Below are 72,089 nucleotides of genomic sequence, written 5' to 3'. Positions count from 1 at the left end.
GAAGAGCTAAAAAGAATTTCAGATTAGAATCTTCAATGTCATATTCCTTGTCCACCAGTGATAGATCATTCAAGAGTTTGACAAACCTGTCATATAAGTCAGTTAATGACTCATCACTTTTTGAGTCAAAGTGCTCATACTCTTGAGTGAGTATAGTCCTCTTATTTTTCTTGATTGCATCAGTTCCCTGACACCTTGTCTCCAAAGCATCCCATATCTCCTTTGTAGTCTTGCATTGAATTAACCTATTTGATATGACATTATCAATGGCACTATGCAGCAAATGTCTTACCTTTGCATCCTTGGCAATAGATGAGATATCTTCAGCTGTGTATTCACTTTTCTCCTTTGGTATGGTGTTTGCTGGCTGATCTGCAACTACAACAGAGAGCTTGGTTGGCTTATGCGGTCCTTCATTAATTCTGTCAAGGTATTCTGGATCTGTAGCTTCCAGAAACATAGCCATCTTCACTTTCCATATGGGATACTCAGAAGGTCTCAATATGGGGACCCTGATAGTCTCATATCGACTATGGGTTTGAGTCTTTGGAGTTTCTGTTGGATTTTAAACGCAGCGGGGGCATGGCAAAACACTTTTACACATACTAAATCCAAATAAAAGCATACAGATCATGAATAAAAATTCGAGGGATCGAATCTAACCTTTAAAATAATTCGGAGACAACGATCAGAGATCCTTAGCAGTTGCTCCTCAAGTGTGAAGCACTCCACCGGTATCCACCAAGAAAACGATGTTAAGGAGGAGGAAGGAGGTGGAGAGAATTGGGTTTTCCAAACTTTTTGGGTTTTAGAGTTCGAATTGGGTTCGAATAAAATAGGGTCTATAATAGTGTATTTATAGGCAAAATTTTCAGCTGAAATTTTCCCATAAATATTATTATTATTATCCCATTTATTATTCTCATTAATAATTAAAACACCTTTTAATCATTAATCCTTTTTCTAAACACTTTAGAAATAATTCTCTCTCTTGATTTAATTTCCAAAAATTAAATCCTTTAATTAATAATATTAAGAACTTTTCTTAATTAATTTATAATCAATTAAATCTCTTTTAATCAATTATTAAATTTGCCAATTAATTATTTATTTCACAAATAAATAATTATTTAGCCATTATTAATTAATTCCTCCACCATTAAATCATTCTCTTTTTATGGTGTGACCCTGTAGGTTCAATATTAAGTCGGTAGTAGAAATAAATAATAATAAAACTATTTTATCATTATTTATATAAATTCTCTAATTTATTAAATATGATTAATTAATCACATTTATTCTACATCGTGAGGGATACTTCTCAGCATATCGCGACTATCCGGATAATATGAATTCACTACTTAGAATACCAAGAACCTATTCAGTGAATAGTTACCGTACAATAAACTCCTTCTACCCTACAATGTCCCGATTAAATACAAGGCATGGATCTCGTGTCAAGCCTATCTAATTCAATCACTTGCTTACCATTTATTATGCGTAGTTCTATGCAAATTAGAAACTCCTTTCTAATTTCATTCACTCTGGCCAGAGATTTCCGAACTAGCATAAGTGGATCAGCCTTGAACATTCGCTTCCTTCATTGGAAGGGGTAGATCCTTTATTGATCATACACTATCTTCGTGTACAAATTCCTATACCCAGAAGAGCCCTAATAATTGTCCCTGGAGACAAAGAACTAAACCAAAGCATAGTTCAGTGTACACAAGATGACTATGATAACCTCAAGTCTAAGGATACTTGTACAACTATCACTATACGAACAACTGCTGACATGTGAGTGAACTCCATCAGTTGTTCAGCTGTGCGAGTCATGTTCAGTGAACTTATTCTATAATAAGCACCTACATACTAGCTATAGTGTCACCACACAAATGTCTATGAGAACAGACATCCTTCATAATGAAGCAAGCATAGTATGTACCGATCTTTATGGATTATTAATTATCAGTTAGTAATCCTATGACCAGGAACTATTTAAGTTTAGAGTTATCATCTTTTTAGGTCTCACTATTATGATCTCATCATAATCCATAAAAAGCTTTACTCTAAACTATGGTATATCTTATTTAAACACTTAAATAGATAAAGCCCGTAATAAAAACAAAACATGTCTTTGTTAATATCAATGAAATCAAAACAGATTATATAAAAGTTATTCCTAAATCCTAATACATGATTGGACTTAGGACATATTCCTTTCAATCTTCCACTTGTACTAAAGCCAATCACTCTAGTATCTAATACACATCTTGTCTTTATGACGATCAAAGTGACTTTCATAAAGTAGCTTTGTGAGTGGGTCTGCTATGTTGTTATGTGTGTCAACTCTAATTCAATACAATACAAGAAATGTTATCGCGCTCCCACTAACCCTTTTGTACACGCATGGTTCATCTACGTTTTTGATAAAACCAAACTCTTTGATTGTCTCATCAGAAAGAATGTTCCATCTTTCGAGAAGCTTGCTTTAAACCACATATGGTTCGCAACAGCTTACACACTAGGTTTTCATTTCTCTTGGAAAGAAAACCATCTGGCTAATTGCCAGATCTCATAGTCGTAGTAAGCAGCAAACGCAAGCAAAATCCGAACTGATTTTAACAGGGCTACAGGTAAAAGGTTTCATCAAAGTCAATCCATTGCCTTTGTTTGAATCCTTTTGCAACAAGCATGGCCTTAAAGGTCTCCACCTGGCCATCTGCTCTAATCATTCTTTCGTATACCGTATACATAGATTCCATTCCGGATTTCATGGCACTATGCCATTTCTCTGAGTCAACACTACTCATAGCCTCATTATAGGTCACAGGGTCGTCATCATCAATGGTCGACAACTCATTGTCATTCTCAATGACAAGGCCATAATACCTCTCAGGTTGGCGAGACACTCTCCCTGATCTATGAATGGGCTGTTCCACAAAAGGTTGTTCAGTCAGAACAGGTGTTTCCACTCGATCTGTAGTAGTTTGTGCTTCTTAAACTTCATCAAGTTCAATTTTGCTCCCACTGTTTCCTTCAAGGATAAACTCCTTTTCCAAGAAGGTAGCATGTCTGGAGACAAACACCCGATGATCGGTGCAAAAGTAATACCCTAAAGTCTCTTTAGGATATCCCACAAAACTATATTTTACGGATCGATATTCCAGCTTATCTGGGTCAACTTTCTTGACATAAGCTGGACATCCCCAAATCTTAAAGTGTTTAAGACTCGGTTTCCTTTCTTTCCATATCTCATACGAAGTTTGAGGAACATATTTTGGAAGGCACCTTATTCAGTAAATATGCTGAGGTTTCCAATGCATAACCCCATAGGAATACTGGAAGATTTGCATAGCTCATCATGGACCGAACTATGTCTAACAAAGTTCGATTTCTCCTTTCAGATACTAATCTGGAGGAGTCCACTGGGAGACTATACCATTTACTTTGAGATAATCTAGAAACACTCCATTAAAGTATTCACCACCTCGATCTGATCGAAGAGTTATAATACTATGTTTGGTTGTTTCTCCACTCCATACTTATATTCTTTGAACTTTTCAAAGGCCTCAGACTTGTGTTTCATCAAACACATATCCGAATCTAGATCTATCATCTATGAAAGTAATGAAGTATGAAAATCCACCCATGGCTTGCGTAGACATTGGTCCACATACATCTGTGTGTACCATTCCTAGCAAATCTGCAGCCCTCTCTCCATGTCCACTAAATGGAGACTGCAGTGCCACTATGAAGTGAGATTTTCATCATCCCTTTTCTTTTATTAGTTTGTTCAATCTGAAGTAAATTATGTCACATTTATACAGACCATTATTTAAAGTATCACGTCCATAAAGAATATTATCTCTAAGAATAGAACATTCATTATTCTCAATAATAAATGAAATTCCAGCCAAGTCTAACATGGGAATAATATTCCTCACAATCGAGGGAACAAAATAACAATTATTTAAAACAATAGTCTTGCCCGTAGGCATATGTAAATGAAATGATTCTACATCTACAGCAGCAACTCTTGCTCCATTTCCCATCAGTAGAATCACCTCCTCTTCTTCAAGAGTCCTACTTCTCCTTGGTCCCTGCAACAATTACAGATATGAGAACCACAGGCGGTATCTAATACCCAAGTAGAAATTTGATTTAATGACATATTCACTTCTATCATGAACATACCTGAATCAGAAGCGGTAGTCTCACTACCCTTCTTCTACTTCATTTCTGCAAGGTAAACCTTACAGTTCCTCTTCCAGTGCCCCACCTTGTTATAGTGAAAGCAAACAACTTTGCTCTTGGGGTCTTCAGCTTTTGGTGGAACCGGCTTTTCTTCACCTACTTTCTTCTTCTTGGAAGAGTTCCTCTTCCTTTTCTTAGGATTGGAACCTTCACCAATTAGAAGAACAGAACTCTTCTTAGGGGAAAAATTCGATTCCGCAGTCTTCAACATGTTGTGGAGTTCAGGCAGGCTGATATCCAACTTATTCATGTGAAAGTTCACAACAAACTGCGAGAACAAACTCGGAAGTGATTGCAAGACAAAGTCTTGGCTCAGCTCCCCATCCATGGCAAAACCAAGTTGTCCAAGACGTTCAATCAAATTGATCATCTTAAGTACATGGTCATTCACAAATGATCCCTCAGACATCCTACAACCGAACAGCTCCTTCGATATCTCATATCGAGTTGTCCTCCCTGCCACATCATACAACTCTTGTAGATGCATGAGGATAGTGTGAGCATCCATATGCTCATGTTGCTTCTGTAGCTCAATGTTCATGGAAGCTAGCATGATGTATTGAGCAACATTTGCATCATCTATCCACTTACGATACATAACATATTCATCATTATGTGCATCACTAGCAGGTTCAGTAGGCTTAGGTGAGTCAATCACGTATTCCAGCTTTTCAATCCTGAGAACAATTCTCAAGTTTCGAAGCCAGTCAGCATAATTAGGACCAGTCAATTTGTGAGCATCTAGTATGCTCCTGAGTGATAGTGCAGAAGACATAACGTACAAAGTAAATCTGTAAATGATAAACACATAACAACACTTAGCAAATATTCGATTTCATTTCATAACACTATATGAATCGGGTCTTTATTCATAAGTGGCTCCCACTAGTTTTCCTAATTTATTCAACCCCCTACGTGAAAAATTAAGCATTCATAATGCTAGTGGGAATAGGGATCCTACATTCCATTACACGACCCCGGCTGTAGCACGAACCGCCATGTAATGTTCAATAGGCAGACAACTCTTGTCAATTACATCTCATGTTATTCCCTAATCAAACTTTAGCCTCTTGAATAATTGAGTCTCGGCTGTAGCACGACAAACTCAATATTCTAAGTCAAGTCTAACCCAACATTCCGTACAGTTGAATCAGTCCCCAAAGGCCCACGGCTGTAGCACGTACCGACCTTTAGATTCTTATTCAATGTACACATCTCTATGTAATAGACAAGTATTTCTTATTTCGAAATCAAATCCCTCGGCTGTAGCACGAACCGACAATGATTCAAAAATAAGAACTACTTTTCTATCATGTTGGAAGGCTATGACCGACACAAGCCCGTTGTGTCATTGGCCAATTACTACTTGATATTATTTAATTTTAGAGGGATTATATTACGTTACAATCATAATCATATTATAAAGAAATTCTTCCTTTTAAATTAAATATTTCAAATCAATAATCAATAATCAGATGATTCCCAGATCGGGTGGAGCATTGTCAAGAGGCGTCACTTAATAACCCTTTCTTACAGATAGAAATCTGTTGTTGACAGAATCATCCTTTCTCTCATATCGAAAATTCATATTCAATTACGTGTTTCATAAACACAAGAATCTCATGATTGTATTCATAATATTATTATTAAGGTTATGAAACAATTTCACTATACTAGGTTGTCTAACAAACGCCTTATGTTCATTTAAGTTCACCTAAATCTATCATCGCATGACAAACTAAGCATATATCACATATATAAACATGAATAAACATCAAGGTAGGCATGTTATATCATCTAACACATTAGTCTAAGCATTATACATCTCTATGTATCACATGAAGCATTTAAAAGCAATTAAAACAGTCAAAAACAACTTTAAAACACTTCATGGAAATATAAATAGTTCAAAACCTTTATATAAACTAAAATTGATCACACCATTAGATCCGTCTCGAAAAACGAATCCAACGGTATATTGCACGCCCAAAACGGAGTTACGAAACTCCCAGAAAATCAAATTTAAAATCAACAGACGGGCTGTAACGCATTACAGGAACGCGTTACAAGCCCTGTAACGCATTGCGGTTATGCGTTACAAGCCTTTTAAGCCATTTAAAAGGTGTAACGCATTCCGTGAATGCGCCACAGGTGTGTAACGCATTCCCGGAATGCGTGACACCCCTTTTTTTTCTTTTCTTTTCAGCAGCCGTCTTTTTCTTCTCGAACGTCGCGCCTGACAGCGCCTGACAGCCGTACAGCAGCCATCAACAGACAACAGTACAGAAAACACAGCACTGTGCTCTCTTTACTAGCCAACAAAACAAATATATATATATACTATATATACATATATTTACTTATTTAATTACGAATTTCAATTGTAACAACTTCAAAAATTCATAATAAAAAATCTATACATCCTAAAATTATGAAAAAAATACTCAGACGATCTACAACACTTGTAGAACCCAGATCATCATTCAAAATTATTCTGAGAAACGATTTCTCATCAGACAAAATTAATCCATAATATAACTTGTAAAAATCATAATTAATTCATACAAGCACATAAAATTCTGAAATTTTTACCACAGATCTATATGCATACAGCCTATGCTCTGATACCAATGTTGGATTTTAAACGCAGCGGGGGCATGGCAAAACACTTTTACACATACTAAATCCAAATAAAAGCATACAGATCATGAATAAAAATTCGAGGGATCGAATCTAACCTTTAAAATAATTCGGAGACAACGATCAGAGATCCTTAGCAGTTGCTCCTCAAGTGTGAAGCACTCCACCGGTATCCACCAAGAAAACGATGTTAAGGAGGAGGAAGGAGGTGGAGAGAATTGGGTTTTCCAAACTTTTTGGGTTTTAGGGTTCGAATTGGGTTCGAATAAAATAGGGTCTATAATAGTGTATTTATAGGCAAAATTTTCAGCTGAAATTTTCCCATAAATATTATTATTATTATCCCATTTATTATTCTCATTAATAATTAAAACACCTTTTAATCATTAATCCTTTTTCTAAACACTTTAGAAATAATTCTCTCTCTTGATTTAATTTCCAAAAATTAAATCCTTTAATTAATAATATTAAGAACTTTTCTTAATTAATTTATAATCAATTAAATCTCATTTAATCAATTATTAAATTTGCCAATTAATTATTTATTTCACAAATAAATAATTATTTAGCCATTATTAATTAATTCCTCCACCATTAAATCATTCTCTTTTTATGGTGTGACCCTGTAGGTTCAATATTAAGCCGGTACTAGAAATAAATAATAATAAAACTATTTTATCATTATTTATATAAATTCTCTAATTTATTAAATATGATTAATTAATCACATTTATTCTACATCGTGAGGGATACTTCTCAGCATATCGCGACTATCCGGATAATATGAATTCACTGCTTAGAATACCAAGAACCTATTCAGTGAATAGTTACCGTACAATAAACTCCTTCTACCCTACAATGTCCCGATTAAATACAAGGCATGGATCTCGTGTCAAGCCTATCTAATTCAATCACTTGCTTACCATTTATTATGCGTAGTTCTATGCAAATTAGAAACTCCTTTCTAATTTCATTCACTATGGCCAGAGATTTCTGAACTAGCATAAGTGGATCAGCCTTGAACATTCGCTTCCTTCACTGGAAGGGGTAGATCCTTTATTGATCATACACTATCTTCGTGTACAAATTCCTATACCCAGAAGAGCCCAAATAATTGTCCCTGGAGACTAAGAACTAAACCAAAGCATAGTTTAGTGTACACAAGATGACTATGATGACCTCAAGTTTAAGGATACTTGTACAACTATCACTATGCGAACAACTGCTGACACGTGAGTGAACTCCATCAGTTGTTCAGCTGTGCGAGTCATGTTCAGTGAACTTATTCTATAATAAGCACCTACATACTAGCTATAGTGTCACGACACAAATGTCTATGAGAACAGACATCCTTCATAATGAAGCAAGCATAGTATGTACCGATCTTTGCGGATTATTAATTACCAGTTAGTAATCCTATGACCAGGAACTATTTAAGTTTAGAGTTATCATCTTTTTAGGTCTCACTATTATGATCTCATCATAATCCATAAAAAGCTTTACTCTAAACTATGGTATATCTTATTTAAACACTTAAATAGCTAAAGCCCGTAATAAAAACAAAACAAGTCTTTATTAATGTCAATGAAATCAAAACAGATTACATAAAAGTTATTCCTAAATCCTAATACATGATTGGACTTAGGACATATTCCTTTCAATCTCCCACTTGTACTAAAGTCAATCACCCTGGTATCTAATACCCATCTTGTCTTTATGACGATCAAAGTGACTTTCATAAAGTAGCTTTGTGAGTGGGTCTGCTATGTTGTTATGTGTGTCAACTCTAATTCAATACAATACAAGAAATGTTACCGCGCTCCCACTAACCCTTTTGTAAACGCATGGTTCATCTACGTTTTTGATAAAACCAAACTCTTTGATATAATAAACTCTGTTACAATGGAACTGTTCTCTCTCAGTGATGAACAAATATCACGGGAGCTGCTAGGTTATAATTGTATGATCTTCTCGATGATCGTAACTCTTATAGAGTAAACCTATGTATGTGTTTATATAGACACATAGTTACAAGATAACTTCTAGTTGATATGGAATATAATTTTATCTCCTAAAATATATCAACCAGATATCTTATATAATTCTTCTAGTCCTCTAACTCTTTCCATGCATATTTTCTTCTTGTATTAGTCTCGATCTTCTTTCCTGTAAATCAGATTCCTTCCTTAATTGTTAGTCCTCCAGTGCTTAAGTTCTGATATCCATCTTCTGATATTATCTTCTGATAATCTAAGTCCTGATATCCTTAAGTTTTGACTTCCAGTAAGTCCTGATTCCGGTAAGAACTGATATTTCCTGTTAGTTAAGATCTGAAAACTAAATATGAAACATATTAGATATGACATCTCAAATATATCCAACAGTCTAACCTATAGATTTCGTCAACCAACGATTCATGGCTCAATTTCAAATGCGCGCAACATGCTATAACATGAGAACATGGAATACAATACGTTTTCCATTTCCCACAAGAACACAAGTACTCGGGAATCCTAACGGTATGCTTATCCCCCCCCTTTTGGTCAACCTTTCTAGTGACTACTTCAAACAACAATGAATTTTGATCATAAACTTTAACACTATGACCCCTAGCACGCATAATGGACCGACTCAACCTCTTGCTTGCATGATTAGTAAACAATCGACCTTTAGATAATTCAGTTGCAATTTCCAAACACCTTTCATCAAAATACTCAACCGTCTTCAAAAATAGTGCTCTAACCAATAAACTAATCGGGAGTTTTTTAGCATCAAGGATCGCGTTGTTCCAACTTTCCGCATGGTTGGTGGTCATCATGCCATAACGTTTCCCTCCATCATATGCTAAAGACCATTTACTTAATGGTTTATCCTCAAACCATTCTACCGTCCTAGGCTCCACAATCAAAAATTGTTCCCATAAAAATTCAAACTTCTTCTCTTGCACCTGAGAAGCCAACTCAACTAACCTATTTTTCAAACCCTTTCTCCTATGTGCAGTACAAAAATTTGCAGCCAAGTGTCTAATGCAAAACCTATGATGGTCAAGGGGCTCGCACCATCCTATCTGTTGCATAGCAGCAATAATACCAGCATGTCTATCAGAAATGACACAAATCCCATGTCACCTACTGCCACAAACCTCCTCAATCTATCCATGAACCACCCCCAACTAGAAACATTCTCGGATTCGACAATAGTTGTAACGTCCGAGAAATATTATGTAATTATTTTTATCAATAAATAATTATTATGTGATTTTTATGTGAATTTTGGTAAATTATTTGATGATTGATATTAATATTTCGAAGAATATTTCTGATAAAATTTAGATATTTTAATCTTTAATTATCCAGGATAAAATGTAGATAATTTTGGTATTTTTCTGGTAATTTTTGGATTATTATATGATTTTATAAGGATTTATAGAATTAATAATTGAAAGGCATATGTCATAGCCTATTCGTTTATTCGAGGATTTAACTCAACTCAAATAAGAATGTAATAAATAAATAGTGGATCTATCATCAGAGAGATCTCACAAAGTAACATCTGTCAAAGGATAAAGAAACATTGTTCATCTGCAGACTTGAAGATTCACTGGAAGAAGTTCAAGAATTTGATCATGCCTCAGTGATATAAATCAAGATCGTGGATTTAATCAAGTGATAGAGATCTCGTCAGGGTATCATTTATTACAAGGATTTAATCAGAGTATCAAAGTCAAGACATGAAGAAACGTCACGGAAGTTAGTCACTCATGAACCAGACAGTACATCGAGTGTCAGCATTGAAGTGGCGGAATTGATTCATAAGTCTCAGTGATTTTCAGAAGATTGTCAGAAGAATGGATGTTGCTCAGGGTTAGTATTAATTCTCTATTAATTAATTAAGTCATATAATTTAATTAAGAAAATAAATTATATCTGCAAAGATTAATTTATTGATTAATTGAATTAAATTGATTAATTAATTTAGAATTAATATTGAGGATTTACAAGATTTTAATTGGTTTAAAATCTGCTTAAATTCAAAACAAGACAATTCATTTGAACTAGTATGACAATCGGTATGACAATTGATAGTCATACCGAAAGTCATGCCAATACATTTAATTGTCTTATTAGAATTTCTGTTTAGATTAAAATCTGTTATTAATTCAGCAAGACAATTTATTTGAACTAATATGACAATCGGTATGACAATCAATAGTCATACCGAAAGTCTTGCTAGTTCATTTTGATTGTCTTGCTAGTTGTAAATTTTGTCCTACCGAAAGTCTTGCTGGCCAAAGAGATTGTCATGCCAGTACATTTTTCAGTTCGGTGTTTGATAAAAGCAGCAGAAGACTTTTATTGATCAACACTTACAGAATCCAATCAAATAGAAAATAGAACACACAAGAGAAAAAGGAGCAGAAAACAAAAGCATAACATTTTATTTTTCATCTGCTTTTCTTCAAGATTAAATTTCTAGATTGTAAAGTTAAATCCAATCAACTAGAAATATTTATCTTGTTCTTGTGTATCAATCTAGCGGATTAAAATCCCTAGAACTTAATCTCAAATCGCATTTAGCATTTGATCTTTTAATTACAAAAATAGAAAAAGTTCATGTCGAATTTATTCTAGATTTGTAATAATTGATTTGAGATTAATCCCTTGTAACCGATACCGTAGTTGTAACACCTTTCAAGTTTAATAAAAGTTTTATTTAACTTGAATTTTGTTTCACAATTTTATTCCGCATTTTATTCGATTAAACGGTATTGTTTGCATTCAACCCCCCCTTCTACAAACAAATTGGGACCTAACAATTGGTATCAGAGCCTTCTGATTAACGTACAAATCTAGATCCTAGACTTTTGTGTTTCTTTCACTTCTTGAATTTTTTATTCACTCAAAAAATTCATAATGACTACACAAAAAGTTGGAACCGTTAAAATTCCACTTTTCGATAAAGAAAATTATGTTATGTGGAAGAAGAAGATGCTACTGTTTTTACAGGTTGCTAATCCCAAATATTTGCAAGTGTTGAAGAAGGGTCCAAAAATTCCTATGGTTATTGAACCAGAGGTAATAGAAAATGATGTGGTGATCACCAAAGCGAGAACTTATGTGAAGGATCCTGAGGACTTCTCTCCTGCTGAAATAGAAGAAGCTTCCCTGGATGCTAGCCTTCAATTAATCTTAGTAGATTCCCTTAATCCCCTGATGAATAGATATGTGATGAATTGTAAAGATTCCAAACATATCTGGGAAACTATTGAGATTATTAATGAAGGCACAGAGGAAGTTAGGGAGAACAAACTAGAAATCCTAACCTCTGAGTATGAATACTTTAAATCCAATCCAGGGGAAGGAATCACTGAAGTGTTTGAGAGGTACAATGCATTGATCAACAACCTGAACATTAATGGTAAATACTATTCCATCAGGGAGGTCAACAAAAAGTTCCTTTTAACACTGCCAACTCATCTCGAACATAGAATCACTGCCATAAGAGAAGCAAGAGATCTGAGTGAGATTTCTTTGGAAAGGCTCTATGGTGTGTTAAAGACTTATGAGTTGGAGCAGATTCAGCAGAAGGAAGTTTACGGGAAAGGAAGAGTGGTCAGCACGTCTACTGCTCTAGTAGCTGATGAACAACAACAACAACCACAATATCAACAACAATCTCAACAGTCAGAAAGAATGGTACAGTCTTCCAAGGTTGAAGATAATGTGATAGTAGCAGAATTTGATTCTCCTACTACAAATCAATCAGGAGATGATTATTATTCCTTGGAAGAACTGGAGAAATTGGAGGATGAGTCAATGGCCCTGATTGTCAAGAGATTCTCAAATGTCAGATTCAAAAGAAATCCCAAGTTCAAGTACAAGTCCAACTACAACAGATTCCAGAAAGGTGGATCTTCATCCTCTAACACCAGCAGTGGTGGGTATAAAACAGGGATGGTTGATCGAAGCACCATTCGATGCTTCAACTGTAATGAGTTGGGACACTTTGCCACAGAATGCAGGAAGCCAAAACAAGCTAGGAAGAACTCTTACGATTCTAATCAGAAGAGTAAATCTGAAAGGGCGTACCTGGCAAAGGGAAGAAGCTGGGATGATACTGACAGTGAAGATGAAGAAGTTGGGAATCTTGCTCTCATGGCTAGTAATGCAAGCACCTCATCGTCAAGAAAAGAGGTAAAATTTACTGATGCTGAATTAGTTTATCATCTAGGAGGTTCCTTAGATTGTGCTCGTCGTGATAATGAATTGTTAAATCAACAAATCAAAGACCTTGAGAAAGAGGTAAATGAATTAAGACTTGTGCACATTAATCAAGATAAACTAAAAGAACAAGTATCTTTTCTAGAGAATAGAGTTGACTGTTATAGAAAACTTGAAACTATTCTTAAAGACAAGATCACTGGTCTTGAGGCTAAGGTTAAAGCTTACTTTAATTCTTGTTCGAAGTCCAAAGAGGTTTACAATAAGCAAGCTGTTAATCAAACATCTGGTATAGGTTATGATTACAATGCTGCTATTGGAAAATTAGGCATAAACTCCCCTCCTCATGTCTGTGCTAAAGGCAGGGAAGTACCACATGTGCTTAAGGGTGTTGATGAACCCCTCTATAAAGAATCAATTGCTGAACCATTTGATGAGACCTCTTTTATTATTCAAGAAGAAATCCGTGCTGAAGATAATGCTAATGGGAAAGCTGTCTCCAAGTCAAGTGTGTCAAAAGTTCCAGTCAAGGTTGTGAAAGCAACTGAGACTAACTCAGACACACATGAGTTGGATAACACAAATGCCATGTCTACCATGCATAAGTTGCCTATTGTTAATCCTTCTCATAAAGCATGTGGTGTTCCTGATTGTATGTCTTGTGCTTTTAATCTGATGTTTGCTTATTTTAATGGTAAGCATGTTTCTAATGATAAGACTACTCCTCGTCAGCATGTGAATAATAGAAAGCATGATAGGTCTAAGACTGCTAGTCCTCCTAAAGCTAGAAAGGAGACATTTGTGCCTAAGCCTAAACAGAAATTTGTCAAGGCTGTTCACAAGGTCAAATGTTCAGTCATTGAGAACGTTGAGAATATTAAAATTAAGAATGTTGTTTTGCCTGATAAAGGCCAATTTTACAAGTATGTCGGACCCAGCCAAGCTTGGGTTCCGAAGAAGGTCTAATCCATTTGTATTGTAGGGCATTAAACAGGTACAACCGGTAGTATGGATTCTTGACAGCGGATCGTCAAGACATATGACCGGAGATAGAGCCCTGCTATCAAATGTGGTTGAGAAAGCTGGCCCAGTGGTTACCTTTGGATATAACAGCAAAGGTTTAACGGAGGGATATGGCTGTTTGCTAGCTGGAAATGTTATCATTGAAAATGTATATGTTGTGCAAGGACTTGAACACAATCTGCTTAGCATTAGTCAGTTCTGTGACAACGGCTACAATGTTTTATTCGACAAGCTGAAGTGTCAGATTCTGCACAAGAAAAGTGAAAAACCCTCCTTAATGGGAATCCGGAAAGGAAATATGTTCGTAGCTGACATGAACTCTGGAAGCAATCTTGAAGTCAATTGTTTCTATGCAAAGGCATCGTCAGATGAGAGTTGGCTATGGCACAAGAGACTTTCTCATCTCAATTTCAAAACAATGAATTCTCTTGTCAAAAGAGAATTGGTAAGAGGTCTGCCTCAGCTGGAATTCTCTCCAGAAGGACTATGTGAGGCTTGCCAGAAAGGAAAGTCAAAGAAAGCAAGTCACAAAGGCACTGACACATCTTCCATAACTGGTGTTCTGCAATTATTGCATATGGATTTATTTGGTCCAGTTAATATCCTTTCAATGTCAAAGAAGTGTTACTGTCTTGTGATAGTTGATGACTATTCCAAGTATACGTGGGTTTTATTTCTTCACTCTAAGGATGAAACACCACAAGTTGTGATTGATCATATCAAGATGATTGAGTTAGATTCTAACGTCCCTGTTAGAGCAATAAGGTCAGATAATGGGACAAAATTCAAGAATGCACTTCTCAATGGATTCTGTATAGACAAAGGGATTACCAGACAATTTTCAGCTCCTAGAACCCCTCAGCAAAATGGAGTGGTAGAAAGGAAGAATCGTACATTGATTGAAGCTGCAAGAACGATGTTAAGTGAATCAGGTCTTCCAATGTACTTTTGGGCTGAAGCTGTCAATACTGCATGTTATACTCAGAATCGAACTCTAATCAACAAAGACTTCATGAAAACTCCTTATGAGATTTTGAATGAACAGAAACCTTCTATCAAATACTTTCATGTATTTGATGCCAGATGCTTCGTGCTCAAGGATGGAGATGATCGTCGTGGTAAGTTCGAGGCAAAGGCATATGAGGGTATTTTTGTTGGATATGGAAGAAGATCATATAGAGTGTATATCATTGATCAACACAAAGTAACTGAAAGTGTCAATGTTACATTTGATGACACTAAACTCCCTAGTATCCAAACTGAAGATCCTTCTGAGAAACTGAAGTTTGATGATACGTCAGATTCAGAATCAGAACATGGTCAAGAACCTGAGGTTGTTGCTGGTGAAGAACCTGTTAATCATGATGATACTCAAGGTAATAGTGATGGAAACTTTGGCAACAATGAAGATACCACTGCTACTGACGGAGAATCTTTCAAGTCAACATGGCAATAACTCAGGGGGAGATGCTGAAGGATCATCTAGTATGACACAACATCACAATGAATTTCAAGGCGAATCATCAAGATCAAATCTTCCAAGACAGACTGTCTGGAATAAAGCTCACCCTTTTGAGTTGATTATTGGTGATCCAGATGTTGGAGTCAGAACTAGACGTGCTACTCAAAATGAGTGTCTGTTCTCAGGATTTCTTTCTGAGATGGAACCTAAGAAGATTGAAGAAGCACTAACTGATTCAGATTGGGTGATTGCTATGCAAGATGAGCTCAATCAGTTTGAAAGTCAACAAGTCTGGAAACTAGTACCTAGACCTACACACAAGAAAGCTGTTGGTACTAGGTGGGTATTCAGGAATAAATTAGATGAAGATGGTGTGGTTACGAGAAACAAGGCAAGACTGGTAGCAAAAGGGTATTCTCAAGCTGAAGGCATTGATTATGATGAAACCTATGCTCCAGTGGCTAGACTTGAGGCCATCAGGATATTTCTGGCATTCGCAGCATTCTCAAACTTTAAAGTTTATCAAATGGATGTCAAGAGCGCCTTTCTGAATGGAAAGCTGGATGAAGAGGTATATATAGAGCAACCTCCTGGTTTTGAAGATCCAGATCATTTGGATTTTGTCTTCTTTCTTTTCAAGGCTATTTATGGGCTAAAACAGTCTCCAAGAAAATGGTATGACACACTCTCTGAATTTCTTATTGAAAATAGCTTTATTAGAGGTGTCATAGACAAAACTCTCTTTTCTAAAAAACATAAGAATGATACTATATTAGTCCAAGTCTATGTGGATGATATAATATTTGGATCTACTAATGATAATCTCTGTAAGAGATTTGCTAAGTTAATGTACAGCAAGTTTGAAATGAGCATGATGGGAGAGCTAAAGTCTTTCTTGGATTACAAGTAAATCAAAGGTTAGATGGAACATTTATTTGTCAATCCAAGTATCTCAAGGAACTCCTCAAAAAGTACAATCTAGAGGATTCTGCATCAGCAAGGACTCCATCAACTACAGCTGTCAAGCTTGGACCATGTGAAAACTCCATTAAGGTAGATGTCACAAGCTACAGAGGTATGATTGGCTCGTTACTCTATCTTACTGCAAGTAGACCAGATATTATGTATGCTACATGTTTATGTGCAAGGTTCCAAGCGGATCCTAGAGATATTCATCTCGTTGCTGTTAAACGAATCTTAGGATATCTTAAGGGAACACCAAATCTAGGTATTTGGTACCCTAAAGAATCTGGTTTTAACCTTGTCGGATATACAGATTCAGATTATGCAGGAAGTGTTGTTGATAGGAAAAGCACCTCAGGGAGTTGTCAATTCCTAGGTAGCAGACTAGTCTCATGGTACAGCAAGAAACAACAAACAGTTTCCAACTCAACGCCCGAGGCTGAATATATTGCTGCTGGAAGCTGCTGTGCTCAGATCTTGTGGATTAGGAACCAACTACGAGACTATGGCTCTGTATTGAACAAAATTCCTATTTTATGTGACAATACAAGTGCAATAGCCATCACCAACAACCCTGTGCAGCACTCGAGGACAAAGCACATTGACATCAGGTATCATTTTATTAGAGAGCACATCATGAATGGTACTGTTGAACTATTTTTTGTTCCAACAGAAGAACAAATAGCAGATATTTTCACTAAACCACTTGACGAATCCACATTTATCAGATTAGTTGGTAAATTGGGCATGTTGAATAGTTTTAGTGATTAATTTAGTTAATATCTGGGATCTGTTCTTGAATGAATTTACAAATGAATTTTTCATGAAAAATTCATTTGCAAATTTATTTTATCATTTTATCATATTTCTTGCTTATTTCTATGTAATTTATATTATCTTATCTGTTTTTATTTTCCCTACTTGTTAATTTAAAATATCTCAGAATATTTTATTTTCTCTAAAAATATTTTTCTATGAATTTTATTTGCTAAGATTCAATAGAAATCTATTTTTAGAATAAAAATAATAAATTCTGATATATTGTCTTTGTTTCTGTAAATATTATAAGTCTGTATTTCAGTTTTACTAATTTGTTATATAATTTCAGTACATAGATATATATAGTTATATAAGTCTGTACATATTTGATTGTATTTCTACTGAAATGACAATCGGCAAGACAATTGAAATTGTCTTGCTGAAAGTCATTTCAGTACTTATATATATATATATACTTATTTTCATGAAATCGGTTTATTTCCGGAATGACAATCGGCAAGACAATTGAAATTGTCTTGCTGAAAGTCATTTCGATATATAATTGTCATATTAGTGTTTTTCAGTATAGTTTATACTGGCAAGACAATCGGTATGACTATCAATTGTCTTGCCAGTTATAAACAATATATATATATATATATATATTCTTTTCTTTTCTTTTGCCTGGTATGACAATCGGTATGACAATCCAGGATTGTCATACCAGCTGTAATATAAAGGCGTATAGTTCAGTTTTCCTTCAAATCACAACAGTTTTCTTTTCTTTCAAAAATTCGAACAGTTTTCTCTCCTCTCTCTCTCTACTCGATCTAAATCAAACCCCAACTGCCATTGTTGATCTTAATTGCTCGAGTTTTTACTCAGCATACAAATTCATCACTTTGTGATATATACATACAAGTATATATATACAGAGGTGCTGTTGGATATTTTGGTTATTTTTATTTTTAATTTCAATTTCTGTTTTGTGTCTTTTGGCTTTTCAAAACTGCGTTTGTGAGTTAAGAATTTTAACGAGATACATTTCTGTCTAAATTTTTCGATTATAATTAATTTAATTCGAATTATTAAATTAATTTAATTAATTCGAATTTTCTTAATATTATTCTTAAAATTCTGAAAGTGTGTGTCTTATTATTATTTTAAATGGCTCTCAATTTCCAAATTGTCGCGCATAATCAGGTTGGTTATTTTAATCCAGAAAAATGTGATGTGGAAAAATTTAAGCCATGGATTAGATTTTTAAATGACCATTCGATTGTTAGCTCTGCTATTAAATCAAATGTGATTTTAAACGTCGATCTACTTAGACTGATTTGCACAACCTCTACTGTGGCCGATGATTCAAAATCTTTTTCATTCACCGTCGCAAACACACAGTATGTAGTTGATGAAACAGTCGTCAATCATGCGTTAAATTTTCCACTAGACAATTTCTGTAATTTACCCTCTGAAAATGATATCACAAATTTTTTCCATACTATTCACTATCAGGGGGTGATCAATTTAACAAAACTTTCTAAATCCAATTTGGTGTCTGAATGGGATATTTTCTTCGATACACTTTCCAAAGTGTTTGCCAACTGCACAAAATCCAATTTTCATAACATCACTTCCACTCTGCAGTATATTGGTCTTGCGGTTGTTTTCAATCAAAGGATCAATTTTGGCAAACTACTTTTTCCCATTCTCTTGAGACGTCTAACTTCTGCTTTACGTGATCATTCTGCAAATCGTAGGGTATCATGTTACTATGCTCATTTTCTCATGCTTATAGCAAATCATCTTCTCTCACCTGAACACAAAGCCCTTTTTGCTAACTCTGCAGTAACCGAACCCCCTCCAGTTAGCAAAAAGATTTACACTCGCCAAGACACAACCTTCAAATTCATGCAAGTTCCAGTACTTGTATCTGCTTTCATGGCCACTTATATTCCTTTACCTATTTTCAATCTTCCCGGTCATGAACAGCAACCTCAACCTCCAGTGGTTTAAGCCACCCAGGCTCCTCCAACATCAGATGCTCTTCCATTACAGGTAGTAATTCCTCACTCTCACTCCCTTCCTACTTCTGTTGAAAGACCCCTGGTGGTTGATAGGGCTGACCATGAAGTTGTAGAACCACAGCTTCAATCCCAGGTCATAGAGCCAAACACAGAGTCACATTCTATCTCAACCTCTCCCCCACTGTCTAAAATGTTACCCAGAAGATTACTAGGAAGTAGTACATTGTTAAATATGAGTGAACCCTCAGCTCTGCCTCCTCCTAAGAAAAGAAGAACATATTCTAAGGCATCTGAAAGCCCATCCTTGTCCTCCCAACAGGACATGGACTTTGAAATGGCCAATGAACAGTTACTAGAGGCATTCTCTCAACAGGATGCATCTATTAAAATTCGCCATAGGGCCATGGCATCTTGTACTGAGTCAAGCATAATTCCATTACTCACAATGGAACCATACACTTCCCCAGATCATACTCAGGACACAGAGCGAGGAGTGCACGTAGAGTCGGTTACAGTGCCTGCCATAGTTACGGCAGAAGAGCAGTCACATGCTTCAGAGGGAAAATCTGACTCTCCGCCATCCTTAATAGAGTCATTTTCTCCCCTCCCAGATCAAACACCTCTGGCTCCCTCACGGGATTCTCCACTCGCAGATTTATCTAGAGAAAGTGGAGGGCAACTCGGTCAATCTATCCCTGAAGAAATTCAGACATCTATTTCAAAAGATTTGATGGTATTGACTGAGGATCGGGACTCGCGAATTCCCATTGCACCACCACTGACCTCTCTTGAAGAGGCTAGGGTGATTTTAACTGCAGGTACAGAAGAACAGCAACAGGAAGACTCCTCACGAGCAATTATATTGAGAGAAACACAAGCACGTGAGGTGAGTGAACCAAACACGAGTGAAATTCAGGTGAGAGCACACACAGACACAGATACTCAAAACCTGTTAGCTCAAATTGCTGCTCTAAAAGAAGAACTTGCTAAAAGCCAAGCTGAAGCTCAAGCATTCAAAGCACAAGTGGTTGAACGGTCTTCTTCTTCCACCTCTGTCAACAATCAGCTGGCAATCATCAGGAATGACATCTCAGATCTCAAGACCACTGTAATACCAAAGCTCAATTCCATTCAGGACACTCCAACTTTATCAGCTGATGACATATCCAACTTCTGCTCTCTACACACAAGAATGACTTCTCTTGAAGACCTCGTTGAGATGAATCATTCACTGGACTCCTCAAGATTTCTAAAGATAGAGACGGGCATGGAACATCTCAATGAAGGGATGAAGCACCTATATTTCATGATCAAGAATTCTCATTGCCCTAATGAAGAACAAAGAGCTTATTTTGAAGGACCGTCTGGTGGAGGATCAGGCTCTGGAGGTGATGGAGGTTCCAAAGGAAGGTCAGAAGAGGATCCCTCAACTAAGGGGGAGAAGAAAGGGAGTAGTGCCAAAGGGAAGGAAAAAGATACCTCTGCTGGAGACAAAGGAAAGGCTGATGATGTCTACTACAGTGGAGAACAGGATGACTTTGATATTTTTGACATTCCCACTGAACCAGTTCAGGAAGATAAAGATGGTTTATTTGAAGCTGAAGAGGAAAGTGATTTTGGAGAATGGGAAGAAGAAGCTCAAGTGGAACCTCTGTTTGAGAAAAAATTTCAGAAGGAGCAGTCAGAGATGAAAAGAAAAGAAGCTGAACTCAAGAAGGTCTCTCAGATCATTGACATGAGGAAAGACATTCAAAGAACAGAAACTCTTCAAAAGCAACGTCTTCATGACATTAAGGCTCAAGAAAGGAGAAGAGATGTCAGACTGAAGATTGGTGAAAAATAGGATGAAGCTAGGAGAGTACTTGATATGCCTCAACTGAGCACTAACAATGATAGGCAGTTCCTACATCTTCTTGACAAGCTGGAAATCTCAAATCCTAACAATGACATGTACATGAATGCTATCAAGACTGAAGTCTCAAGGATCACAGCTGCTTTTGATAGATCCCTAAATGAGATGAGCATTTTTGTATATTGTCAGAGTGAAGGATCTTTCAAGGTGTCACTTCATCTGTTCGAGAATCGTTCTTTGTCAGAGAATTGGGTTCTTCTTAACAAGGTTAAAAGAAGCTCAGAATTGAATGAAGTTCTTCGAGAAAGGCTTAAAGAGTTTGCCAGCAGGGCTAGTCCTCAAGTGGTCAACAATCCTCATCAGGTGAGATTCTTTAAGTCTTATTGTCTTCAAATCTGTCAGCTAGATGTACAATCTCTTAAAGACTACTCAGCTAAGCATCTGGTCTGGATAGAACATCATTTAAGAACTGCTGGATATTCATCCATGTTGAAGACTCAAGCTGCTGATTTGATTCAAGCTTATTGTGAAAAGAATATTAAAAGGTACAATCAGATCAAGAATAAGCTGAAGTCAGTTGGAGTTCAACCAGTCAGACCAGCAAGCTTCACTTCAGAAAAGGATCGTGTCTTTGACAAGGAATTGCTTCAAGATTTAGAAGAAGGTGAAGTCAGAAGAGAAGACAACTGAAGTCAATTAGCTCAAAACTCAATGTAATATGATTAGAGCTTTATGAATCAAGATAGTCTAATGTAGTTATATGTTCAGGCTAGAGGAACATCTATCTTGTATTCACTTGTAAATTTCATTTGGAATCTGGAAAATGTTAAATATAATCCAGAACTTTTCTGCTATTTACTTTGCATTACTGTTTATATCTTTTTCTTATTTGTTAGTTGAGTTATCCTCTAGGTATTTGTTGTTATTGTCTAACAAGCAAATAGGGGGAGATTGAAAGGCATATGTCATAGCCTATTCGTTTATTCGAGGATTTAACTCAACTCAAATAAGAATGTAATAAATAAATAGTGGATCTGTCATCAAAGAGATCTCACAAAGTAACATCTGTCAAAGGATAAAGAAACATTGTTCATCTGCAGACTTGAAGATTCACTGGAAGAAGTTCAAGAATTTGATCATGCCTCAGTGATATAAATCAAGATCGTGGATTTAATCAAGTGACAGAGATCTCGTCAGGGTATCATTTATTACAAGGATTTAATCAGAGTATCAAAGTCAAGACATGAAGAAACGTCACGGAAGTTAGTCACTCATGAACCAGACAGTACATCGAGTGTCAGCATTGAAGTGGCGGAATTGATTCATAAGTCTCAGTAATTTTCAGAAGATTGTCAGAAGAATGGATGCTGCTCAGGGTTAGTATTAATTCTCTATTAATTAATTAAGTCATATAATTTAATTAAGAAAATAAATTATATCTGCAAAGATTAATTTATTGATTAATTGAATTAAATTGATTAATTAATTTAGAATTAATATTGAGGATTTACAAGATTTTAATTGGTTTAAAATCTGCTTAAATTCAAAACAAGACAATTCATTTGAACTAGTATGACAATCGGTATGACAATTGATAGTCATACCGAAAGTCATGCCAATACATTTAATTGTCTTATTAGAATTTCTGTTTAGATTAAAATCTGTTATTAATTCAGCAAGACAATTTATTTGAACTAATATGACAATCGGTATGACAATCAATAGTCATACCGAAAGTCTTGCTAGTTCATTTTGATTGTCTTGCTAGTTGTAAATTTTGTCATACCGAAAGTCTTGCTGGCCAAAGAGATTGTCATGCCAGTACATTTTTCAGTTCGGTGTTTGATAAAAGCAGCAGAAGACTTTTATTGATCAACACATACAGAATCCAATCAAACAGAAAATAGAACACACAAGAGAAAAAGGAGCAGAAAACAAAAGCATAACATTTTATTTTTCATCTGCTTTTCTTCAAGATTAAATTTCTAGATTGTAAAGTTAAATCCAATCAACTAGAAATATTTATCTTGTTCTTGTGTATCAATCTAGCGGATTAAAATCCCTAGAACTTAATCTCAAATCGCATTTAGCATTTGATCTTTTAATTACAAAAATAGAAAAAGTTCATGTCGAATTTATTCTAGATTTGTAATAATTGATTTGAGATTAATCCCTTGTAACCGATACCGTAGTTGTAACACCTTTCAAGTTTAATAAAAGTTTTATTTAACTTGAATTTTGTTTCACAATTTTATTCCGCATTTTATTCGATTAAACGGTATTGTTTGCATTCAACCCCCCCTTCTACAAACAAATTGGGACCTAACAATAATGATTATTTTTACGTAATTATAAAATTACTTTTTAGAATCAGAAATCGTCTCTCTTCAACCGTTTTGTGTTTTTACAACCCGAAACTCTCCCGAAAACTCCTTCCTAACCTAATCTGATAATTCTGAACACTTTTCATGTTTTGACTTTTTCTATCTGGGGTACGGTTTGACTCGTACGAGTCCCGACGTGAAATTTTTGATACGTTAATCATTTTATAGATCGATAAAGACCCATATTCTCGAAAGGCAAGGTATTATTACCCTATTGTTGTATAAAATATTTTATAAGAGGCTCTGTTTTGATAACCATCCAAATCTAGTATTAAAATCGTATCGTCTTTTTAGTTACTTAGCGGCTAAGTAACCTATTTTCGGATCTGATACGTAAATGTAATTATCGGATTATTAAACAAATAAAATATGTGATGAGTCTGTTAGCTGTGTGTTACTTTATTATTAATTTTGGGTAATTGTTGGAGATGAACCTTATTATTATAATTAATTATTGAACAGTATGGCATTATTTAATTTTTAAAATGATTTTTTATTGAATATTTACCCTCATAAATGCTAAAATTATTTCTAAAATTATTTTTGTCATTTAATAATTTTATTTATTATTTTTAGGGGTTTATAAAATTTAGAAATTAATATTTTACTGATTATTTAATTTCAAATGATTTTTTGATCTCATTTAATTGTAAAATCAATATTTAATTCCAGAATGCTTCAAAAATCATGAAAATTTTATTTTATTAAGTTTGGAATATTTCAAAATTATTTCGAAAATTTTATGGCTTTTATTTAACTGCACGTGTATTCATTAAATTGAAAAGAATTCATGTCCAATGCGCGTTATAAAAATGATTTAAAAAACTTGCAAATTTAATTTTATTAACTCCTAATTATTTCGGGATTTTTAAAGAAATTATTTTCATAAATTTTCGGATTATTTTACCCATTAAACACTGGTTCAATTCTTAAATTGCGATACGAAAAAGGTGATAAAATAAAATAAAGTTAACAAATAAAAATTAAAAAAATAAATATAAATATAAACCTAAATCCCCCCACCCCTGTTCGATATCGCCTCCACCGCCTCTCCTCTCAATCAAAATCTCCAAGTCTCTCTCGATTTCTCTCTCCCTCCTCTTTCTTTTCTTTCTTTCTCTCTTTACTCTCTCTCTCCCCTGTTCCCCTATTTCCTTGCTGTTGTTTCCGTTTCTTTCTCTTTTCCGGTGAGTGCCATCGTTTAATTCCGGTTACTGGCTTCAATTGATTTCGGTTGTTACTGAATTAATATATATATATATATATGTATGTGTACGTGTGTATATGTATGGTTCGGTGGGATTCATTTTGCTAGCACTTTCCAATCGTCGCCCTCCCCGGTTTTCTGGCGAGTTGGTGGCGCGCGTGTGTGTGATGATACGTGTGTGAGTCGTGTGTGTGTGTGTGTATGTGTGTGTGTGTGAGTCGTGTATGTGTGCGTGTGTTTGTGGCTTCTGTGTTGCGATTTTCTGGCCACCTGTGTGTTTTTCGGTGACCCTTCCTGAGCTCTGTTGGATTCCATTATGTTGCCTATTTATGTGTTGTCCTGACTGATTTAATTAATTATTTTATTTGCTGCAGTAAATATATTGATTCGAAGTTTCATGAAATAAATAAAAATTTATAGTGCGGGAATAAATATGAATTTAATCGGTAGAATACGCGTTGGAAACCTGAAATTTTCGGGCACACGCGAATTTTACCGTCGTCGGCGATGAGCCTCGGCGAGCCGACGGTGGACAATGATGATTAATTCTGGGTCCTAAAGTATAAATAAATAAAATTAGTTGTAAAATTAATTTTAAAACAAAAAGTACGAATGAATTACGAAAATACGAATAAAAATATAAATACGGGTAATCATTGTAATTAATTGAATCAGAGGTTGGAATTTCGGAATTTCGAGTTGTGATTGGATGTGTTGTTTTGATTGAATTGACGTCGAATTATTTCGACGGGTAGGCCGATAAACAAAGGAGACGCTGCCCGATTTTTGGGAGATTAATTCCGAAAATACGGAAGCCTAACCCGTAATTGTCGGAGACGTCAAACAAAAGTATATAATTATATTATACGAATCTAGTTACGTGCTAAAACAAAATATTTTATAATCGCCCTACTATTTTCAAAACAACGAATATACGTACTTTCTGAAAATAATCCCTGAACCAAAATTCGATGATGTGAACCTTAAATGTGATGTGTATTTCAATAATACATATATATATGGGTCGAGATATGAAATCACATAGGTAGAAGTGTAGCGATTTGATGTTAAGCTTAAGCGGTTATCTGAACAAGGGTATCTCAACCCTGTAGGTCCTAGTCAGAAGACTCGAGGAGTGACGTCGGACTAAGAATGATCTAGTGATTAGTCGTCGAGCTCAACGAGGTTCCAATTGAAGTACCTGAGTGTTGAGATCGTAACCAGAATAGGGTAATGGTTTGACTATAAAGACAAATGTTCAAGGCAATCCAAAAGTCAACATATAATAGTGATTAAAGCTTATCAAGGCAAGTATTCCTAAACTTTCTTTTAAAATACTGTAATTATATATTCGTTCCTATTCTAAGTTCAGAATAGTTAAATGTTTTATATTTCGCTACAATTACTCTTATTATGCAAGTTCTTTTAATTATTGTTCCTATAATTCGATTGCTCTCTTGAGCAAATACCCATTCATTCGAGTTATTTGCGAATCCTGAGTCGGGATGTTTTGAAATCAAAATGATTTGACATCAAAATACTCCACAAGCTGGATGGTTATGGTAATGGTTATGGTGAGGGCCAGCGATGAGCTGTACCCTATGGGTCGGGGATGGACCGGACCCTTGGGCTATAGTGCCTGGGTACCCGAATGGATCTATACGGGAGGGTATAGATTTACACTATATCCTGACTGATCAGCAGGGTATAAGTGTGAAGTAGTGTCCAGTCTAATTTATTGTTGATCGCCATTAACGGCATTCTTTCACGAAAAGTTTTATGATTCCAAAACCGGACAAAACCCTAATTCAGGAGATGAATCTGGAAATCGCTTATCACTTTTGGATTTATAATTAAAGGCTGGTAACAGCCAATGTTTATTCGCTCAACTCTCTCATATAAATAGAATTGTTTAAAATTGTTTAAAGATTCTGTCTGGAAATTTTTCCCTTTGATATTAATGCTTGAAACTCAAATTATATACTTGCTGGGCATTTTTGGCTCACTCTTACTTTGTAAATTCCTATTTCTTTCAGAAACAGATAAGGACAAAAATGAATAGCGTTGATAGAAAGCAGAAGTTAGAGATATCTCTGTTGCGAGAGGATGAAGATGTTAGAAAAATAAGACAAGGGCATTAGTATAAAGGTATTTATACTCGTATTGTAGTTGTTGTGAATTGCTGAAGGTTAGATTCTTGTTTCATACCATAACCTGTAAACAATCCGGATTAAAGGGGTTATTTATTTATTTTTTATTTTATGTAAAGATTATTTAGTGACACCAAATCTTGACCCCGGATTTGGGTTGTTACAATAGCAAATGCATGTGGAAGAATATGACTGAACCCATCCACTGCCACAACAGTCAATAGTACACCCGAATATGGATCGTTTAGGTGAGTCCTATCTATACGTATGACAGGCATACAATGCTCAAATCCATCAATGCATGGTTTGAAAGCCCAGAAGAGTCTTTTGAATGTCACTTCCTGTTCCAAATAAGACGTAATATACTCGTTAACTACAAAAACATTACATAAATATGGAAAATCATTTAAAAATCTATGCGATACTAGTATAAAGAGATAGAATACCTCTAAGCTCCCACGATCTTCCATCTCATCCTCCTTAAAAACCCAATCAACATTTAGAATACCTCCTAAACCCTAGCAACATTTAGGGTTTATGGTCCCTCGTTTAGGGACCATAAACCCTATCCAGTTAAATATCACATCAACTACATTTAAACGCTAACTCGTTCCATATCATATCAAGTTCATTTAAATGCTTCTAAAACCCAATTTGGGGATTAATGAACCCTAAAACATTAAAAAGTGTTAAATTCTAATCTAACATGAAAATAAATTCTGGTTCCTAGGGTTTAGGGCCCTAGCAACAATTAGGGTTTATGGTCCCTGGTTTAGGGCCTAAATAAACCACGAACCATAAACCCTAACCAGTTAAATATCATATCAACAACATTTAAACGATAACTCGTTCCATATCATATCATGTTCATTAAATGCTTCTAAAACCCAATTTGGAGATTAATGAACCCTAAAACATTAAAAAGTGTTAAATTCTAATCTAACATGAAAATAAATTCTGGTTTCTAGGGTTTAGGGCCTAACGGCCCCTAAACCCTAGCAACAATTAGGGTTTATGCTCCATGGTTTAGGGGCCTAAAGGCCCTAAACCACGAATCATAAACCCTAAGCCGTTCAATATCATATTAAGCTCACTTAAACGCTTCTAAAACCCAGTTTGGGGATTAATGGACCCTAATATATTAAAAAGTGATAAATTCTAATCTAACATGAAAATAAAGTATAACCCTAAACCCTAACCGCTCTGTTACATATGAAGTTCTTTTAAACGATTCTAAAACACAAAGAAATTAATAAATGCTAAGTACCTCAGTCCACGTGGAGCTGCAACCTGACCCTCCCGGAAACAAGCATCAAACAAGATAGAAGAGGTGCGAATGGGAGCAAGAGTGGGAAATCTCTCCCACGCCCATAACTGCAACAATAGCAAACAACCAGCTACCTCATCAACGTCCTTTTTGCTTTTCTTGCATAACTCCCTATACAAATATGCAAGAACTGCAGCACCCCAAGGATAATCTCCGCATATGTCTAGATCACGAATGAAATGTAGAAACATGGGATGGAAGAGATCTCCTGAATGATCAGTGAAGAGTACACCACCAAATAGATAAACAAGATAACACAAGACCTCAAAGCGAATATCATCTGCTGATGCATCCTACGGTAAATGTGCTGGAGCACATGAAGTAATAAAGGACAACCGATCTCTGGATCCATTCATGTTTCACTTCGGATCGGGATCTCTACCAAAAAGCTCAGCAACATAAGAACGCCAACTCATATCAGGGCCAAGGGTGACATCAGAAATAACAGCATCACCATCAACAGGAAGCCCTAAAAGAACACCTACATCCTGTAGAGTAATAATAACCTCTCCCATAGGCAAGTGAAAGGTATGAGTCTCTGGTCGTCATCTCTCAACAAGAGCTGATATGAGACTCCAATCCAACTGTAAAGATGCCACTCGAGCAACGCCATAGAAACCAGTAGACTGAAGTAAAGGGACCATACGAAGATCTAGCGGTGGAAGATCATCTTCATTATTAGGGTTTTTTCGGCAACACTTCAACATATCACCACCACCTAACCTCCAAATATCTAAAGATCTATGAGTATGCTGAAGATGAAGAAGGCTAGGGTTAAGAGGACCCTGATGCACATCCTGCAAACATATAGAAGTACGAGTTAAAAAATAAATAATAAACAAGTACGATCAAAACCTGTCAGTTAACATTATCATAAATGAAATTGTAAAACTACTACCTAGTTAAGGCAAAAGTACATTGCAATTTGCATCTATTTGAACATAAGTTTTTTTATCTTTTTTAACGGAATTTTAAGTACATTAAATGAATCAGTCCGCATTTTTTACTTTAATTCATTTCCACATTGCATCAAACATGTCACTAAAACTACAAATACAATATATTTCCAGAGCAATCTACTATCAAAATACAAATATGCACATCTCCTGGCATTTACATGCATTCTAAGCATGAGTTAATACTTGGCAAAACCTATGGAAACTCTAAGCATTTATACAATATATCCTGGAATATATCAGAAAGTGTGGTCTTGCCAGCACCTCATCAGCTGGCACAAAATAGCAATACTACTAATTTTTATGTGACTCAGGGAGGCTGGTCAACTGAAGATTGTATGAAAGTAATAATGCTTTCAATGATGTGCCTGTAAGATGCTTTAAATTATTTCAATTTTTACAACTGGCTTTAGATTGTGTGGTCTATAGTAACTAAAAGCATGTGTATGGTGCTATTTTAAAGTTCTAAGAATAAAGCTTGCTACATAATAATTTCTTCGCAAGTGCATAGAAGTTTCAGATCATAATGCAATTGGGATGAAGGAAAAGATCAGGTTCAGTGTGACTGAGGGAGGCCCCTCGTACAACTCAATGAATGCTTTAACAGAGCTAATCTTGTCATTTTGATTGACATATTAGCTGCAGATTCAATAACTAAAGTTAATAGTAAGTAGCGATGACAAATTAATCCGATCCGATGGATATCCGATCTGAAACCCGAAGTTTTGGATATACCGAACCCGAAGTTTTGGATTTGGATTTGGATTTGGATTTCAACTATACCGAACCAATACCCGATCCGAATTCTGAAATCTTATCCAAATCCGATCCAAACCCGAAACCCGATTAAAACCCGACACATGTATTATAGATTATATATAATATTTTAGATATAGTTCATATAATTTACATATTGTTATTGTATTATTTGAGTAATAGTAGATTATTATCAAGATTGTCGACACTTTTTAGTGAATTATGACTTTTTATTTCAAAATTAGTTTTTATTATGTAAGATGTACTTTGTATATATTTATAAAAAAACTAATTTGTGATGAAATACTAAATATTATGTTATCAACATATCTTAGATATTACTTACCATGTCACCATGCAATATAATCTGTTTAACTACTTATTAGTTAATGTATTTTAATTTTAGCTATCATATAAATATAATTATTAGTGTTTGTATGTATAAATAATATTAAATTTGACTACATTATTCGTAATTTGGATACCCAAAAAATACCCAATCCGATCCGAAACCCGACGGATTTGGATTTGGATAACCCGAAAATATTTGGATTTGGATTTTACAATACCCGATCTGAACCCGACCCGTTGCCATCCCTAATAGTAAGGATTTAATCATGGAGAACCACTGTTTTCAAGGAGTTCACTTAAGTTTTGAAAGTGACGTGTTATCCTAAACAGCATTGACTCATTAATATTGAGTCATTATTGTGCGATTTGATTTGATGTCCGCATTGCAGACATATGTATAAGAAGTATAAGTATGTTGTAATAAATATCACAGTTGCTTGGATCTAAATACAAAGGTAACGTGCCTCTAAATCGAATTCAATCACATATTACCCCAATCACATATATCTTCCTCTATGATTGAAGTAGTGTCAGTCTGTCAATCTCAGGATCATGTATTGTATTTAACTATATATGTAGCAGGCATCCTAATTAATTAAATGGCTATACATTTTCAGGTAGAATGGAAAAATGTAACTCGATTATGCAAGACGGTGAATGTACTAACAGTGAACGCAGAGTATCTGGGGTTTACGAAGGTGACAATGTGGAGATCAAATTCAAACACTAATATAATTCTCACACTACAGAGTACTGAAAGCAAAGTATGCAACATATAAGCAGCAATTAAAAGTATAAATCGGCAATCTAAAACTGTAGAACAGGTAATCTGGGTAATTTAATCAAATACTTCGTATTCAATCAAATCATAAAAACATAAAAGCTCAAAAATTATAAATATACAGATAATTACCTCAATATTCATAATTGTTGTAAGGAGGAATGATTGTTGTAGTGTTTTGTGGTCGTGGTTTTTCCTGTCTTCTCCGGCTTGTCGATAGAATGTGCCCGGTGTTTGTGTTGTCTGAATATCCCGCTCGCTCTGTTGTGTTTGTGTTGTTTGTAATTTTTTAAAAAAATTTAAAGGTAAAACCGAAGACGATCCTCCGTTTTGGGTATTAGAAAAACGGTAGATTATGTAGCGTGGTCAAGTGACATTTTGGACATTTTCCCTCAAAAGTGACATTTTGGGCATTATTCTCTTATTTAGTGACATTTAGGTCCATTATTCGATATATAATAATAGGTAATGATTAAATAGAAAAGATAATAAACCAAAATTGTGCATTATTTTACTATTTCTTTCGGACGCAATTTTAATATAAAAGAGGAGCTAGTAAGATTTCCAGCAGAAGTGATAACTGCAAATGATCGAGATGCGGCGGAATCTGCTGATGGAAGGCCAGTAAATTGTAGAGACAGATATCTTGTGCACTGGCTGGCCGGAAGTATTGCAAGTAGGAGGACTTTCTAGAGTGAAGCAGGAGAAATTTACACAGTAGCTTATTTCTAATTTATCAGGAAACCATATTGGTGATACAAATTAGAGATTCAGCATTAGGATTGAATAAATTCAGTTACCATGGCCTCTAGAATATAAGGTAATTTGATTACAGCAATATGTTTGAGCTGCAATATAAACTACAAACATTAAATGGATATTTTTTAGCGGGAGAAGTAAGAAAGCCTTACTGAAATAATACTTCGTTATCTATAGAGTTAAAACATGCATAAAGAACAGATCGAAACAGCTTAAAAAGCAAACCCTTAAGTTTGTCAGTCAATATATATATATATATGGAATTATGGTATATAATGCCCGATATATCATTGTTTCTATAGTATCATCTTTTACGTCCCACCAGCATGAAACAAAGGCAGCAGTCACATCACAGTCCATGATCGGAAAACACCATACAAACATCCAATCGGATATATCTTAAGGCCTGATAACATATATAACAATGAGGAATTGCAAAATGAACCTCAACTTAGCACAAGGTGACGCCCACACATTCTACAGCAGGCCTACCGGATTGCTAACCTCAACTCCTTGTTCTATGTCAAAGCTTGGCCGTCTGCATCATTTCCCTGGAAAGAATGAGTTACATGATAGAGTTTTATTGCTGGAGTAGTTCTGTTAAATTAAATAACGAGTAAAATACGTTTCCTTCAACAGCGATACCTAGATTATAAGTTAAAGATTTACCTGACTTACACAAGTTTCTTCCACCAACTAAGAATTCTAGAAATGTTACCGATATATTGTCTAGTTTGCTTTCGTTTCTTCTGGTTTTCAATGTCCAGAGTTCTATAGGCAAGAGCAAGCAAGTACATAGCTGGATGAAGTCTTCTGCACACAGTACATAAAACAATTGATTAAATACTACCGATATAGTTCTTCCAGCTTCAAACTGATGCATTTTTTAAGTAACAGAAAGCAGTTTCTAAAATCTAAATAAACTCTCTGCAGTTTCCATCAAACCCAGTATAGAAACATGTAACAAAAGTATTGAACTAAGTTACAGCTCACGTAGAGGGGTATAACCACACAGGAGTACAAGACTCAAATCTTACAACTACTAAGACTATGTACAAGGTTAGGGTAGTATATACAAGGGACATGGAAGAACAATGGAGGAAGATGAACGGAAAGGAAAGCACACGTTTATTGATGAAGTAATGGCTAAGGCTAAGCTTGGCTAAAACTTCTCTTGAACATTTACAGTAGCTCCCTGTTTATAGTTGGGGTGAGCACGTATTACAATACAAAGCTTACTAGCTAAGCCAAGGATAGGATAAGATAAGGTGACACACCTTTATAGGTGGCACACATGCCAGGTTGACACACATACCAATACAAAGAGATAAGGTGGCACACAAACCTAGGAAACTAGATAAGCTGGCATGCAAACCAATACATAAAAAATAAGGCACACACTTCTAAACATGCACACAGTTGTAGAATGGCACTCTTCAATGTGGCACACTTCCCTAGACGATAAGGCACGCTTCCCAATGTGGCACATATTTCAATGTGATACGGCACGCACTCCACTGCCAATATGATAAAGCACACACTTCAATGCTTGCACACCAACTTCTAGCTTGATGGACAAGCGTATCTTATTTAGCACACACAGTGGTCACACGCCTACACGCGCATAGCACAAATACAAATATTACTACCACACGCGATATTACATTATTACACCATGATTATTGATTGACCCTTCTTCCCCTGGTCAAAAGAGGGCATGGCTCCATCCTTCCTTTGCTGGAGTAGGAACTGACTTGCTTTACATGGAGATGGAGCCTGAACCATAACTGTAATTGTAACTGGGCTGATAAATTATGCAGACTGTGAGTTGACTTTGATCACGAACTTGGAACTTCTGACTGGATCCAAGGACTGAAGGTTGGTTGTCCTTCAGTGAACATACTAAAGCCTTGTGTGAGAAGTTTGGATCTGGAATGATGTAGCACTGGTCATGCCCAAAACTCACTCCTATGATTAACCTTGATCTTGGTTTGTCCCTTATGTTAGATAATAGTCTGAGTAGATTGAAATGTGATGTATACATATCTTTGCTTCCGAATTCCATTGCAACTGTAAGCTCTCTCATCTTGTTGCACTGGATCGATGTCTTCAAGTACTACAACATCGTTGTCACTGCCCGATGTGTCGGAGGAGTCTGTTGATGCCGCTCTGAAAGTCATTATAGAATTTGTACCGGGCTCATCGCCACGGGAGAATTGAGATTCCAGGAGAATTGAGATTCCAGATCTTCTTCTCCGATATCTTTGAGATCTGTGAAACCATATCAATAAGCTTAGCGCTTTTGGCTTTATTGGGGCATTCTCGAGCATAGTGTCCTTTCTTCCGACATATGTAGCATCTCGAGAACTTGGGAGTTCCTTTCTTCTTTTCTTTAAGAACTTCCAATCCTTTTTCCTTGGGTAGAACTCCTTATCACCTTTCTTGTGATACTTGGACAGCTTGGACTTCTTATGACATTTGCATGACTTTTCTTTACCGCATCCAATCTCCAAATCTTTATGGTGACAGCCAGATCCAAGACTTTTTCCTTGTTCTTCCATCTGCTTGAGGAATCTGTTATGATTGCATACCTTTTCTAGAGCGAGAAGTACATGCTGATAAAGCTCTCCAAGTGTGGCATTAGAGAGTGGAAGGTTCTTGACGTGGAGGAGTCTAGTTATTTCAGTCTCGAGGGGCTCTGGAAGAGAGTTGAGCAATATTTGTTTCAGGTTGACATCATCGATGCCATTGATTGCATAATACCGCTTAGACATCTGCTCGTAGTGTCTCCAGATCTTTCCTCTAATATGAGCAACACTACATGCTCTGATATTCTTCTCGAGATTGCGTTGTGTAATGATCCCATGCTCCTAAGATTTCCTGGTGAACGTACATAATCAAAGTATCAACCGTTTGACTTTGACGTACCATGCCTTTTCTGTAGCCACCAAGTGCTATCCACCACTGTCACAAGCGTCCATGAAATTTTGCAAAAAATCTGTCTACGACCATCGACACAGTAATTCCTAGTTGGAGCAATTCAGCTGTGCACCATGCATGCATCTCATAGATTTTCTCTCGCCATTTTAATGGTGCAATGTTATCAAAGGAGAAGTCCTTAGTGGGGTCGTTCTCAAACATGCTTGGCTTTTCATTTCCTTGAGTTAGAATATGCAAGTCTTTTTTTTGCTAAATCAACCAACTAAATGAATATGCAAGTCTTTTGACACAATCTTTCCAAATAAGTGGTTGTTTGTTCTGTTTATTTAAGATATTTCATTTGCGATATCTTTCAATGGAGGTGAAGTTATTTGCAGAACAGGTTGCCTTGATTTCAGGGATCCTTTGTTTAGTTTTGATATCGTTATTTTCAATAAGTGATTTTCTTATGTATTAAAAATACCCAGGTTTGACGAAAAAAACATTGCTTCTTCTTTCAATTTGAAAGAAGCTTATTGCTTATCAAGAGTTTTTTTCTTGTGGCGTTCATGTTATACCTTCAGTTCGTGATTCTATCTAATCATGGGTTCATTTTATAACTTTGGTTCGAGTTTTATTAAAACATTGGATCGGGGTTATTATATTATATTAGTTTATTTTTAGGCTTAAATCTATTACTCTTGGGTTCGTAACAACAGGTTTCCAAATGTTCCAATTCACTCCTTCGATTATCTCTGAAGGTCAATCTACGTACAAAGAAAAGATGGTTCTTTAGAACATGTAAGAACAAGAATTTTCTTGATTACCAACAAGGTCTGGATGACTCTTCTCCACGAAAGAGCAATCATTAAAATCTTGTATAAACACCCGATATATGTACTGGAGGGTTCGGGTATTTAGACAAGGTTGGGCACCAAGTAGTATGTAGAGGACTCAACCTTACAACTACTAAGACTATGTACAAGGCTGACTACTATGTACAAGGCTAACTGACTAAGATATGGAAGAACAATTTAGGAAGATGAACGAAAAGGAAAACACACATTTATTGATGAAGTGGCTAAGTCTAAGCTTGGCTAAAATTTGCCTTCAACCTTTACAGTAGCCCCGTATTTACAATTGGAGTTGGCACGCGTTACAACACAAAGCTTACTAGCTAAGCTAACAATAAGGTAAGGTGGAACACCTTTCTAGGTGTCACACATGCCAAGGTTGGCACACATACCAATACAAAGAGATAATTGGCACACAGACCAATACAAATGGTGAGGCACACATTTCTAGGATGGCACACAGTTCTAGAATGGCACACACTTCCCAAGATGATAAGGCACGCTTCCTAATGTGACCCACATTCCAATGTGATAAGGCACGCACTTAAATGCTTGCATACCAACTTCTAACTTATTGAACAAGCCTATCTTATTCAGCACACACTTGCCACAGGCCTATACACATAACACACTCACACATATTACTAGCACACGCCAAACACACTTATAATTAGAAGCTGAGCGATGTGACCGAATTACATATGTGTTAAATTACATATGTGTTAAGTAACCACTCCATCCAAAACCTTAAAAACTCCATCCAAAACCTTAAAATATTAGAAGAATGCCCTACAGAATTATGATCCTAGCTAAAGTAGAACAGATACTTCTTTTTATTTGGTTTCCCTTATTACGTAGATTCACCATGGAACTAACTATAATCATAAGCAAATGCAGAATAGTTACTCTTTTATTCTATTTTCTTCCCTTACCAAATACGTAGACTCGCCATGCTGTGACCCATTACCAAGTAGCGTGTAGATTTCAGTTCCAGTTTGCTGTAATAACACTTTTAATGAGATATAATTTTTACTGACCATCTGATAGTTTTCTGCTATAATGTACAAGATCAATGTCATATTTAATATATATATGTAATATTAAGTAGGATACAGTATTGAATTCCAGATAATAGAGCAATTGTCGTTGCAATGTCCAAGTATTTGACAGTCATGCTTTTGAAAAACAGATTAAGGTAATTACTCTAGAATGAGGACTTACTTGTCAAACTGTTCACCAGTATCCAATCCATCCCAATATCTTTGAGACAACACATTCCGCCCTTTTTTATCTCTCCCAAACGTCTCCACATTCCAACCACCAATGTCATGCAACCCACATCGAGGCTCAAACAGCCAAAATCTACACAAAAAAAACTAAAATAAGTTCATAGAAGTAACCTTTACCATCATTCAACAACAGCAGTAACAAAAAGAATATAGTTAACTAAAGATGCACGTTTATTTATGAATTTCAAGTTGAGATGTCGAATGATCTATCATTCGTTTGACCTACCAATTATCAGATTGTCAGTGTTTTTGTTATAGAATTATGGATGCATGATTCTGGAGGGGAGGGAGAATGAGGAAGTAGACAGACATATTGAAAACTGATGAATGAATATATCAGAAAAGTAGAAACAGAAGATTTGAAGTGGTGAGACAATTCTCATGCTCATATATATGACATCATCTGATTTGGAGCAATAGCAACATAAAATTTCACTACAAAGTTGTCTACATAAATCAAATCCTGAACACTTATTGTATCTGCCTCCCACTAGAATATATGTCTTACCACTATTGGCCGAGCTACATAGGGGCAAATGGGGTCTTTAGCCCTCACATGGATTATTCCAAATGGGGTCTGTGCACTTTATAAACTCATGGCACTTCTAATATTGCATACTTTGGTACCTTCAATCCATCACATTTTTGAAGTTCTAGTTCATTTTGGCAACCCACTTTACCTAGTCCCTACCTTAAAATATACTCCTCCGCTTGGTTTTCCCTTTCATTCAAACCATACAGAAAAATGTGATTTGTCTCCCCCGCCCCCAACTGCAGAACACCCTAGCCTTTTAAAGCTAATTGACCTAGATATTATAATCTTTTACATCTTCCGAAAATCACTCACCACATCCCATGGGACATTTTGAATTTGACAGTCTGTAATTCTGGATCTCATAAGTTGACCCTTGTTGCATAGACCTCATTAATATACTCTTTTCTACAACATGTCATATAATAATACCCATCCTGAATTGATTATCTACTTCCCAGCAGAACTACCGTCTCATTTGAAAACTGTGCACATATCTTCGCACCCAGAAGAGACAACAGTCCGTGATGCATAAAAGTCCCTTCTTCACGAGAACAGCTCTAGTAGAATATGACCCCACAATTTTCTTTTGTAACAATTCCTGCCCTTTTCACTGTACTTAATAATTATTACTCCTAAATTCCCTTTCGTCACTGGTTCCTATTAGGCCTCGTTTGTTTCACGGGTTTTATAGTTACGCGGTAACTTAAAATTCCATGGAACCTAGTTACAGTGTACTAGTTACCGTGAAAAAGTAAAAACCTGTTTTGTTGTAAATACCTGATTAATGATTACTGTCTAAAACTATATTATTGATTATTATTCATTTATAATAATAAAACTAATTTATTTATTGAATTACAAATCAATTTAATTATAAATAATAATAGTAAAATAAAAGAATATGAATTTTTATGTAGCAACTAAACTTAAAATAAGATAGTAAATAAGATACGATATATATAATGATTTAAAGACAAACAAAGATATATAATGAAATTATTAATATAAAATAATATATAATGTTAAATTAAAACTAAAAATAATTTAAATTTATACTTACATATATAAAATATGATAAGATGAATAAATTTTAAATTAAAATTAATTCATTTTAACACTTAATTTGAATTTACAAATTTTTATTTGTTTTATAAAATAAGAGTTTTGATAATTGATAATATGGTAATGGTACCCGTTATAAAAATTATGAACATTCAACAACTATGTAACTAGAAAAACCACGTATTAGCTAAGTAACTAGGTTACTTAGCTAAGTAACTAGGTTACCGTGTTTTGTAGGAACTAGAAGTACCATGAAACTTTGAGTTACTTAGCTAAATCAAAAAATTACACAAGCAAACACGGGATTTTAAGAAGTTCCAATGAAGTGTGAGTTACTGTGCTGGGTTACATTGAACCAAACGAGGCCTTAGTAGAAGCACACAAAGCAGCACTTGTTTTAATTTATGGGTTAAATATGAAAGTAATCACTCAATTGAAGGTCATATATCAGTTTAATCATCAAACTTAACTTGATATCATTTGAATAACTAAATTCACAATAAATATCAAACATAAAACTCAAAATATGTGTTCGAGAATTAAAAATTATTTATGAAATTATATATATTTTTCTTGAATTTTATTACAACCAAATGAAAATGTACGAATTCTAGTATGTTATATAATATAGTAAGATTTTTAAAATTTTATTTACTATTTATATTTAATTTTGTAGTCATTTTATTTATTTAAATAAAAATAATTAGTAGATAAATTTTTAAAAATCTCACAAAATCATCTAAAATACTATGAACTCATAACTTTTTATTTGGGTGTAACAGGATATAAGAAAAATGTTTAGAACTCTACAAAATAAATTTTAATTCCCGAGCACATAGAGGAATCTGTTCGATATTTATTATGACTTTAGTGATTCATTGATATCCCGTTAAATTAAATGATTAAAATGATATATGATCTTTAGTTAAGTGACCATTTTGATATTTAAACCTTTAATTTATGCCCATGAGGATCTTCTTTTCTAGCGGAAAAGAACGTTGATTGAACCACACATATTTTTAATGCTCCTTTCCTGGTAGCATAGTGGTGAATAAGTTGTCATATGAATGTGGAAATTAATTAGAAAAGAATGATCTTCTTTCCCCATTTTCACAATTTTCCAAGAAATTCAACAAAACCATTGAAAATATATTCATCTTCCGAAGAATATTTCCTCCCTCAGTCATCTGCAGCCTTAACCGTATCAATCATGCTTCATATTCAATTCTGTGGTCATACACTTCCCAAGAATTTTTTTCTAATTTTCACTAATACATAATCTAACTGTGCATACCGAGACTCTCATCCTCCTAATCTTACGTTTCCTCTTTCACAATGATACTATAGAACTAACCATCTATCTATAAGCAATTTTTCTAGACACTGACGGCATGACTCAAGATTTTGTACCATGCTTGGCAACCAAAGGAGTTTCAATGCATGCAAAACTGGATTTAATTCATGCTCGGGTGAAACCCCACAAATACGAACGACAGTAAATATAACAATAAAATCAAGGGCATACCAGATAAGAAGAGAACGAATAACTGTGGTAAGGCAACTTTCATGCCTCAAATTCTTGAACCCAGACGCAGATCTCAAGCCTGTCTCAAATCTAAAAACTATTTGGTGTAGGTACTCATGCAAGAAAGATTAACATGTTAATTTATATATTATTTATGGTAGATTTTTTAATATTGTTTTCACTATTTAATAATCTGATGCAAATAAATAAATGAGAAATTCATACTATAAAATTAAAAGGTTAACGCTAAAAGAAGTTTTTAAAGAGCCTTGCATTGCCCACATTATGAAGAAAATGTTGAGAGGCCTTACTTTTCACTTTGAACTAGATCGCTTCTAATTGAAGTGTCCGGTTTCAATAGGAAGGACCAAAAGAGCTTTGAAACATTTATTATACAATATAATAGATAGAGAAAAAAGTTCCTAAAGTTAACTTTAGGAAAAAATAATGTTAACTTTAGGATCCTTAAACCCAAGACATAAAATAATGTTATAATTCCGTGCCCCAAACAGTTTATGTTTCCATTTAAGAACTTATCTGCACTGTCAATTAAGTAGTATTGGTCGTTGAATAATGCTAGGAAAATGTCAAACCACCTTGAAAGAAAAAGCGATAAATTGGACCTCAACCTTAACCCTGAAAAATTCCACCAAGAGACACCTTCGAACGGTAGAGCTGATAAAGACTACAGGTCTTTCTTAATTAGTCATAAATTTATGTGCGAACACAAGAAGGGACAACAGAGAAGGTGCACTATAGATTGCAAAATCTCACAGAGAAGGTGCACTTTAGATTGCAAAATCTCAGTTAAGGGCTCATACAACGTACCAGGCTCACAACTCATAGATTTTTATTTTACATGGCAAAAGTTAAAGATATGTTCTGCTTTCATCAGTTTCTTGCATTCAGAAAAAACAACTTATGGATGCAAATAACATTTGAATTTACATAGACAGAATAGTCATCACTTGAAAGTATAGTTCTATAACTTTCAAGAACCCAAAAATTATAAAGGGTACATCTTACCTGCTGGGTGGTAGCCTAGCCCTGCGGCATCTGCACTCACAAACAGACGCTTCATCTCCTATGTGATACCAGTGCAAATGCTTCACCTGTGAGGATTTAAAATCCATGTCTAAGTCTTTTATGGCATTTAATTATCCATTTTGATAACTAGACATAGAATTAAGCAGGCTCAAAACAAAGTAATTGATAAACTATTATCCCAAGGACAACAAAATACTTCACTTACGGAAATAGACACTGATGTAATAGAAAGTGGACAAAGTTAAAGACTTGAAACAGAATATCAAAACTGGATTCTTCTAGTCATCAGTAATATCATATACTGAGATGCTATCGGAAAATAGTACATCAAAAGTCTATAAAAATGAAGTTAAAACTTATCCTTTTATATTATGTTCTTCTGAAGAAAAACATATATAGCTGCAGCTATGCAAGTTATAGTTTACAGAGAACGGTATGGTGAAATGCATGACCAATTTCGAGAGAACTCATTACAATCAATTATGATGATTTTCAGGAGAATATAGCACAGTGAGTGTGAGGTTAGCGTGAACTATACAATAGCAAGCATTTATCTCCGCAGCAAAACAACAGAAACTACAAATAATAATTGAACTGGTGATGACTACAACATGTATCAAGCAAGAAAGAATAAACAAGCTCCTTCACTATGCACGGTAGAGGGTTTTCGCATATCCGCACAACATACTGGTCCTGCAATGCGGGATCTCTACGTAATGCCATATAGAATCCCACAAATATTAAGACCATGACATTAACATATGTTACAGATGAGTAAGCTTTCCTTTCATTTTCAGCTATGCACACACCAATGAACTAACATCAACAAATCAAAAACCACAATACGAATCACATTTATGCATTAGATCTGTACGAAAGCTCAACACAAACAAATGAAGAAAACTAAACTCACCAGCAATGTTCTATGCTTCATAATTACATGGGTCTTTATGCCAAAGTTATTGCAAACATAGCTGGACCCTTCATCAGGGCTTGTCCCAAGTCCAATTATAGTTCCCAACAGAGTTCTTGACCCACTTGCAACACCCTCAGAATTTCTAGGGAACTCAAGAGACAAGGGTATTGACGTTGCGGTAGAATTTAGATATATATGTATGTGATCTTCAGAGTCTTCATTTCGCATAGGCGGTACTCATGTAGCTACAGCAATAACCCTTCCGGATATATGCAATTCTAAATCTTTATACGCATCGGATGTTGGCTGATCAGAACTCGTGGTGTGCATCTGACAACAACTTAAATTGGATAAACCAGATTTCTTTTGGGTTCTTGCATTCTGTATGGATTCGCATACCCTTGAGTCGGCAAATGCAGAAGTGGAAAGCTCAACATTAGACGTGCGTGATATTTTAGGAATCCTTTCAGCAATACGCACAATTCCAAAAAGGTCTCTCCCTGACACGATATGGAGCACCTCCGGAGTTTCAGTTGCAGATCTCTCCTCAGCTTCAAAACAGTCAGGAAGCAAGTCCATGGAGTCCATTTCAGGGCCATAATATGCGGCATGTAAGGCAGAATAGAAATCTCTTTCCAGTACATCAAAATAACCTGATCCAATTACCACCCTTCTTTCAGATAAAATGTCAGTAATGGTATATCTATACCATCTGAGCCACTCAACAACTTCCATTGGCTTCATTGTTGTATGGGATTCATATTTGTACATTACCGAGCCTTGTCTCGACTGTCTGAACAACTGATCTTTGCGATAACAGATACTTGTCATAATGGGCTCTTTTCTCAGAATCCGATAATATCTGTTTTGGTTTTAAAGAAAATTAGTGTAAATATTCATTAGTTATTGATATAGTTAAGTAACCAACAAACATGAACAGGAACAGCTTAATAAAACTAATTACATATGCTTGTTTTCCCGTTTTAAGTAACCCAAGATACCTTAATCAACCATAGTGAAGCAAACAAAACATATTCAGAGTCCAGAATTTTCATGTTTTTCTCTTGCATTTTATAAGTATTTTAGTACAATACTCCCTCCCTCCCTCTCTCCGTTTGGATATTCTGTTTTATTAGAAACTGAATACGGCTAAGTATATTTGAAACGGAGTATGAGAGAGAGAGAGAGACCTCATAAGCAGCGAGGATTTGAAGGAATTGATGATGATGATGATGATGATGATGATGATGAGGAGGAGGAGGAGGAGGAGGAGAAAGGTCAGGGTGAGTTAGCTTAGCAAGTTTACGAAAACAAGATTTAATTTCAGACAAGGAGCTGGACTGGGATACACCTAACACTTGGTATGCGTCTTTTGCTGCTGATACAAACGGAGGAGGTGGAGGACAAGTGAGACAGCGTTTCGAAACATAAACAACTTCTGAGGATGATGATGATGATCGTGGCGCCGGAATTGTAGTATCATGTCCCACCACCACCGGGAGATGATGATGTAAGCATCTGTTTATAACCTCCATTCAAATAAATGATCGAGTAATAGAATTTTAGAAACTCTACTCCCCCTCCCTGCTGCTGATTGGAGTTCGAGATGCATTTCATTTTTCTTTTAAATTTATTTTTCTACAAATGGATCAATAATTTGGGCTACCTTTTTTCTACACCGTCACTATCAGGCCCAGACCCTTTAAGTAGGCGACTCTCATTTCAGTTGCCCCAATTCAAACAAATTTTCTTTAATTTCCTTTCTCAAATATGGTTTAACTTCTAATTACCTTTTTCTATATGATTAGCACACCCACTCTAGAGGTCCAAAATATAGCTCAACCAATGCACCAACGAATACACTTCTTAATTAAACTTAGGGTGTGTATTCATTTCATATTTTAATGTATTGATAATAATCCATGAATTTTAAAAGATGTTCGTTAATTTTACTTGTTCGTGAATTTTGACGGAATTGATAAAAAAATCTTGTAAAGTTTTGTTGATTTTATGAAGTTTTCAGAAATTCTTCAAAATCTCATATTTTAATGAGATTTCAAAGGTTTAAAAATAAACTAGCAAATCCATCAAAATCCACCACTTTTTCCAAAAAAAAAAATTCCGCTCGACTTTTGAATACCATCAGATTTTGATGGATTTTCAAAAATTCAAATTGAATATCACCAGATTTCATCAGTACACTTTTTAAAATCTAAATTGAATACACTAATATATTAAAAAACTCTTTTTAGTCTGTATTGAATATCATCATATTTTAAAAGATTTTTTAAAATCCAAATTGAATACCTGTTGATTTTAAGAATCCAAAAAAATTCTTTAAAATCTTGATTGAATACCCCCATAATTAAAACATGTACATCCGATGAGCAGGAGCCAAGAACAGGTACACAACAGTTTAAAACAACAGAAAAAAAGGTAACAAATTCACCAGCCTATGATTCAATGTCACTCTCAATTCCTAATGATTATTAGTATCCTACTACATACATATACATTAACATGGCTTCTTTGGTTTGCAGCCAATAGCCCCAGCAAATTGTGTGATCTTGTCTACCATTGTTCCGGGCTTGGGAACTATCATATCTTCACCACTAGCAAACACATGTTTAGGATCACCAGATTCTACAAAGAATGCTCCGTTTATCATTAAATCTCCTTGTGATCTCCATACCCAATTTTTCCATTCACTTTCTTCTGCGTAGTCCCTCTTCGTTATCTACGTACACCAAACACTCGGGCATTTTAATTTTGCTCGTACTACTCAATTTGCAAACTCGTAAATTTTTTTAAGTAAAAACTTCTTCAGACTTACCTCTTTAGCCTTTGCATCCTCCGGAGCAATGTAGCGATTCCCCTGGCTAAGAATAGTTGGATTAGAGCTTCCACCAACGGCGTACATTAAATAGTGAGTGTAGTCGTTATTGAGTACATGTACAAATCCGTATCGGCATCTTGGCATTCTTTGAACCAATCCTTTACCAAAATGATTAAATGCCAATGTCACTTGCATTATCTTGTCATTCGTGAATCCATCAGTAGCACCGAACAAAAGCGCCTTCAAATCAATTAAAAAAAACGTGAATTAGTTTGCAATGTAGAAACATACATACATAATGTACATATTAATGCTGTGTTTGGTAGGGTAAATGGAATGAAATGAGATTTTAAGTGAAAAATGATTAAATTTTCTAAAATTTTTATTCTTTCATCCATTCCATTCCTAATCACCTACATTATAATTAAACACCCCCAATTTGAGATGGAATGCTCCATTCCTTATTAACCCCATTTTCTTCACAATTCTTATCATAACAATTTTGTCCATCTAATTATTTTTTTCAAATCTTCCCTCCAACTTCCATTTAATTCCTTTAATTACATCAATTACATTCCATCCACACCAACCAAACACAACCTAACCTCTTCTCGTACCTGTTTTGGCTTTTTGAAATGTTTATGGAAGTTTAGAATTGGAATTTACCTCGTTATGTCTTGTGAAGTGGCAGTTGGAGATGGTAACAGCCGTGGAAGCCGCAACAACATCAATCAATCCGTCCATGCAATTGAACATGGAAATATGATCAATCCAAATATGAGAAGAGCCAAACACTGAGATGCCATCACCGTCACTCTTGCCTCGGAAACCAAAATGATCTACTGAACTTCTAATCATTCCACCATTAGCGACCTTAATGTCATGGACATGAAGGTTATGTATAATTACATTTTGCACAAATTGTATCGTTATTCCTGCTCCAAAAGCAATGTGAACTTGAGCTCCACGTCCGTCAATAGTTTTATTACCTGTCATGATAAGTTCTTCACTTAACTTAATCATCATGCTGCATTTAAATATGATCCAAAGTGGCTCAGACTGAATGACTGCATGACGTAAGGTTCCTGGTTTAGGATTAATCATGTCTGTGTCGGAAGCATCTGTGACAACATAAATTCTGCCACCTTTGCCACCAGTGGTGTGGCGGCCAAATCCAAGGGCGCAATCTGCTAGCCTCATCCGGTTATGCTCCCAATTCGGATCACATCTCCAGCATTGATCTATAGGGTTTGTAGTTATGCATGGTCCTTTGAGTATTATTCCGTGCAAGCCCCTTCTTGTGTCGTTACTACTCCCTTCCGTTGCCCTGCATAAGAGACAAGCTATAAGAGGGCGCATTTCATAACGTATTGCAATGTACAAAAAGATGGCGTTACACTACCATGTAGGAAATCAGTCACTTACTTGTGGACATTGCTGTTCAATTGATTCGTGACATGATGTGGATTCGGATCATAGGCATTTACATTAGCTCTTGTAGCTTTTTCAGCTCGTGCCTTCCATACCATCTCGTCATGTTTCGTGAGATTCAGCTCCACCGAAGTAGCACAAGATATTGTAAAACCAATATAAACAAAACACAGTATATGCTTAAAAGCTTCCATTTTCACATTTCTTTGTTTAAATTCTGAGCATCATATCTGAAATCATTCTATCCAAAAAAGAAAAAGAAAAAGACAATCCGGATCTTTTTTGCTTGTCATGAAAGCGTAGGATTCAAGGCAATCTCTTAAACGCTCAACAAAACTATGAACTAAGGTATCTATTGTATAAAACTATATGTTATGTATCTAAGTTTATATATCTGTAAAGACAAGTCACCTGACTCGGCACCTATATTTGCCTAGGCAAATTTGATCAAAAAATTTACATGTACATGAGGTACAATATACTTATGGACACAATGAAGCTGCAACATTGTCTAAATACCACAAATTGGAAATTGAAGGTGTGTGTAAAAATTGGTAAAATGAAAAGTTGAGAGGGGAGAGTGCTGAACCACTAATTCATCACCAAACAACAAATATAAATATGAACTAATTAAAAAGAATCTTATGAGATGATTCCCGGTACAAATTAAGAAAGTAGTAAAAATATAGCAATGCATTTTTTTTGGACATCTAAATGCAAATTTATTCTACCATCCCATCTTTTCTTTCTTGTGGAATTATAAATCTAAACCTTTTGTTACTGGAAAAAAAAGTCAGAGGATTACTATCTCAGATGAAATTATTTTGTCAGGAGCACCACCTACAAATCCTGCTTCGAAGCAGACAAAGGGTCCAAAGTAGGGGTGTACGCGGTTCGGATATCGGATCGGATTGTTTTGGGGTAAAAGTCGAACCAAACCGCGAAGAGCGGTTTAGAAAATTGTCATCCGCAACCGCGGTGGTTGCGGTTAACCGCGTCAATTGTGGTTGCGAATTTGCGGTTATTGCGGATCGGTTTGCGGTTCAACCACTTATTTTAAAATAATTAATAATTTACAAAAAAATAAATTCAGAATATTAATAAATTCAAGTTTAAGTTACGTGATAAATTTACATTCAAAATAAAATACAAACTAATGCTCCGTGTAGAGCAAAAATATTAAAAACATACAAAAATATGGAGGCGAGAAAATAAAAAAAACAAGAATAAAAAAAATTACATGTTGATTACATTTTCCATTTGTTTGTTTATATATCTTATAATGATTGTGAATATTATAAACGAAATCTTAACGTTAACTTAAAATTAGTTAAAAAATGTGTATACTTATTAATTTATATGATATCAACTACATTTTTTGAAATATAGTTTATTATAAATATATGTTGCGAGTTGCGGTTGCGGTTTTGCGATTTTCAAGAATTTAAAACCGCATCCAAACCGCGAATGAGCGGTTTTTAAAATTTAAATCCACAACCAACCCGCGTTTCGCGATTATCCGCAAAATGCGGTTCGGTTGCGAGCGGTTAAGCGGTTGGATGCGGTTGAGCGGTTCGTCTATACAGCCCTAATCCAAAGGGTGGGAGCGAGCCCGATGTGTGAACGGGTAGATTGTTGGAGTTGTCCCACATCGTTTGTGGGAGGGGCAGTTTGCTAGTATATAAGCAGCCAGATAACTCCATTAATATGAGGCCTTTTGGGAGGTGCCCAAAAATAAAATCATGCGGGCTCGAGCCCAAAGCGGATAATATCGTACTAATGTGGAGGTAGGTTTGCTAAGCCCAACAAGAATTGTTGGGTTTGTGGAGTCTATTAATTAAACCCGTGAAAATAGACTATTCAGATTCAGATTAGTTTATGGATTAGTTTACTTTTCAGATTTGGACTATAATTTTGATTTAGGCCTAGTTTCTTCTCTTATAAATACTCATGTAATTGTAAAATCATAACACAACAAATTGTGAGAGATCAATACAAAATTGGTGCATCTTGTGGAGTAGGAATTTCCGAACCACATAAATCTTTGTCTTGTATGACTGCCGTTTATTTTCTTGTTCTTGTTTATTCGCTTTGGGTTTTGCTTTCGTTGTTGTATACTCAATAACTGGTATCAAGAGCCTAGGTTTTCAGGCGAGTGGGAGTGATGGCAGAAGACGGGAAGGTAAAGATCGACAAATTTAATGGCAAAGATTATGGGTTTTGGAAGATGCAAATTGAGGATTATTTGTATCAGAAAAAACTACATGAACCGCTGAAAGAGAAGAAATCAACTTCAATGAAGGAGGAAGACTGGAAGTTTTTGGACATGCAGCCTCTGGGGGTTGTCAGGTTGACTTTGGCGAAGAACGTTGCTTACAATATCGTCAAGGAAACGACAATTTATGGTTTGATCAAGGCTTTGTCAAACATGTATGAGAAGCCGTCTGCTTCGAATAAGGTGCATTTGATTCGCTTGTTAGTTGCCACTAGATTGAATGAAGGCGATTGTGTTGCTTATCATGTGAACGAATTTAATTCCATCCTAGTAAGATTGGCATCAGTGGATATTAAATTTGATTATGAATAGAACCTTGAATGAGAGGGCCAAGAGTATGAGATTACATGTAGGGTTGCCAAAGATGTTTTGGGTTGATGCAGTTAGCACAGCTGCGTATCTCATAAATAGAGGACCTTCAAGTCCTTTGAGGTTCAAGATTCCTGAAGAAGAGTGGCAGGAAAAAGAGGTAAATCTTTCACACTTGCGAGTTTTTGGTTGTGTTTCTTATGTGCGTGTTAAAGAGTGTGACAAGGACAAGCTTGATCCGAAAGCAAAGAAGTGTATCTTCATTGGTTATGGCTCAGATGATATGGGTTACCGTTTCCGGGATGAACTGACTAAGAAGGTCGTTAGAAGTAGAGATGTTACTTTTAATGAGAATGCAGTGTATAAGGATAAGCTTGTAGTCGATTCTGAGTTTACAAAGGAACAATTTGAGAAAAAGGAAGCAGTGCTTGAAGATATTACAGAACAGATCTTGCAGGAAATAGTGGGAGTTCGTAGAATGTTGATGACGGGGTTCCAGTATCTCCACAGACCGAGGTAAGAAAATCTAGCAGAAGTGTTAGGCCACCACAAAGATATTCTCCTTCAGCATATTATATGTTATTGACCGAGGATGGGTAGCCTCGGTGTTATTCAGAGGCAGTACAAGTGGATGATTCAGTTCAGTGGAAATCAGCCATGGACGAGGAGATGGGTTCTCTTGAGAAGAATGAGACTTGGTCTTTAACGGAGTTACCAGCAGGAAAGAAGACTTTATAGAATAAGTGGGTGTTCAGGATCAAAGAAAAACATGATGGCAGCAAGAGATACAAGGCAAGGTTAGTAGTCAAGGGTTATCAACAGAAAATTGGTATTGACTATACCGATATATTTTCTCCTGTTGTTAAGATGACTACAGTTAGAATTGTGCTAAGTATTGTGGCTGCAGAGGAGTTATATCTAGAGCAACTAGATGTTAAGACCGCGTTCTTATATGGTGATCTTGAGGAAGACATCTACATGGTTCAACCGGAGGGATTTCAGGTAGCTGGGAAAGAAAACTTTGTTTGAAAACTTATAAAAAGCTTGTATGGTTTAAAGCAAGCACCGAGACAATGGTACTTGAAGTTTGACAGCTTTATGATGAAGAATGGGTACACGAGGAGTGCTATGAATCATTATTGTTACTTTAAACAGTTTGATTCATCTTATATCATATTATTGTTGTATGTTGATGACATGTTGATAGCAGGATCAAACATGAGGGAAATCAACAGGTTAAAAAGACAGATGTCTGAGGAGTTTGAGATGAAGGATATGGGTGCAGCAAAACAAATACTTGGTATGAGCATCATAAGGGATAGAGCTGAAGGTACTCTAACATTATCTCAAGAGAAGTATGTTGAGAAATTGTTGCAGAAATTCAATGTCCAGGATGCGAAGACGAGAAGTACACCGATGGCGATACACTTTAATCTCACAAAGAAGCAATCACCTAAAACGGATGAAGGCAATAAAGATATGGCTAAAGTTCCTTATGCATCTGCAGTTGGCAGTTTAATGTATGTTATGGTAGGTACAAGGCCAGACATTGCTCATTCAGTGGGAGTTGTTAGCAGATATATGTCTAATCCGGGAAGAGAACATTGGGAAGCAGTCAAGTGGTTGTTACACTACCTGAAAGGCACATCCAAGGTTGCACTATGTTTCAGTGAGAAAGATGTTATCTTGGAAGGGTTATCTGATGCAGATTTGGGTGGATGTTTGGATACAAGAAAAAGTACAACGGGTTATATTTTCACTTTGGGTGGCACCGCAGTTAGTTGGTTGTCTCGACTTCAAAAGAGTGTTTCTCTTTCAACCACAGAAGCAGAATATATGGCTATCTCTGAAGCTAGCAAGGAGATGATTTGGTTGAAAAATTTTCTTGAGGATTTGAGCCAGAAACAGGCGGACGGTGCTTTGTATAGCGACAATCAGAGTGCTATTCATCTTGCGAAGAATCCCGTATTTCATGCTAGGATGAAGCATATTCAACTGAGATGTCACTTTACAAGAGAGTTGATAAGCAATAGTACTTTGTCCTTGAAAAAAATCCTTGGTTCAAAGAATCTTGCAGATTTGTTGACTAAGGTGGTTACGAATGAAAAGTTGAAGCTTTGCGTAGCTTCAACTGACCTTCAGAATTGATTGATGAGAAGGCGCTGCACTAATTAGAGTTATTGATTGAAGAATTGATTTTACTAGACTTATAATAGTGAAGTGAAGATTGGCCAGACTCCAAGTAGGAGATTGTTGGATTTGTGGAGTCTATTAATTAAGCCCATGAAAATAGACTATTCAGATTTAGATTAGTTTATGGATTAGTCTACTTTACAGATTTGGACTATAATTTTGATTGAGGCCTAGTTTTTTCTCTTATAAATACTTATGTAATTGTAAAATCATAACACAACAAATTGTGAGAGATCAATACAAAATTTGTGCGGCTTGTTGAGTAGGAATTTCTGAACCACGTAAATCTTTGTCTTGTGTGATTGTCGTTTATTTTCTTGTTCTTGTTTATTCGCTTTGGGTTTTGCTTTCGTTGTTGTATACTCAACAATTGTTGGGCTTGTTGAGCATACCTAACTCCACATTAGTATGATATTGTCCTCTCTGGGCCGAGCCCGCACGGATATGTTTTTGGACACCTCCCAAAAGGCCTCATACTAATGGGGTTATCTGGCTACTTATATACTAGCAAACTGTCCCTCTTACAAACGATGTGGGACAACTCCTAACAATCTCCCCCTTCACACATCGGGCTTGATACCTGTCGGATCTGCCTCCTGATTGTGTGATATGGCTCCCCCTTGACCCATACTAGAATCTTTCTGGCTTTGTGGCTCCCCCTAGGCCCATACTGAAAGGCCCATCTGCCTTTTCCTTCTGCCCATTCTGGGTAACACATCTGCCTCGTCCTAGGCCCATTTTGGAAGCCCAACTGAGATTGTTCTGAACCGTTACAACCTGAAGCTATGATACCATTTGTGGGGCTTATCTTACATTAGTATGATATTATCTGCTCTGGGCCGGGCCCGTACGGATTTATTTTTGGACACCTCCCAAAAGACCTCATACTAATGAAGTTATCTGGCTGCTTATATACTAGCAAACTGCCCCTCCCACAAACGATGTGTATCAAAGAACCACATAAACTATAATTAAGACCAAACTTCTGGATACATTCTTGAGAAGGCGGGAACCCGAATACTGGGCAGAAGATCCCTGAAGAAGTCAATCACGAATCTGAGTGGCGACATCACGACCTGCACCAGGGCCGTGAGTTATGAACACGGCAGAAGACTTAGATGCAGCACCTATTTCCTTCATGGTGTCGAAATACTGTTTGACGAGAACCATGTCCATTACATACTTTGCAGTTGTGCCTGGCACATTAACTGAGAAGCCTAACACGCTATCTCTTAAACCATCAACAATTGCCTGGCGCTGACGTGCTATACCCACACCTGAGAGGTACTTCAACTCAGCCTCTCCTTCAGCTCTCTTGATTTGAAGATTTTTTTTAGCCTCCCTTCTCATTAGCTGCCATCCTCAGCCTCGCAGCTACAATAATTATAATATTTTTAGATGCCAATATCAAAGTTTATCTCAGTTTCTCAACTAGAATTAGACTCAAAAAGGATTGACAGGTTCTGAAAGAGCAATTAAGGCTTGTCTTACAGTCCCGTTGTTCAGCTCTAACACGAAAGTTAGAAACATAAATCCCTTGACAAAAAGGTATTAGGATATACATAAAGTGAGGTGATGCATCATTCTAAGATGTTAAAGTTATTATGTTTAGACTCAAAAAGGATTGACAGGTTCTGAATTGGTATTAGGTACGCATTAAGTGTGATATAAGAACTTTACCAGCATTGAGTTCATTCATTGCTTTCTTAACATGCTCATCAACTATCAGTGTCTCGACGATCTCAAATCCATAATGTGACATTGCCTGTAAACAGCAAAAACCAAACATTGTCATGGGCACGACAATAACTTGATTTCACAGTAATGCATATTCACCTCTCAGATTCTAACCTTTTCAAGTTGTTCTTCTACTGCCTTGGCAATGTCAGTTTTTTGCTCAAACGCGTCATCCAGGTTCAGTTTTGGAACCGTACCACCTCTGATAACTACATAATCAGAAAAAATATTTTATGTTTCAAAAAAATAATTTACAGCTGAATTTTAACACACATTCATTAGCATAAATGTATAGACCAAAGCAACACAATTATAATTAGGCATGTCTTCATTTTTTGGGTTAGATCTGTACCATCAAAGACATAGGCCTGAATCTGGGAACTTGTATTAGTGAGTCGGTACCTTTTCAGACAAGGCACGGTACTGAACTATTGCTATAACATTGACAAATACATTGTTCTATAATCAGAAAGAATCATCTCAGTTCTGATAACATAAAAGAAAACCTCTCGGGTTTTATAAGAAAAGAAATTCAGCAATGCATCTATATAAAATTACGAGGAAAAAAGATTTGGGACTGGAGATTGGCCATAACAACTAACAAACTAGGAAAGTTAGACACAGCATTTTGAATTAGTGTTGTGAACATTAGTATCAAAATGACATATAGACTAAAGAATCAGACCTTTGTTTTGGTTTCACTTTTGACTCTCAGCTCTTGGACCCTAAGAGACAGATTACCAGCCAGCCGATACCCAAAGGACCATGGTAGGCAATGACATCCTGGATCAAGTACATGGCTGAATTTTCCAAACTGTTCCTTAATAGCGACAGTGGACTGATCAACTTTAACGCAACAGAGGAGGTTACCCATATTCTGTAGCACAAGCATTTGAGGGAGTGTTAGTTGAGAAATTAAAAAATAAAAACGTCTATTGCAAATCTTTAAGACTAATAAGCGCAGTACAAGATAAATTTTGGAATGCTAGTCACATAATAATAATAATAATAATAATAAAAAAAAACTATGCAGAATTAACTACACTGCTGAGTATGTCTAACAGATTTTTATGCGGAATTTAATAATACAACTAGTCATAGTTAGCAGAGAAAACAGAAATCAAGTCATAGAACAATAACACAGATCAAAACTCAACACGAAGCAGTAGTGTAAATTGGAGACAAGTTTATTTACATAGATGTAAAATGGTGAAAGACTTGCAGTGAAAAAACAAGGAAGCAGCAAGGGAAACTCACCCTGATGTGAAGTTGGAAGGGTACGAAAAAATAACAAAGAAAAGAGAAGACTCTTGTGTTGTGCCAAAACACTAAGCATGTGTGGTATAGGCTATATAAAGATCAAAATGAATAAAGGATCGAACATTTTAGTGACATGGTCAGTGTTACAGATTTCGGAAATCGGAATTATTCGGTAGAGGTACCGATTTACGATTTATTGGAGGATTTTTAAAAAAAGTGGATGATTTATCGGCAATTTATCGGAAATCGGTCAAATCGGACAAATATTTTTAACTGATTTTTTAGTGATTTATCGCCGATTTTTGAAAAATCGGCCGATTTTTATAACAGATGACACGTGGTCCATAAATAGTTCAGGTAAGGTTCTGGTGGGAAATTATGGGCTTGCTTCGGGATTTTATCATTTTTTTTATTAATAAAAAAAGAAGCTGTTTTGAGTAGGGATGTGCATTTAAATTTAAGTAATTATTAATATGTGACTGTTAAATCATAAATCAAAATCCAACTAAGCACAACTTTTTGATCAATAAATGAAAGACAATGTGTTGGTGGATCAATGATTATTGCTGAGGGGTTAAAAAAACTCTAAGCACAGTATACAATTGTTTTTAGTTACTAATCCCAGATCAATTTATAGGTATTATTATGAAATTTTAGAGATTCAATAATTTACAATGAGTTAACACAAATTAGTCAATATTTTCTAGAATAAAACAGGAAATTAAAAAAATTGAATCTATTAACCAATCACGATTGTTATTCTTAATATATACTACATAACTTTATCTAACCGTAATGTATATTATAAGCTGTAGTGTTCCAGAAATCGCTAGGCGTGCCAGGACGGTGAGGGTACCTTCGAGAGATTAATCGGTAAGTCGGAGATTAATCGGACCGATTAATCGGAACATTAATCGGACCGATTAATCGGAACATTAATCGGAAAAATATAAATATTATTTTTAATTTTTATAATTATATAATGATCAACATGTCAAATATTTGTTTGAAAAAAATAAATTAGAATGGTATTAAACAATATCTACATATTTGACATGCGTTATCTACTTATTGAGTTTACATTGTTAACTATATTTTAATTCACACTTTTAAATTAATTATAATATGTTATTTTTATGTATTAAGTGAGAAAATAAATATATTAAATTACTTGTTACTTCTTACCAATACTTTATATTATAAATTGACATGATATTGTGTGAAATTATGAAATGAATGATTTAAAATTATAAAAACGTAAAAAAAATATTTTTTTAATTATTTTCCGCCTAGACCGCCTATGACCGATTTTTGACCGCCTAGCCGCCTAATCCCGATTTTGACCCGATTTTTTGAAAAAACGCCTAAATTACCGCCTAGGTCCGTGTCGAGGCGTTTTATCACCGCCTAGGCGGTCGCCTATACCGATTTTTAGAACACTGATTACAAGTAAAAATCAAAACATATTACCGTATATTATGTAGTGATAATATATTAAGATCACTTTATTAATTGAACAATTAAGTACTGCCAAATTAATTATGACAATTAATCACACGAAACAAAAAGATATTAAAAATAATTAGGTAATATTATCTTTATCCTAGAAAATTAACAAGGCACGGTTTTTAAACTAACAAAGCAATAATATAAAACCAAAAGCACGATATAAATTAATTAAAAGCTAACTAACCTATAAACGCATATAAACTCACTTGTACAAGAACTAAATTCAGAATTAAAAAGAAAACAATATGATTTAAATGGACAAGGCATACTTCCTACGTGTAAACTTGTAACCGAGCAACGGAGTAAAGGAACCGGAAAATAAGTTAAAAGTCGGGCAAAGAAAAGCGTGGTTGGTTGATAATTAATGTGTCTATTTAACGGGAATCAAAATCTGATAGAATATATATTTGTGTATATTTTATATAATTAGGTTCCCATATTAATTCTATTTTGCTTTTAATTGGATTTTTATTAATTAGTTTGTAATATTTTATTGCAAGGAATACTAAATTGGAAAGGATTGAAGTTAAATTAGAAGAAAAATTTGGATTTGTTGGACCGTTTGCGCGAGACTTATTGTTTGGACCGTATCTTGAGTTCCGTACATTGGATTTTGGCAATTCAACAGCAATGAGATTCTCTTGAATTAGAGAATGGTCCAGATTTCAAAATCCAGTTGAATCAACCCAGTAACAGAAGAGAAAAGTCAACTACGAATTCTAAACTTGAAAACCTTTTCGGTTTGGGAAACTTTTGTTTTATTCCTATAAACAATAAAAATACTTTTTATATTAGTTTTATATAATTAGCGATAGGAGATACGTATCCATAGTCACCAAGAGAAGAAGCTAAGAGGAGAATGAGGAGGACTTTATGCTTGAAGATTTCAATATCAATAACATAAGGATAAATCTTCTTACTCTACACTTTGTACCGTATTTTAATCTTCTCATATATCATATCACTTTTGCTATGATTATGGTTGGCTAGTTTATTATTGTTGGATGGCTGTTTTGAATCCCTAAACTTTATGACAGTTATACAGTTTTGATTTTCTGAGTTGTGTTCTTTATTGTGCCACGTCAATGCTTATAGAGATGCATGAATTAATTATGGTATGTGGTCATCCAAATATGTTTTGTGATTGCTATATCTGTAAAGTCAATTAATCTTTGTATGTTGTCATGGGATTAGTTGTATAACTGTCTAATTCATTTTAACCTTCTATGTGGTCATGGGGTTATAAGAGTAGCAGAACTTGTTTCTATGTGGTCATGGCAGGTTCTCTATAGGTATCTTTCGGAACATATCAGACGATTTCAGAATTGTGTCATGAATTTAGGATGGATCTACATGCTTTCCAACACGTTTATTTAATTCTTCACAAACAAACTTTTTTTTACTTATTAGTTAATTTAGATGTTAAATAAACAAAACAACTTTATTCTTGATATTATTAGCGAAATAGAAGAAAAGTGAGTCATTGATCCTTGGCGTAAATCGATACCCTATTTACTCTACATTACAAACGACACAAAAAGGGTTTAAGTTGAGTCACATCAATTTTTGGCGCCACACCGCCGGGGATTGAAATTTGCTTTTCTTTTGTTTTATTTTTGTTATACATATTTTTTTTCTTCTTTTTCTTTTCCATCATTTTTCCGCCTATTGCTTGTTATATTTCAGGTATAAGTGGAATTTGACTAACTAGCATGACATCAATACAAACACTTCGTGATGATGTTGGCGTGTCAATTGCTAATTTTTGGCATTCTTGTATGGTTTATCCTAGCTCAGCTGAAGGGAGGAGTAGTACTTTTGAGCTCAAACAAAATCTTCTTTCGCGATTGCCAGTATTCCATGATCTTCCAACTGAAGAGCCAAATAAACATCTTTTTAGATTTGTGATCATTGTTGAATGTATGGGACCAGATATGGCGGATCCTGAAATTTTAAAGATATGGTGGATCCTGAAATTTAAAGATGAAAGCTTTTTCGTTTTCTGTGCGTGGAGCAGCTTTGGACTGGTTTGAAGATCTGCCTGTGGGATATATTACTTCTTGGGAGAAGCTAGAAAAAGAATTTTTGGAGACGTGGTTATGAAGATGAATCAAAAGTGTAAATTTTCTGCAACTCCTACAACTACGAAACCACAACAAAATTTTGAGTATGTGAATGTCATTACAACCAACAACCCATTAGGTGAAACAAGTCTGAATTCAAAAGCTAATGACATACATGATGTGCCTATGGAAGAATTTGATATTCTGCATGATGATAGTGAGGAAGTGTGTTAGTCGCTAAACACGCGCTAATAATACACGCAAGTATACGAGTTCACAAGTAGTATAGAATTTTTTCTAGTTCGTTCCTATAGAGACTACATTGGTTAACTAATTAACTCATGCACTTAAGCAACAATGTATGGTTATTATTTAATGCTAAGACGATAACTAATTGAGATTATTTATAAATATGAATTAAACTAATAATTATAACTACGAGAATAAGATTAATTGAATTAATAAGTATGACAAACATGGGATTCTAACTTCATTAAATACTTCATTCAATAGCCTTATTATTTTTAACCTTAGCATGCAATGGTGATGACACTAATCAGATAACACGAAACAGATAAACGCCAACTTTCGTTGCACGAGTACCATACTACCAGACATCCACAAAAGAGATAGAAGCTGAATATATACCAATTATATTGAGACCCTATATGTCTATAGAATTTGACAACATAACGGTTTAAGCACAAGTTATCTATGTTGTAAAAGACATGCCTGTACTTTAACAAGACTAAGACAACTTGTCAATCCTAAGTAAGTTGTATTGTTATCTAAATTTGTATTCTGTACTTGTAACACTTAAAGTCTGTAAAATTGTAAAGGAGCAGACTGAAATCTTTTTCCTAAAACAGTATCAAGCCTAAGGATTCTATCTAGAAGAAGATCATGCCTTTGAAGAATTTTCAAGAAGCTTGGAGTTGAATAAATTTATTTGGAGAAAAATGTTCTAAGTCAAGATCTCTACAAGTCATAGATTTAATATTATAGAGAAGTCATTCGAGAACTCCAGAATGACTTATCGAGAAGTCATTCAAACTCCAAAGAGTACCGACGGATAAGCAATATCTACTCGACGGATTAGCTATATATCTACTCGATGGATGAACAACATCTACTCGACGGATGAGCAATATCTACTCGACGGATGAGCTATATATCTACTCAATGGATGAGCTATATATCTACTCAACGGATAAGCAATATCCACCGGGAATTGAGAAGTTAGGAAAGCTACTCGAGAACTCACTAAGATATCGATAATTTATTCTTTCACTAGAGAACTCAGAGTTATCGACAAGTCTATATCCATTCGAGAACTCCGAGATATCTACAAGTCAAGTGAAGTTATGAAGACTAGAGATCTCGATGAGCTGAAGACCTCTACAAGCCAAACTCATTATGGAGTACTAGAGATCTCGATAAGCCTTTGTACTTATCGAGATATCAAGTGTTCTAATAATTCAAACTGGAGATTTCGAAGTACAGTCTCAAAGTACAGAATTGCAGATCAGTTTAATATCCAAGATAAACAATCAACAAACAATCCAACAGCTGGATTGACAAGTCTACAAAAAGAAGCTTGAAGTGTGTGCAAGATCAATGGAAAAGATTAACTGACAGAGGAAGATTAAAGTAAACACGGGATGCTAAAGATATGCAAATCCAGAAATGGAAGATTTGCTTTTCTATAAATAGAAATGACAAGTGACAGTTTAGAAAATTTAATAGCATGTTTATTATCCACTGTGTAAACCAACAGTTAACTGAGATATATAGTTAACACTGGTCCTCTAGTTAGTTGTAACAATTTAGATCAAAATTGTTGTAACACTCTCGAGAAGAAGCTGAGCTCTTTAATTTCGAAGAGCTTAGAAATTTTGTAGAAAAACATCTTAATTTTTAATACAAAAATTAAGTGAGTTTTGAAGATCTGTGTTCTGTATTTTGTGCAAGTTTATAATTTCTGCATGAACACTTTTCTATACAAGATTTAATTTACTTTGTTCAACCATTATCTTTCAGAAAAGCCTGAAATCAGGAAAACACATTCACCCCCCCCCCCCCTCTATATGTGATTCATTATCTAACAAGTGGTATCAGAGCAAAATATGAAAGAAAACAGATTCAAGATCTTGGAAGAATGAATACACAGAAAATCAGTAGCATCAAAATTCCTACCTTTGACAAAGCTAACTACACTCTTTGGAAAAAGAAAATGATGTTGTTTATCAGGATGACAAATCCATTCTTCATTCAGATCCTCAAGAATGGACCCTTCATTCCTATGGTAAGGGTTGAGGAATCTACAGATGGATACATTGTCATACCAGCTCATTATGCCCCAAAAGATCCTGCTGAGTATACAGATCCTGAAAAGGAGAAGGTTTCCCTGGATAACAGCTTGCAAATGATATTGATTGAGTCACTTGACAATGTGATGTACAACAATATTATCAACTGTGACACTGCCAAGCAGATATGGGAAAATATTGAGATACTATGTGAAGGAACTGAGGAGGTTAGATCAAATCAAAGAAGGATACTGATTTTGTAATATCCGAGATATATCATATAATTATTTTTGCTAATAAATAATTATTATACGTGTTCAGTCTCTATTCTGTGAATTATTTGTTAAGTGTTAAATGTGTTTGGATGTTTAAAAATAATATTAATTGAGTATTTTAATTTTTATATGTCCAAAATAAAATATAGGTAATTGTCATATCTTCTCAATTATTTTTATGTTGATTTATGATTTTATGGGAAATATATGGATTTTACAAAATCTTTTTCCAAGTATTTAAAAACTATTTTATACAATCGGGAACCAACCTTCGTCATCCGTTTTTAAGTTTTTATAACCCGAAACTCTTCCGAGAACTCCTCCTAACCTAATCGCAATATTCCGAGCATTTTCCATGTTTCGACTTTTTCGATCCGAAGTACGGTTTGTCCTGTGCGGGTCCCGACGCAACATTTTCGATATATTATTCGTTTCGGTAAATCAATAAAACTCGTATTTTCGATAAACGTGGTCTTTTTATTAAACTATTACAATTATCACCTCGTAATACGTGTAACCAGGCGCTGAGACCAAGACTGCAGTACAATTTATACTGATTTGGATAATTATCCCAAAAACCGGTACCGTTTGGAGCAATTTTTATAAATAAACGTATCGTTTTATATCCGGAATGATCCCACGGGATACTAATTTTCCGTAATTATAAATAGCCTCTACCGTATTTTATTTTGTACCAGAAATCATTTGCAAATAGTATTTACAGAGTTTTTACAGAGAAAATACTATAATTATAAACTGTTCTTCGTAATCAAACACAAATTCGGAGGCGTTATCGATATCCGATTTTGGCGTACATATACTCAAAATGAAGCTACTGAAATCTAGAATCCAAACTTTTCATCAAAACATACCCAGAAGCATCAGGTGATTTCCTATTTAATTATTTATATTCGAATTTCTTGGTATTTAAATTATGAATTTTTGTTCGACAGATTGTTTGTATGATTTGATGATTGTATGTTGTAGAGTTTGTTTTCCTGATCATTTTGGTATATTATACTCTTGATTTGGAGTTCAATAACATGTTTAATTTTAGGTTTGATTCTCGGAATTTAGAAATTAGGGTTTATAATACTTTGAATGTTTTCAATTCGATTTGGGGAAATCTTTGTTAGGGGTTTTCAGTCGATCTTGATGGGTTCTTTGTGTTCCTTATCAAATTTGCAATCGAACCATGTATTTATATACCACAAATGATTCCTGAAAAGTACGGAGTTGTCTTTTGAAATTATCACCGGAGTTCTTCGCGTGTCTGGCCGGTTTTTGGCCGAAAGTTCGACCAGACAATTGTTGATGATGTTTGTTGACTGATTTGTGCTTCTGGGAAGAATCTGAATGAATCTCTGTTAAGAAACGAACTCAACCCACCAGTTTTTAGGCAGATTAAGGCCGCCGGAGTTGTCAGAGGACCCGCCGGATTCTGGAAATCGGCTGGTGTTCTTGCCAACCCGTTTCCCTGTCTTGACCCGCGCCTAAACCCGGTTTCGACCCAGGTTTGATTCCATTTTTCCTAAATCAAAAATCAGTAACCTGTTTCTGGATTTTCTTTTTATAAATAATTCAAAAATCCATTATTTAAATTCTGAAATTCATTTCTAATTTCTGGAAATTCCAAAAATCATTATTTTGATTCCAAAATTTATTTTTAATTCAAAAATAAATCTGAATTAATTAGTTAATTATATTTAGTTAATAATTAATTGATTAATTGGTCAATTAATTCAAAATTTAATTGCTTAATTGATTTAATTAATTATTAATTGATTTTAATTAATTATTTAATTAGATTTAATTATTTAAAAATGATTTAAAAATCTCTAAAAAATAGTTTCGAGTTTTAAAATATTATTTTAAATTAGTTTCAAGGCTCGATAATTATTATAAAATTGTTTTGAAGCCCAATTTGGCCAACCAAACCCTGTTTATTACTTTAGATTGATCTAACGACCCGTTTTAATTTCGAAAAATATTTTAAAAATCATTTTGAATACCCAAAAGCCTTTTTATATCCCGAGACTCCTTTATAAATGATATGTCATTGATTATTTGACGTGTTATGTGTTATATGTGACTTGTTGGTTGACTGTCGGTCTATATGTTCGGTGTTTACTTATTTATAGCGTAACTTTCAATCCGTTAATCGGATTTGGGTGAAATGAAGGGTAGATAGAAGTGTATGTTGAATAGAATCGTATGAGTTAAATATTGATAGATACTTATGATGCTTAGCAGAGTAAGCAAGGCGTAGGAAAGGGAAGCAGGTGATCAGAAAATGGAATCGACATGTAGAAAATACTGCAAGTGATCATAAAATAGAATCGAGGCATAGGAAAAGTAGACGAGTGGTGGTTGAAGAGAGTCATTTGACGAATACAAGTGAAATTGGAATCGATTATGATAAGGCAAGTACTTCTAAACCTTTTCCAAGATATAATGCAAATGTTTCTGAATTCTCTCGTGAAATATTGTTAAGTATTCAAAATAGCTCTGTTTTATATTGTAAGTACTTTGAATCATTCAGCCTTGAACCCGAGCCACATCATTTGATCCTGAGCCGTAAGTCTTATTCTTTGTGAACCATTTCTTATTGATTTCCAGATACTAAACCACGCAAATATGACACTACTCTCCAAATATACAACCACCAAACAACAAACACTGGAAAAAAATTATTTTAACATCCAGAAACTTTAATATTTAACCATACCTTGTGACATCAAAGAACTAAACCTTGTAAAATCATTGTTCATCTAATACCCGATTCTCATGCAGGCTGAAAGCCATTTCTTATACATACATCGATACCCCTTGTGATACTCATGAAATGCATTATGTCTTTATACAAATGTTTCATCACTGTTGATTACGATCTTGATTTATTGAATTATATTGTTTATCATATTGAACTGCTTTAGAATTGGATAGTTTTTTTTATATAGGGACCAGATTCGTGGTCAGACCATATCAATGGTCAAGTTAGGCCAATGTGTGCCTTGGATCCAGTAATTAGAGCAGTGCTGGTGCTTTGCTCGGGGTTAGTGCGTGACTGATCAGCAGCCTAACCTTGGTTTTAAAACTTAAAAATGAATATCCAATTCTAACGATTGTTTAACAATATATTTGATTTCTGTGAACCATTTCATTTGATCATTGATTAACCTCAATTATTGTCATTGTGACTTGCTGAGCTAGTTAGCTCACTCTTGCGAATCTTTTTATGTATTCTACAGTTAAGAAGGATACGGTTAATAGTGAGGTTTTTCCCAGTTCAATGTACGAGCTAGGATTTCCAGGTTATGTTGGATCGAGCTAGCGGGAGCTTATCGCAGTAGTGAGATTGTAAGATTGTAAGAGTAATTTCATTATCAGTTGTAAGTTAACTTAGTTGGGATTTGGTACGTTGTAATAAAAGTTAAGGTTGTGGTTTTTTTATACTTTAACCTGTTGCGGTTCGTGGTTATGTAAAGCAGGGTCATTGCAAATAATATTTCATATACAAGTTTATATATTGAGTATGTGTTGTGGACCACAAACTTCTGACCCGGGTTTGGAGGGCGCCACAGGTTGGTATCAGAGCTACAAGTTATAAGTCACTAAAACAAGCCTAGATTGTCGGGATTGGGTAAAGAGTTAGGATTAGGAATAGGAAATAGAAAGATAAGTTATCGTGAGGTTGACTGCGATTGTATAGTAGGTCTCCGGCACGGTTCGTGCTGCGATTCGGGATTCTTAGCTTGCGACGTGATTTCCAGACAATGACAATGGCAGATCCTGATTTCCCTGTATCATCTGATTGTTTGGAGCCTTCCATTTGAGGATCGTCATCTTCTTCTAAATTTGATTTGCACCTTGTTCTTCCATCAGTATTAATGGTATTACCTTCTGTTATGACAGTTGCGCCTCTCCAAGTTATTCCAAGCTATTCTATCACCTCTTGATACGAGACTACCTATTCACGAAGCTCCATTCGCTTATTCTTGTTCTTCTGTACATTCAACTATGAATGTATCTTTTCAGTTTACTCTACACCATGTTCTATACCCTCAGTTTAAAAACCTGTCTTATGGAACAACAGTATTTATGAGAAGGGATACGATAGCTACAGTAAATGGTAAGTACATGAGATATTAATAAAGGTGAGAAGGAGTTTAGAAAGAAGATTCACCTGTTTCGGAGGATGGCTTCTACCAGATTAAATGGGGCCACTAGTGAATAGACCACCCTTGATTAGTTGTGGATTGGACTAGAGGAATTTTGAAAGAGTTAGAGAGAAAAGTATAGATCTGGAATTTTCGTAGAATTAGATGATGGTGCTATGATAAATGTGATATATAAGTAGTGATGTGACGTGACATACGCAAACTTTGTTTTATGAAATAGACTTGTTGGCTGTCGGATAGACCTGTTCCACTTAATGACTGTAAAGATGATGATAGGCGTACTACCAGTATGGGAGCTTTGAAATGAAGCCATGAATAAGACAATATGCAACCATAGCTGAAGTTTTCATCGATTAAGGAAGGTAATGGGCCTAAGGAAGGAGCGGAGATAAATGGAAGTGAATGGACCTTTAAGTGGTTGTTTCTTTAACTTGGTATCTGGTTATAAGAAGGACAACAACCAACTCATATAGTAAGGACAACTAGATGTGTGCTTTTCAACATTTTTAACAAGTTTTCGAGAAAGATTTTTCCCTTATAAATTTAAAAAAAAAACTTTTTGGAATAAAATAAGTTTTAAACATTGGTTGTCAAGTTACTACTTGAGTTTCTTGTTTGTTAAAAGACCCGGATTACCTGGAAGGATGTTGTTTCAGACTTAGTATTGCTAATTCGGGGAACGAGGTAACCTGCGATTACGAAGAAGTTGAATATTCCTAATAGTGAGTTGCAAGTATTGTTTGATAAGATTAACAACAGAACCAGCGTACGGAGTAACTATTCATCCGATTACTGGGGTTATCACAGTTCAAGGAATTCATTGATTTAACGGAAGCCTGAGCATGACCAAAGAAGATTGGGAAAATTTCCAGACTTTTCTAAAAGAAGAATATTATTAAAAAAAATAATCGTTATGATGAATGATTCATGGTTATTCTAAATTAAAAAGAGGAAACTCAAGGTTATCTGATAAGAACGCCATTATGATCGAATTGTTAAAGTATTATACGTGTAGATGCGATGTTACAGACGCAAGACTTAACAAGTAAGAATTTACCATAATACTTAGTTGCGAAGGCATTTCAGCATACTTTCTAAAGTTGTTATATGACACAATTGGGATATGATCGAACAAGCTCGAAAGATGAATACAAGTCAAATGTGGATGGTGACCAATGGTATCATTCTTGTCCTCAACATTACAGCGTATATTCCTTTTTAATTCCTAAAAATGTATGAACTCATTTTCTTAATAAATTCTTTCTGATGATATCAAAAAGGAGGATTTTGCATTCTTTTCGAATTTAATTGTTCCCCTCAAATTTTGCTTTCTGATTGGGACAAACAGTGTTATGATGAGACACTTTGTCGGAATGATGAAGAGTCAGGCGGGATGCCACCTAATCATGTGCTGTATGCCATACGGTATGAAAGACTGGCCATCTCAAGTACCAATGTGGTTGTCTCATTCATATTCAAATCATTACTTCTTCTTTCTTTTCAACTCTAAGTTTATTAAAATTGTGAATCCTTCTAGTTGTTTCGTCGTACAGTTGTTCTTTGTGAGGGATTGTCAAATAGAAGCTAACGTATTATACACCAAGCGGGCAAAGTCCCATTTACCTCTCATGCATGGAAAGGAAACAAGGGCATTTGGCGAGAATTGCAAATCACTAGCCCTAGCCAGGGATGCACTAAGAGTCAAGGGAATCTACTTTAATAAGGATTACGTCTCCGAGAACGAGAATTTGCGATTTTCCTGAGAAATATGTTATTTAGAATATGAATGTGATGACATGGATGATTGTTGCGAATACCTTATGTGTTAAAGTATTGAAAGATGTGGGAGCAATTTGATCGTATATCTCTCAAGGTTTTGTTGATAAGATGAATTACCCTGTCGAATTGATAAGATTACAACTATAGGACTAGCAAGTTAAGAACGTGCAATTATTGAATAAGTAAGTACCAATGGCGGAATCGATATTTCTGGTAATAAGTTGTGAAAAATTGATATCATTTGAGATAAGAGGATTTGACATTATTCTAAGGAGTGGATTAACTATTCAAGTGTGATGCCCAGGTAGACCGTCGTGATGGAAGATAGTTCTGAAGATGCCAAATGAGAACATGAAGAAGTTTAGAGGACAAAGGAAGGTAAAGGACTTGTTAAGAATGATTTAAGATTACAGCGACCAAAATATAAGTGCTATGTCGATTATACATAAGGGTCAGGAGCAAACCGAACTTGAAGATTTTATAGTCTCAAGATATGTTTCCAGATGAGTTACCAATATTTCCTTTAGATAAAGAAAATGAGTTTATGATTGATTTAGCACTTGAAATGAAGCCAGTGTCCAAAGCCCCGCACAGAATGGCACTAGGTAAAATAAAGGAGTTACCAGAGCAAACGCAGGAGATAATTAGAAGAGGAAGCAACTGGACCTAGCATACCCCCTAAAGTGCACTGGCACGATTTGTTAATAAGAAAGATGGAAGTGTGAGATTATGTGTTGACTAGCGAAAGCTCAACTAGTTTACTCTCAAGAGCAGATATCTGTTACCTCGAACCAATGATTTGCTTGATCAAATGAAGGAAGCAAGGTATTTTTATAAGATTGATTTAAGACTGGGTATATTACCAAGTGAATATTGAACTTATGGACATATCAAAGATAATTTTCAGAACTCAGTACTGTTGTTATAAAATTCTAGAAATGTTAGTTGGATGAACTGATATTCCGGTGATATTTAAATTTGATGGGTAGAATCTTGAAGGAGGAATCTGGATAAGATGTACTTGTGTTACTTAAGAAGAACCATGCAACCTATACAATGATAGCTGAAGAGTCAAAGAAGAAAGAAGCGGTATGAAAAGTTTACCAGGTGAAAACTTTAATGGCAAGAAGTATAATTCTTAGCATAGATAATCACTGAGGAGGAGACAAAAGGGGATTCAGCAAAATTTTTTTAAAGATAATATGAATAAAGAAAGACCAAAAGTACCAAAAAAAGTAAGAAGTTTTATTATTAGCCGGTTATTATCGGAAATTTGTTCAAGATTTCTTAAAAGTTGCAGTTCTTTAACGAAGCTAATCAGGAAAAGCAAGAAGTTTTTATAAAGTGGAGAAGGGTGAAGAAAGTTTTTCGAAGTTAAATGAAAGAATAGTTACAATACCTGTTTTATCAATTGGAAAGTATTAAGGAGATTTGATAGTTCATAGTAATGCTTCTCATAAGGGAATCAGATGTGTGTCGATGCGGCACAATAAAGTATTGTATATGCATCCAGACAACCGAAACCTTATGAGCAGAAGTATCCTACTCATAATTTGGGACTAGTAGTAATAATATTCGCTTTGAGAGATTGGGAAATATGATATGTATGGAGAAAGGTGTAAGATCTATACGGACCATAAGAGTTTGAAGTATGAACTCCCGAGGAAAAGCAAATGTAGTGGCAAGAGATAAGTAAAAAGGAGAGAGAATGAACATAGAGCATGTACCAGAAGAATTATCTATGGAATTCTAGAAGTTGGAATTAGAAGTCAGGGTTCATGATCCAAAAGGAGTAAGAATGTATAGTATGACTTTTCAGTCGGAGTTGTTAGAGAAGATAAGGAAGTGTCAAGAAGAGGTAATGGATCAGGATATAAATCGTTTGGTAGGTGAAGAATTGTGCAGCCAAAAAGGAAGATCAAAGTATTCTTAGGTTTTCTTCTAGAATTTGGATTCCACCAGTGACAGAGTTGAAGAATGAAATTTTACAGAAAGCTCATAATTCAAGGTATTCAATCCATCCAGGGAGTACCAAGATGTATAAAGATTTAAAGAAAATTATTGGTGGCCAGATATGAAGAGGGAAATTGCAGAATGGATTAGCAGATGTTATACATGTCAAAGAGTTAAAGTAGAGCATCAGAGACCAAGTGGATTGCTACAGCCATTGGAGATTCCAGAGTGGAAGTGGGAGCATATCACCATGGATTTCATAGTTGGGTTACCAAGGACAAAAGCTAATCATGATGCCATTTGGGTTATAGTGGATAGACTTACCAAGTCAGCTCATTTTCTAGTCTATAAATGGAAGATTTTCACTGGACAAGTCAGTTCATATGTACTTAAAAGAAATAGTAATTCGTCATGGAGTTCCTGTGTCCATCGTATCCGATCGAGATCCAAGATTTAATTCAAGATTTTGGAAGAGTTTTCAAGAATGTTTGGGAACGGAACTGAATATGAGTACGGCTTACCATCCACAGACGGACGGCCAGAGTGAAAGAACGATACAGACAATCGAAGACATGTTGCGTGTTTGTGCTATTGGGTTCAAAGGAAGTTGATATGAGCATTTACCCTTGGTAGAATTTTCTTACAACAACAGTTATCATGCCAGTATTGGGATGCCACCCTATGAAGCTCTTTATGGACGCAAATGCAGATCTCCGGCGTATTGGGACGAGGTAGGAGAACGCAAAATGCTTAGACCTGAATTAGTGCAGTAGACAAAGGCAGTTATTGAAGTTATCCAGAAGAGATTGATAGCAGCACAAAACCATCAAAAGAAATATGCAGATCAAGCAAGGAAAGACATGGAATTCGAAGAAGGGAATTTGGTATTACTGAAAGAATCACCATGGAAGGGATTAACGAGATTTGGAAAGAAAGGAAAACTGAGCCCAAGACATGTCGGACCTTTTGAGATTCTAAAGCGCATTGGCAAAGTAGCTTATGAGTTAGCGTTACCTCCCCACATGGAGCACATTCACAATGTTTTTCACGTATCGATGCTTAAGAAGTATAATGTAACACCCCCAGATACGGGGTCAGGGATCCGGGTCGTCACGGTCTTTCTTTCCACAATATCACTTCACTTAATTAACAATAAATAACCTCATGCTGTGACCCCACACTAACACACACCACAACCCGTTATAGTCTCAGAGATGAAATTGAAATAAGTACAAGTCTTTGAATCCACAATTTAAAAGTTATTACAACCCAAAAATGATTACTTGATAAGTTTATAATTAATTGCCATTATCTGCCATAAGTTATAATTATACATAATTGATTCCCAAAAGTAGAAGGTCTGATCTACAAATAGATCTACCTCTGCAGCTATAGCAGCTATGATCTCAACGGGAAGGCGCGGGGCGCTTCCCACGCTCTTGCGCTGGGTCTGCTTGAGTCTGGCCATCTTTCCTAACTGTTGTTGTGTGATGAAGAAATAAAGCAAGAGTGAGCATTACAGCTCGCAAGATAATTTATAGTGTAAACAATAACGCAAGCATCTAAATGGATAACTTGTTGGAAACCTTTATCAGGTGAAAGATAATTACTTACTGGATATAAGCAAAAACAAGGGATGAAGTTATCAAATACTTCACTATACTTATATCATTTATAAAGCTACTTGAACTACCACTGTTCAAAGTATTATAGGTTTCAAAAGGTCATCCCATAGATGAGACCACAAGTTAAGACTTGAATAGATTCAATCTTTGAAATATTATTGAATGAAATAAAGTTACGAGATACTTTATTTAGTCCCGATATATATATCCACATATATATCTCTTAAACATTTCCTGGAACCTCTGTTATGTAAAGTATGAACAGAGTTTGTAACATCCAAAGAATTTTGGAAAGGAAAAGAATTTTGGCATAAACCCGATATCTTGCTGATCAGGCAAAGATACCAATAAGTAATCTTTTCTACTAGTAGATGGATGAATCCCCCACCGGTCATCACCCTGGCCACATAAGGACCTTGTGCTGGACCGCCACCCGGCCTCTTACGCGTTGATGGACTGCCACCCAACCACTTACACTTTAATAGACCGTACCCCGGCCTGTCGCTTATGCCGACTCAATTATAGGGACTTACTTCCCGAACGTTGGGCAAGTAATCAAATTGTTTTCTCAAAACAGCAACCACTTTGCGAATGTAAAATACACCACAGTGCCGGATCCCCAGGTTTTGAGCGAGTATTTAAATCCCCTTTGAAAGGAAGATCTTAAATATAAAAATGAGTTTTGAGGTCCACTCTAACTTTAAAAATCATTTTGAAGACTCGAAAACATTTTTAAGAATGTTTGGAGTACTGCTGATTTATTAAAATAAATCAGTCCCGATATATTAGAAATATCTGAATATTATTATTTAAATAATATTCTCATAAAGATAATCCTTATAAAAATATTCGAAGTAGAAGTTTTAAACTCATACTTGAAATGGATATTAAATAACCAAAAATATACTTATATGAAAGTACTATCTTCATTTGAATAATCGAAAATAAGTTTGATTATCAAAATATTATTCTTTAATAAAATAAAGAATATTATTAAATAATAAGCGGAGTCATAATACCTCGAATGAATATTATAAATAATATTCATTAAATAAAATAAACGGAGTCATACATCCTCAAATGAATATTCAAATAATAATCATTAAATAGAATAAACAGAGTCATAAGTCCTCGAATGTATAATTAAATAATATTCATTAAATAAAATAAAGTTAAAGTTATCGAATAAACCTTATTCGATTAATAGTTTTGAAAACTATAACCATATATATATAAAAATATATATATATATATTATACTCGGGAACATCGACTCCCGGTTTAGAAATATGTTCACCTTTGGGTCCCCTATACTAAGGGTATACGCATCTACTGCTTATCTCTAGCATAGGTATTATGCAACTATAAGCAATTGAATCATCAATTAGATATATAAATCAAGAATATGAAACAGGCATGCATATATACCATATCACATGCTACAATATATCGCAAGAATTTGCTAATAACAAATATGCATTTATCGCAAGATCATGCATATACACATATACATCACAACAACAGTTATACGGGTAGAAAACTTGCCTGAGCGACTGGGGGTTATAAATGGCTTGGGACGAGTCTGTTAACCTATAAACAACATATAAGTTGGAATTAAACCAAAGTCACTTGTAAATCTATACTTTAAACAATTTAGACCCTAACGCTCGCTTTGCGCTTAATGATTCTCTTAAGTCGCTCGAGTAGCCTCGGCTCCACCATTTTTAATAAATTAACCATTACGAGTTTTAAGGCGATTCTTTCGTGAGTGTCTTACGAACTGCCTAACACAATTTACATAAATGTTTCATACTCCAATTAGCCCTTTTAGGTCTTTAACATATGTCTCGAAGTAAGGCGAGGGGTAATGATTCGTTCGCGAAATGTCGTTACATAAAATGGCCGTTTCTCCTAAACCGTACATCGGAATCAAACGAACCACATATCAAAACGAAGCTCGTAACATGAACTATCTAAACATGGCAATGTTCAAAACCTAGCAGGGAGTTCTCCGGTCCTAATGTTATGAACAAAAGCAGTCTAAAGTAAATCAGACATTACGACGACTATGTTAACGCGATTTCCCAAATTTATACCATTCCAAATCAACCACCAATCAATCCCAATTCATTCATACAACCAAAATCCATCCACACTACATCATAACAGCCCCAATCAACTCAACATTAACAATTTATACTTATTCTTAAACTTGAATTTAAACTATACTTAAGTCCTTTAACCAATCAATAAGATTTCAACATCAAATTTACCACAACTCCAACCCAAACTCTAAATATGCAAGCATCAAGCTACACTTTTACCATAACAAT

At 35.2% G+C, this 72,089-nt stretch overlaps 2 protein-coding genes and 1 pseudogene across 2 annotated transcripts; all 3 read right to left on the bottom strand.

The window, feature by feature from the left end:
• Nucleotides 1-32,027: 32,027 nt before the first annotated feature.
• Nucleotides 32,028-43,598, bottom strand: LOC141693353 (uncharacterized). Its single transcript, XM_074498428.1, is given in 7 exon segments — nucleotides 32,028-32,426; nucleotides 32,545-32,688; nucleotides 36,870-37,010; nucleotides 41,086-41,171; nucleotides 42,020-42,815; nucleotides 42,817-42,884; nucleotides 43,213-43,598. Coding segments are annotated over 6 exon segments (1,575 nt in total). The 5' UTR covers nucleotides 43,558-43,598; the 3' UTR covers nucleotides 32,028-32,426; nucleotides 32,545-32,549.
• A 757-nt stretch (nucleotides 43,599-44,355) lies between these two features.
• Nucleotides 44,356-47,412, bottom strand: LOC141693795 (pectate lyase-like). The gene is made up of 4 exons (XM_074498959.1): nucleotides 46,284-47,412; nucleotides 45,525-46,185; nucleotides 44,856-45,098; nucleotides 44,356-44,759 (listed from the first exon to the last, which is right to left on the bottom strand). The coding sequence occupies exons 1-4, from the start codon at nucleotides 46,481-46,483 to the stop codon at nucleotides 44,538-44,540; spliced, it is 1,326 nt and encodes a 441-aa protein (XP_074355060.1). The 5' UTR covers nucleotides 46,484-47,412; the 3' UTR covers nucleotides 44,356-44,537.
• A 175-nt stretch (nucleotides 47,413-47,587) lies between these two features.
• Nucleotides 47,588-53,677, bottom strand: LOC141690465 (hypersensitive-induced response protein-like protein 1; annotated as a pseudogene).
• Between the last annotated feature and the right edge of the window lie 18,412 nt (nucleotides 53,678-72,089).

Source organism: Apium graveolens, chromosome 10 (assembly GCF_009905375.1).
Source record: "Apium graveolens cultivar Ventura chromosome 10, ASM990537v1, whole genome shotgun sequence".
NCBI classification, from domain to species: Eukaryota; Viridiplantae; Streptophyta; class Magnoliopsida; order Apiales; family Apiaceae; genus Apium; species Apium graveolens.
Note: the sequence above shows the minus strand (reverse complement) of the source record. Positions and strands in the feature narration are given on the sequence as shown.

What these genes read in the sequence shown, in the direction of transcription:
- LOC141693795 (XM_074498959.1), bottom strand. Translation starts at nt 46,483, where the DNA reads ATGGAAGCTTTTAAGCATATACTGTGTTTTGTTTATATTGGTTTTACA. An exon ending in TTGAACAGCAATGTCCACAA is followed by an intron (nt 46,186 to 46,283) that starts GTAAGTGACTGA and finishes TCTCTTATGCAG; the next exon opens with GGCAACGGAAGGGAGTAGTA. An exon ending in ACTTCACAAGACATAACGAG is followed by an intron (nt 45,099 to 45,524) that starts GTAAATTCCAAT and finishes ATTGATTTGAAG; the next exon opens with GCGCTTTTGTTCGGTGCTAC.